At 51.4% G+C, this 71,340-nt stretch overlaps 1 protein-coding gene across 1 annotated transcript; it reads right to left on the bottom strand.

The window, feature by feature from the left end:
• Positions 1-20,421: 20,421 nt before the first annotated feature.
• On the bottom strand, positions 20,422-53,622 carry LGI2 (leucine rich repeat LGI family member 2). Its single transcript, XM_075545012.1, has 8 exons — positions 53,432-53,622; positions 50,445-50,516; positions 47,055-47,126; positions 44,364-44,435; positions 37,130-37,201; positions 36,230-36,399; positions 30,115-30,279; positions 20,422-21,239 (listed from the first exon to the last, which is right to left on the bottom strand). Exons 1-8 carry the CDS (start codon positions 53,620-53,622, stop codon positions 20,422-20,424), a joined length of 1,632 nt encoding a protein of 543 aa, XP_075401127.1.
• Between the last annotated feature and the right edge of the window lie 17,718 nt (positions 53,623-71,340).

Below are 71,340 nucleotides of genomic sequence, written 5' to 3'. Positions count from 1 at the left end.
CTAAGAGAGCTTTGTAGCATTGCCTGAGCAGAGCAGAGGCCAAGGGCTAGAGAGAGACCTGCTTGTGGCTATAGGAGAGAAGAAACTATCCTGACTGAGCATTTCTCACCTGAACTGTAACCTGTTAGCTTCCTTTACAAACCCCACAGCCACGAGCATCCTCTTGAGTCCTGTGTGGCCATTGCAATGGACTATACAACTCAGCATAAAAGTGGAAAGCTCTGCGGGAGGAACGGGGATGGAGGGTGGAGACATATATTTAACCTCCGTGGTAGCAACTAGCCTGGGGGGTGGAGGAGGGCAGATGCGGCCCCCGTGCCATTTTTCTTGTTAACACTAAACAGAAAATAGCAAGGCAGCAAGGGAGTGGAGCGATGTGAGTTCTCACACTCTGCCTGTGAGGCTATAAAATGAGACAACTCTGGTGGACAATGGGACCACCTGGCCTTAAAAAAAACTGGAGACAGAAATGCCATAGGACCTAGCAAGCCCGGGACTAGGCATCCGAGGGGCCTTCTGAAAGTTCCTGGGAAAATTCCTGATATTGTTTAACTCCATTTTCCCACAAACTTTTTAAAGCCCCCCTCATATATCCTAGAGTCACGTGAGCCATGACACGAATCGATCTATGTGCCCCATTTCATCGTCCCATCCTTCCCCAAAGATGGAAACAACCCCAGGGCCCATTCACAGATGAACGGGTCCATGAGCAACGGCGCAGACACACAGTGGAATACTACGCAGCACTAAAGAATAACAATCCATCCGTAAGACACCTCAGCACAAGGACATTGCACTGAATGACATAAGCCCACCACAAAGGGCCAGCTATTGTATGAGATGGCTAGTCTAAACAGCCAAGAAAAGGCTTAGGCACAGAACAAAGTCGTCTTGGATGGTCACCATCTTTAGGAGAGAGAGGGCGGAAAGATTCGCTGTGGAGAGTGGACACACAATAACTTCGGTGAAGGAAAAGACAATATGCAACAAAGGAGAGGTTGGCGCAATATGATCAGGCAAAAGGACACGGAGGGATGCAGAAGAGTTCAAATGTAACCACATCAAAATCGGGACAAAGTCACATCTGCAGTCATGGGGCAGCAAGAATCTGCCTGGAGAGTCCTAGGTGGGTACAAAAGCTGAGGGCGTGGGGGACGGCGAGTGGGGTGAACCCCTGGGTTTGCCAGAGACTCTCTCTACAGGAAGATCCAGCTCTTCGTGCAGCCCTGGGCCCTGGGCAAGTGCCAAGGGCAGGAGCGAGATGGCATGGCGACTGTTTACTGCGGGCGGGAGCTGGGACGAGAAGCATGTGCGGCGGGGATCTCTGTGTCTTCATCTGTAAGACAAATGAAAACATTGCGCCCACCCACTGGCAACACTTCCAGACGGCTCTTAACACCACCTACAGACTGCTGTGCCTCCGTTCCATTCTGACGGATGGAGATGTCCGTCTGTTACGGACGAGGGCTTTCTCGGCTGTCTTCCTTTCGGAAGCAGAAGCCCGGGCCTTTCTTCCGGGATGCAGCTGGATGGGTTTGAACCGCCCACCTTCCAGTGAGCAGGGGAGCAGGCACTGTTTGCACCCCCAAAGGGGAGCTGTCACACAAGCTGGGACAAAAATAGAAATCACTCGGTGGCTGCACTTTGAAGCGGGTTGTGACAGTGTAGAAAACAAAACCCCACCACCATGGAGTCCATTCTGACCCAGAGTGACCCTCTCGGACAGGGCAGAAATGCCCCTGTGAGTTTCCGAGACTGTAACTCTTTATGGGAGTAGAAAGCCTCAAGTGGCTCTGATGTGGAGCAGCTGGTTGTTTCAAACTGCTAACCTCACCATTATCAGCCCAACTCGTAATCACGACACCACCAGGACACCTGGTATCGCACAGCAGGTAAAGTTGGCTTGGGTTCCGAGCAGGGTTGCCCAATTTAGCACACAGGAACACAAGGCCTCCTGTTAAATTTTAATCTCAGGAAAACAATGCACTTTTTAAACTCTAAGTGTGTCGCATGTTATCAGGGCAAAGGCCAGTCCCTAGAGAAGAGCACCGTGCTTGAGAGAAGAAGACCCTTGATGCGGTGGATTGACACAGTGGCTTCCACAATGGGTTCCAACACAGCAACTGTGAGGATGCTGCAGGCCTGGGCAGTGGGTCGTTCAGTCGTAGGTAGGGTCGCTCTGAGCCAGAACCAACTTCATGGCACCTGATAAGATGTTATAATATGTTCCATGCAATTGTTGAGATATATATAACCCACTGCTTGTCAAGTCCATGTTGACTCAGTGACATTTGAGAACAGACTCCTCCCATACTGTTTCCCGAGTTGTAATCTTTATAGGAAAGGGGTTTGGGGGACAATAGATCCGTGTTTGGCTGCTGCCAGAGAGGCTGGCTGTTGGTCCTTGGAAGAAAGATGTGTCAATCTGCTTCCATACGAGACCGCCAAGGAAACTCTGCAGCGCAGCCCTCCTGTGTCCTAGAGGGCTTCTGTGAGCTGGATGCTCCTGCAGAGCAGCTGGTGGGTTTGAACTACTGGCCGTTCGGTTAGCAGCAGATTGATTAACCACTGTGCCACCAAGTCTCCTATTTGAGACAAACTTCTACACCAGTTAGGAGCCTGGGGCGGCTTAGTGCTTGTGCAGTGGGCTGCTAACCTCAAGGTCAGCCCTTGGAAACCTTGGGGGACAGAGGAGGCTTTCCACTCCCACCAAGAGGTGCAGTCTCGGAAACTCCCATGAGCAGATCCACCCTGTCCTAAAGGGTCACCCTCAGTCGGAGACAACTCGATGGCAGTGAGTTTGGTTGAGTTAGACTCAAACAATCCATCATCACCCACCTGAGTGGACATTCCCCTGGGAGTTCTGCATTTCACCTGGCCGCCCTGTGATGAGGGATTACAAATTGTGTCTGAGTCTGGATTTCCTGGACTGGGCACAACAGAGCAACTGACCTGCCTGTTCCGGCCAGAATTTCCTAACTCCCTGCATGTGGCCCGGGGAAGAGCTCCGCCTCTCGGTGCCTCTACTTTCCCATCCATATAATGGGAGCAGGAGAGGGCCTGCTGTGAGGAGCAGTCCTGACCCAGTGCCCAATCCCCAAACCAAACCCACTGCCAGCAAGTCTATTTCAAGTCATACCCCATTCCAGACCACTGCCACTGAGTCACTTCCAACCCATAGCAACCCTACGGAACAGCTCCCCAGGCTTTCCCAGACGGTAACTGTTGATGGAAGCAGACAGCCCCATCTGTCTCCCAAGGAGCAGCTGGTGGATTGGAACCACCAACCTCCAGGTTAGCAGTGCAACGCCTAACCCACAGAGCCACTAGGACTCCACACTCAACAAATGGCAACTGTTTGCCAACCAGTTTGTTCAACCAACATGTGTGCAGTGAACCCTCACTGACGAGCCCCTTCAGGCTTGGTCCTGGGGGACCAGTGGTGGTCCCCACAGGCTCTACTATGCCAGCATCCTCCTCCCCGGGATACATGCCCCACCACCTCCTCTGAGACTTCAATGGTTCTGTTCAGCTGCCGCTGACCATGCCACAGCTTGGATTTCTTTTTTTTTTTCTGCCCTCGGTCCATCCTTTATTTTTTTTAATTTTTAAAAACCATTTTATTGGGGCTCGTACAGTTCTTATCACAATCCATACATACATCCATTGTGTCAATCACATTTGTACATTTGTTGCCATCATCATTTCAAAACATTTGCCTTCTACTTGAGCCCTTAATATCGGCTCATTTTCCCCCTCCCTCATGAACCCTTAATAATTCATAAATTATTATTATTTTGTCATATGTTATACTGTCCGACGTCTCCCTTCACCCACCTCTCTGTTGTCCATCCCCCAGGGAGGAAGTTATATGCAGATTCTTGTAATCGGTTCCCTCTTTCCACCCCACATTCTCTCCACCCTCCAGGCATTGCCACTCTCACCACTGGTCCTGAAGGGATCATCTGTCCTAGATTCCCTGAGTTTCCAGTCGCTATCTGCACCAATGTACATCCTCTGACCTAGCCAGATTTATAAGGTAGAATTGGGATCATGATAGTGGGGGTGGGCGGGGAGGAAGCATTCAAGAACTAGAGGAAAGTTATATGTTTCATCGTTGCTACCCTGCACCCTGACTGGCTCATCTCCTCACAACCCTTCGGTAAGGGGGTCCAGTTGCCTACTGATGGGTTTGAGTCTCCACTCTGCACTCACTCTCATTTACAATGATATGATTTTTTGTTCTTTGATGCTTGGTGCCTGATCCCTTCAACACCTCATGGTCACACAAGCTGGTGTGCTTCTTCCATGTGGAATTTGTTGCTTCTGAGCTAGATGGCCGCTTGTTTATCTTGGCACAGCTTTGATTTCTTAACAGCCCAGCGAGCACTGGTTTGAATTCACTTCTGGTTCACTTACAAATGTCCACTGCCTCCCGTTCATCTGCCGATCAATCACTGTCCATGATGCCTTGCTCAGAAAGAGCCAGGGCCAAAGCCTACTCATTGGCGAGCTTTACTGGGATGTTTATTGTGGCAGAAACTGCAAATGGGTTAGCAGTCAACCCTGGGGGGTGGGAAAAAGCCACCACAGCATTATGTGCTGATGGGAAGTGGGGAGAAGAGAGGGTGCCATTTTTAGTAAGTGGAGCAGATCCTTCACTTTGCAGGAAAGATGAAACACCAGAAAATTTTCCTGACTTCCCCTGCCCTGGAAAGACACGTGGAGGCGATCTGCTCGCTGCAACTTCCAGCACACTCCTGAATGGGAGGACACACAGGTCCCAGGCATGGGACAGCGGCCAGGCTGGTGGCAGAGAAAAGATGGGAACAACAGGGACTGGAGAAACAGCAGAACATCAGGGAGGGGGCCGGTGCCCCTTCGGCTCTGCAGAGAGAGCTTCCCTCCATGCCACCAAATGGCCCCTGCCTGGCCTGCTTCCTCACATCTTTCCCAAGGGGTGGAAAGCCCAGTTCCCTGACCCCTGGGGAAAACTGGAAAAGAGGGTCAGAACCTGGGCTCTCCAGACCCACTCAAGGTTGACCAAAGGGTCCCTCATCCCAAGGGTTCATGCTGGCCTAGAAGAGACCACTTCGCCCTGTTGCACAGAGGAGCCCCACAGGAACTGCCCTCTGGGCCCCTCTCTGTGTGCCCCAGGGGAGGTGGGCCGTGCTAATATGGTGATTGACTTATATGGAGCCCTGGTGGGGCAGTGGTTAAGTGCTAACTGCTGATGGAAGGGCTGGTGGTCCAAGCTGGCCCAGAGGCTCGGCGAGAAAAAGGCGTGGCAATCTGCTGCCAGAAAGAATCGAACCCACAACCACAAGGCAGGACCAAACCCAACCCACTGCCACTGAGTGGATGCCGACCCATAGCCACCCCATAGGACAGACTAGACCTGCCCCTGTGGACTTCTGAGACTGTAATGCTTCACAGGAGTAGAAAGCCTCATCGTTCTCCCCCGAAGCCGCTGGTGAGTTTGAACTGCTGACCTTTCCGTTAACCACCCAACTTGTAGCCTACTAAGCCACCAGGGTTCCTAGGAAACCCTCCGGGGGCAGGGTTGCTATGAGTCAGAATGAGCTCGCCAATAGGAATAGCAACCACCCCTCTGTATGGATTTAATTCTGTGAAACACACCAGAGTGCACTTGTCTGGTTGGCAGGTTAGTGTGGTGTATTAGTCCGGGTAGACTAGAGAAACAAATTCATAGACACACTCATATGTATAAAAGAGAGTTTTATATCAAGGGTAATTATACATTAAGAAAGCTTCCCAACCCAGTGCAGTCCAAGCCCATAAGTCCGATATTAGCCCATATGTCTGATACCGATCTATAGAATCCTCTTCAGACTCCCAAAACACATGCAATGGCGCTGAATGCAGAATGATCACAGGCCAGTGGGGAGAAAGTCTTTGGATCCAGTGGCGGCGTAAGCATCTCAGCACAGGCAGGGGTCTCCACGTGGCTGCTCTAGTTCCCAGAGCACGGGGGTCTACCAGCGCAGTGTCATGTGTCTTGTGAACAGAGCATCTCCAAGGGAATGAACTGAGATAGAACAGCAGTTCCCAGAATTCTCAGAAGGCCATGCCCACACAGAGGTCTCATTGGCTATTCCACATGGACAGGCTAGATTCCACGCCTACACTCTTAATCCTCAAATTGACACCAGATTATGTAACTACCACAGGTGGACGCCGACCATGCGGAAGCCCTCACCTGGTCTGCATGCAGAGCTCAAACGATTCCTCGGTCACCCCCCCGCCCCCCGCCCTTGCTTTGCCCTGTCCAGTGACTGGTCTGTGTGTCAGTCTCTTTCTAGGAAACCAACTTGCATGCAGACCAAGGCCCCAGTCTCTGATCTCAGTGTAAGCAGCACGGTGATGGTGGAGGTGGGGGTGCCCCTGAGTGGGCACTGATACACAGGAGCCCCTGGGATGGACCAGAACTCCCTCCCCCACACCCTCAGCCCCATGTTTCTAGGCTGCCATCCTCTAGGAGAGCTGCCCCTGTTGGTTTCCCAGACTGTAAGTCTTTGCTGGGGGAGCAAGAGGAGTGGCCATCCCGGGAGCCCAGGGGCAGTGATACCCTGTTCTGAGGGTCGCTATGAGTTGGAGTCCACTCCGTGGTGGTGAGGTTTTGAGTTTGGGAATCTTGAAGGAGGTAGATGGCCAGGCACGCTCCCACGGAGCTGCTGGTGGGTTTGAACCGCTGGGCTTTCGCTCAGCGGCCGAGCGCTTAACTGTCGTGCCAGCCGTTTGTCAGCAGTAGAGATGTGGTTGTAGCACTTTCCACATTTCCCAGTGCAGGGGTTGTGGATTCCCTGCAGAGAACAGCCTTGGAAAATGGCTACTCGCCCCGAAGTGCGGACGGAAGTCAGCCCCCGGCACAGCCGCTGGCCAGCCGAGCACGTCCTGGGATCAGGGCTGGGAGAAAGCTGACTCCCAGTGGAGACCCTGCCCAGATGCCTCCCAGAAGCCTCTTCTGATCTGTCAGTTCAATCGGAACGTTTCTGCTTTCTGATTTCAATACTGCGGCATCAACCCAGCAGGGCACGGACCATTTGTGGAAATGGCTTCTCTCCCTTAAACAGTGTGCGTGCGTGTGTGTGCACAGACACACAGATTAGCTTGGCTATGAAATGGAAGGTTGGCCCCTGGAACCCACAGTGGTGCCACGGTAGAAAGGCCTGCCAGTTGGCTTCTGTCTGGGTGACACAGGCGGCAGTCAGGAGGGCTCCATGGGGCAGCTCTCTGATGCGTGAAGCAGAGCTGTGAGTTGGATTATACTTGATAGCAAGACGTTTTGTTTTTATTTAGTGTGTGTGATGTGGTATGTATCTATGTGTAGAGGTATGTATGTGTATATGTGGTCTATATGTGTTGCTGGTGTGCGTGGGTGGTGCAGTACAGTTGTGGTGATGTGTGTATGTATGTGTATGCATAGTATATGTGTGGCAGGTAGGTGTTGCTGGTATGTGTGTGTATGTATGTGAGTGTGAGATGTGGTGGGCTATGTGTCTGTGGTGGTATCTATGTGTATGTATGTTATATGTGGTGTGTGGTTCAGTGTGTGGTACTATTGGTGGTGGTTCTGTGCATGTGGGTTGTGTATGTTTGTATGTATATGTGTGTATGTGGTATATATAGGTTGCTGGTGTGGGTGTGTGGTACAATGTGTGTGTCTGGTGATGGTGGTGGTAGTGTTGTATGTGGGGGGGATATGTGTTGTGTGTGTGATATGGTGATATGTGGGTATGTGGGAGTTTTTATGTGTATGTGTGGCATATGTGTTGCTTGTGTGGATATATGCTTCTGTGTGTGTGGTAGTGGTGGTGGTGATTGTGTGTTGGGGGTAGTATGTATGGGCATTGTGGTATCTGTTGCTGGTATGCGTGTGTGGTGTAGGGTATGTGGTAGTGGTGGGGTTGGTGACATGTATGTGTGTGGTGGTATGTGTGTATGTGGTCTGTGTAGTGGTATGTACAGGTGTGTGGTGTGATAGTGTGGTGTGATAGTGGTGAGGGGAGTGCGTGTGGTACGTGTGATCTGCATATGTTGGAGGCATGTGTACGTGTGTTTGTTCTACAGTTTCTCCAATGAATCAGTTACTCTGGCAGCAATCTCACTCCCATGGGCCAATACAAATAGTGGTACATTATTTATCCCTTACTGTATAATCAATGACTCCCATACCCAGCAACTGAATCCCACCCACATTTAGGACTGCACGTTGTTTCTCGGGGCCAATAATCCAAAGGTGGCTCAGTGCTTCAAGGTTCCTCCTGAGATGGTTATGGTCAAGCCCTTGGCCAGGTCTGCCTCTTCCGAGGGTCTGAAAGGGGCCAACAGATTCTCTTGCAAGACGGCTGCCCCTCGCATGGCTCTGCGGTTGGCTGGAGGCCTCAGTTCCTCCCGTGTGGCCTCTCAAGTGTCTTCTCCGGGTGGTGGCTGGCCTCCCTCAGCGAGAGCCACCCAAGGAGGAAGCCCATGCATCTTTAATGATCAATCTGACACTTCACCACAGTCTATTCACTAGAAGCGAGTCACTACGTGCAGCTCAGGTTCAAGGGGAGGAGAAGGAGGCCCCACCCCCTGACGGGAGAGGGATCCAAGACCGTGTGGCCACCAGAGAGGGTGCAGAGAGAGAAAGCAAGGAGGAAGAGTCCTAAAGTGCATGGGAAGTACCTGTGCTGCTGGCTTCCATTGGGCGAGGCCCTGACTCATGGCAAGCACTGGCCCAGCAGAAGGACATGCTGCCCAGGCCTGAGCCACCTCCAGGATCAGTTGCAAATTGGACCCTCGTGCTCCTTAGAGATTTCACTGGCCTTTCTCTCTAGTCCCTTGTAGTCTGGAAGCTTTGCTGACATCGAATTCAGCCTCATTGTTGTTGTCGTTAGATGCCATTGAGTTGGTTCCGACCTATAGAGACCCTCTACACAACAGAATGAAACTGCACGGTCCTGCACCATCCTCACGATGGTTCCCAGGCCTGAGCCCACTGTTGCAGCCACTGTGTCCATCCATCTTGTTGAGGGCCTCCCTCTCTTCCGCTGCCCTTCTGCTTTTCCAAGCATGATGCTATTCTCCAGGGACTGGTCTCTCCTGATATGTCCAAAGTTTGTAAGATGAAGTCTCGCCATCCCTGTCTCTAAGGAGCCCTCTGACTGTACTTCTTCCAAGACAGATCTGTTTGTCCTTTCGGCAGTCCATGGTCCTTCAGCACCGCAACTCAAATGCTTCCATTCTACCTCGGTCATCCTTATTCCCTGTCCAGTGAGGCAATGGGAAATACCATGGCTGGGGTCAAGTGCACCGTAGTCCTCAAAGGAACATCCTGGCTTTTCAATATTCTAGAACAGCACATTTCAATGAGGCAAGTCTTCTGATCTCTTGACCGCTGCTTCCACAAGCATTGAGTAGGGAGCCAAGCAAGACAAAATGCTTGACAGCTTGGTGAGGATGTTGTTCTTTACATTTGTGTTGTAAACCACACTGAATTATGCATCTAAGCCCAGGCTGCATTTGGCTATCTATCACAGCAAGCCCCCACTGACAGATGGCCAGTGGTTGCACTTGAAGTTCACAAGCTGGGTCTCCTCCGTGGAAAGCAAGATTTCTCCATGGAACCACCAGCGTTCCTGACTTGACTTCCATGGGAATAAACAAAACCGTGTTTGGATATATAGGTCTTCTTTCCATGGCTGCCTGCCCAGGCAAACAGCTATAGAGAAAGCGGGACGAGAGCTGATTGGGGCTGAAACGGAGTCTGAGAGAATTTTGCCAAAGAGCGGAGCACGATGAATTGGAGGAGGCGAGGTCCTCAGGAGAGTTGGGGGAAGACTGATTTGCAAAGCCACGTGTAGAAAGCCACCACCTGGCTTTCCTCTTTCAGCACCACAAGAGAGCATGAGAATTCCTGGTCCTTGCTTTAAAGTGTCAGAGAGCAAGGACATCCCTTAGAGGACTCAGGTGCGCCTGAGCCCACGCCATGGGATTTTCCATCCCTCCACATGCATGTGAGAGCTGGGCACTGAATAAGGACGGCCAAGGAAGAACCGATGCACTTGGACTCTGGCACTGGCGAGGGCTCTCGAACGTCATGTGGACTGCCAGAACGACATGTCTGTCCTCGAAGGACAGCCAGGATGCTCCTTAGAAGCAATGATGGCAAGACCTGGTCTCCCGAACTTTGGACACATCAGCAGGAAAGACCGGGCCCTGGAGAAGGACATCATGCTTGGTAAAGAACCAAAGAAACCAAGCTTACTATCATGTAGTTGTTAACGACTCTTATTGACTCCATAGGACAGGGTAGAATTGCCCCTGTGAGTTTCTGAGACGGCTATCTCTTTCCGGGAGTAGACAGCCCCATCTTTCTCCCGAGGAGCAGCTGGGAGTAAGGCACAGGGGCAGGGACAAAGAGAAAGGTATCAATGAGGGCTTGGCACTGGGGATGTACCAGTCAGCTGGAACATCACAGCCGTACAGTTGGTGTAGGACCGGGCAGTGTTGCCTCCTGTTGAGCATGGTGGCTATGAGTGGGAACTGATTCAAAGGCACCTAGCAGAGACAACAACCTGTGTGGATATTTCATTACATGCGACAGGATGGGGAGGCTGGGTCACCTGGCTCGTGGGACTTGTTCCTGGAGAATTTCTAACCCGAAACATAAAGTCGCAGGCCTAGGCTCTATTTTTAAAGCCTTCTGAATGCCCATCTTAAAAGCCTTTTGTATTGTCAGCATCCTGTCTGGTGTCTCTCACCTCCTGCCAACTCCAATCCCAGTAGCTGGAAAGAATGTAGGGAAAAGTTTGCCTGGGTCCTCTCAGGATGTATGTACAGAGATGCAGTAATCAAAATAGAGATGGGCCGGTGGAACTCGAGTGGAACATCTTGAAGTCCCAGTGTGGCCAGAGTCCTTAAAGGGATGGGCTGGGAAGCAAACATAGGAGACTGGATCTAGCTGGGGTGAGTGAACCGGAGCCGGGCCCAGGTCAAGGGTCAAGAGTGCTGCTCCCCAGAGGCCCCCACCCTTGTTCATATTCTCTTTAGCCCACACTGCCCTTGGAAACAAAGAGGGAGGTGGTGACTCAACCAGGGTTGGCTCCACCACTTGGAATCTCCCAGCCCTCCACCAATCATCATACTGTATGACTGGACTGTGTCATTCCTGGGATGGTGGGCAATGTTTGTGTCTGTGTATGTGAGGGGTGCTGAGACATGGAAATGATTAGACCAGTATCTCCTTTTCTCTCATCCCCACCCCCTGCACCTCCAGGCCTGGTTTAGTATTCTGGGACACACACACACACACACACACACACACCTGCATTATCGCAATCTTCCCGTTTGAGAATCCTAGTGTGTTAGTCCAGGTAGATTATAAAAACAAATCCAGGGGCACTCATATGTGTATAAGAGCTTTATGTACCAGAGCAATTGAACATGGAGAAAACATCCCAGCGCAGTCCAGATCAAGTCCATAAGTCCAGTACTAGCCCATATGTCCAATACCAATTTAAAAATTCCTCTTCAGACTCATGACACACATGCAATAATGTTGAATGCAGGATGATCACAGATCAGTGGGCGGAAAGTCTTGTGGTTCCAGTGGCAGCATGAACATCTCAGTGCTGGCAGGGGTCTCCATGTGGCTTCTCCAGCTCCCAGGCTGTGGCTCTATCAGCCTATCTCTATGTGTCTTTTCAACTGCAATGTCTTCCAGGGAGTGAGCAGAGAGAGAGTGTGTGTCTCCTGCCTCCAAGGAGGAATACCGGAATTCCCAGAATCCTTTGGAGAAGGCCATGCCCACATAGAGACCTCATTGACTATGGCGTGATTGACCGGCTAGACGTCACGTCTTCACGTTTAATCCTCTCAAATTGACAAATGATTATAGAACAACCACACCTGGTCATTAGCATTCCATCTGGACTGGGTCAGAGAGTACGCACAGGTCTATACATCAGTATCCAACTCATCCCAGTCAAGAGTTGCTAGAAAGGAACACATCATTGGACCCACTGTCTCCCCAAGGCCGCTTCTCAAGGGAGAGGGCTGTCTAGAGAACACCTGGAGAACCTGACTCACCAAGCGGACCTCTGTTTATGGACAGAGGAGGGCTACAGGGTGGGGAGGGCAGAAGAGGGGAGGAAGGAGTGAGGAGTGAGAAAACTGGAGGTCCGAGGGGATAAGAGACCCTCAAACTCAAAGCCACTGCTGCCAAGTCATTCTGACTCATGGCGACTCCACAGAACAGGGCAGGACTGCCCCTGTGGGTTTCCAAGACGCCAGCTCTTTGCAGGAGTAGAAAGCCATGGAATGCCTGGTGCTTTCAAACTGCAGACTTTGTAGATCACAGACCGGTGGGTAAACCACTAAGCCACCAGGGCTCCCATGTAAGAGAACCAGAGTCCCCCAATCCAGGGAGCATGTGGTTTTCTGCTCATGAGACCACATGCTGCTCCTTGGCTGCGTGGACAGGAAAATCTCTTTATTTGGGTCCGTTTCCATCCCCTGATAAGGCAGGACAAGAAGCCATCGGTGGGACAGCAGGGAAGATCCACAGTGAGCGAGGCCCTGTGCTTCCTGTCCTCTCGTTTTTTCCTTGGAAGATAAAGCGACCTTAGCAGCGTTTTCCCCTTTGGGTCTCTGGCAGGTTTCTGGGTGGTGGGCGTCTGGAGGTGTGTGCAAGGGGGATGGCTCTCGGGGGCTCACCTACAGATCTTTAGAAAGTGCTGGGAATTCTGGAGCAGCGTTTGCATGACTAGAGTTCCTGGAAGGTGCACATGCTTGAAGCATTCGCTAGCTAACCAGAAGGTGGGTGTTTCAAGCCAACCCAGAGGCTCCTAGAAAGAAAGGCCTGGTGATCTAGTTCTGAAACCCCCCCCTTTGGAAACCAGATGGAGCTTGCACTCTTGACACACAAGGAGTCCCCCATAAGTTGGAATCGTCGTGACGGCGACTGGTTCCGGGTTATCTCCATGACGCCAGGGCTCTCTTTGGAGTCCCTGGGTGGTACACATGGTGAGGTGCTGGATGACTCACCAAATGATTGGTGGTTCCAATTCAAGCAGAGGGCCCCCCCTAAGGAAGACCCCCGCCTTGGAAATCGCAGGGAGCAAGTCAACGTTGCATGCTGGGCTTGCCACGAGTGGGGATCCACTTGCTGGTAATTAACAACTGTAGCAGTAGCAGGCCACGCGTTCATGGGTGTTTTGGGGTACTCCCTGGCGGAAGGTGGCAGAAGTTCAGGCTTAGTAAGAAGCTGTGTAGAGCAGAGGCTAGAAGGTGGGCTTTGCCCAGAGCCCTGCATCTCAGTCCTGCTGCCAATGTATTGGAAGAAGTCATTTGTGCCAATTAGGCCCTGCATAGTCCAGGGCTGTCCTGTCTGGGAGGCAGGCGCAGAAACCAATCGCAAAGACAGGTGGTCGATGAAGGTGACACATTGCTTAGGCCTGTGATTCTTCTTCGACACTTTGCCCTCAATTAGCTCTTGGCAAAATTGGGGCAATTATCCCTTCCTAATGGGCACATGGTGCCAGCTGGGCAATTTATTACCACGATGAAATACATTGAGATATTAGGATTAATCTCAGTCTTAATGAGCTTCTGACTTGCAGGTTTGAGGAAATTCCACTTTTTTTAATAGGAAAATGAATGCCGTGCTCTACTGTGTTGCTGCTAGCTGGTGTCCAGTCAGCACTGACTCGTAGCAGCATGACACAGAACGGGGGAGATGCCGCCCAGTCCTGCACCGCGCCACACTCAAACCTTTGTCACCCAGAGAGTTGCTGTTGGCTGAGTTTGGGAAGTAGGTCACTAGGTCTTTCTTCCTCGTCCATTTCAATCTGGAAGCGCCACTGAAACTTGTTCAGCAGCACAAGTCTCTGTTGGCAGAAGGCTGAACACGAAGGGCCTTGGCCAGGAATCAGCATAGGTCTCTTACAAGGAAGGTGAAAAACCCACTGCTAGGCCCATTGCATCTAGAGACACATTGCTTTGGGTAAACCTGCTGCACAAGACCTCTTCCGAAAACTGAAACTTACTGCCATTGATTGATGCTGACCAAGAGTGGCCCTACAGAACAGGGTAGAACTGGCCCCATGAGCTTCCAAGGCTGTAACTCTTTACAAGAGTAGAAAGCCCCATCTTTTTCCTGTGGAGCAGCTGGTGTTTTCGAACTGTTGACCTTGTGGTCAGCAGCCCAATGTGTAAGCACTATATTGCGAGGGCTCCCATTAGAAAACTGAAAAGCAAGGCCTGACCCAACCCATGGCATTTTCCATGGCCTCATAAGCATGTAAAAGTTGGACATCGAATACAAAAGACCGAAAAAGAATTAATGGAGGGAAGTGTGGTGTTGGAGAAGAATACTGAAAGGACCAGGGGCTGCCAAAAGGACAAACAAATCTGTCATGGACGAAGTGCGGCCAGGGTGCTCCTTAGCGGAAAGGATGGCAAGACTTCATCTCACCCACTTTGGACATGTTATCAGGAGAGACCAGGGCCTGGAGAAGGACATCATGCTCGGTAAAGGAGAGGGGCAGTGGAAAAGAGGAATGCCCTCAACAAGATGGATTGACACAGTGGCCACAATGCTTGGGAACCATTGTGAGGATGGCACAGGGCCGGGCAGTGCCCTGAGTTTTATTGTACACAGGGTTGCTATGGGTCAGAACTGACTCAGTGGAACCTAGCAACAACAACAAGACCCATGCTATACCAACCAAACCCACTGCCACTGAGTGGATTGTGACTCATAATGACCCTCTGTGGGCTTTCCGAGGTTGTAATTCTTCATGAGAGCAGATACAGTGTGATCATTCTCCTGAGGTTGCGGGATTAGTGGGTTGGAACCACGGGCCTTGTGGCTAGAAGTCCAATGTTCACCCAACAGCACCACCAGGCTTCTGAAAGGCCCATGCTACATCAGTTGTTAAATATAGTTGTTACCCTATTTTTGCAATTCTTCAGCCACTGTTGTAGGACACAAAACAGCATCTAAAGTCTGTATCACCAACTAAGCTTCACGCAATCATGACTTTCCTCTGCATTGGGCTCCAAGGTCCAAAAGCCACAGACTATTCTTATATTTTTTAAACAGCCCCAACGCATATAGAAAAGTTTGGATCCAGTAGGTCATGTGACTTGAGTTTGGGGCTCTCACTTGTCCATATAAACCAAATGGATCATGCATTAGAGACAGAGGTCCACGCTACAGATGCTGTGCACCTGCTGTGTGCCGGACACTGTTAGAGCCTGGATGTGAAGAGAACACGCTGATACAAGTGCATGGTGTAGCCCACCCCCACAGCTCTCATAAGCACGTCTCCCTCCTGCCAGGTAGCATCAGAAGATACCCAGGGGTACCTGGAGTTCTTTGTCCATTTGCAGCGAATCATCTTACCAATCAGGCAGAGGCATACCTATAATATGTTTCCTCAGTACATTTGCAGTGAAAAGTTCACTTTCCATGTGAAAGAAAGAGCCTTTGGCAGTCATCTTCCATTTCAACAGATACATGAGTGTCCCTTCAACTGTAACTCAAGTAGACACAACCATCTTCAACCAGACCAGTGGACACACAGACACATTTAGCCAGAGCAGTGGACCCAAAGTGGACCCACTCAGATCCACCCAGACCAGGACACAATCACATTCAACCAGACCAGTGGACACACCCATTTTCAACCAGATCAAAGAGAGGGGCCGTTTGGGGCATGAGCTACTCTTTATTCATCTACTCACAGAACATAGAGAATTAAGAGGCATTGTCATTCGTTAACTCGATTTACCAAACATGAACAAAAAAAGAAAAAGAGCTCCACATATATACAGCCTGAAAATGCATCCATGGTAACTTGCATACTGCAACATTTGCTTTCATGTACATATAAACTACTCTGATTTTACCTAAGCTATGCATTTAAAAGACATACAAATGATACCAAACGGCATACTGGCCTACTTTTTTCACAGTTCTGATACATTCCTGATAGTCAAAGGGAAGGACAGGGAATGCATAGTTTCCTACTAGAAAAAACAAACAAAAAAACCCACAACAAAATGTTGGATTCTGAGCCCGGCGTGGGTGGGAGATCTTAGAGATGAGTGACGATTCTTGGGCTCAGATTTCAGGAGCATTACAAGGTCATTCATTCTATCAATCAGCATTACAATCGTGCCCCCTCTTGAATAGTTGAAACCCAAACCAAACTCACTGCCTTCCAGTCAAAGCTGACTCAGAGCGACCCCCTGTGGGTTTCCCCTGTGGAAATAGAGACCCCAGTTGGGATGTTGTTAATTTGCCTAGACATTTGACCTTTGGGTGGGGGATGGGGGGCGCTAAGGAAATCATTGTCACATTTCTGTTGGTTTATTTTTATGTTTACCTCCCTGCTAAGAGTTTCCTCCACAGCCCTCAGCTTTGGTCTTCAATTCACCTCCTTCACATGGCCCCCACCCCATATTGTCATCCAAGTCCTTGGACCAGCCCCTAGATTGGAATGTTGAGCAAAACCTCCAGGCACCATCTAATTCAAGAGCTCTCTTCTGAAGTTGGGGGCAATTGAGGGGTGGAGACCTTCATGGACAAACCGAACCCCAGCTCAAGCAGTATGCAAATAGGCTACCTCCCTACAGAGCTGCCTCTTGCTTTCATTAGACTGAGGGGTGGGGATGGGGGTTGGGGAGCACAGAAACTTCCATCATGAGAGCCCCTGCCCCCTGGACTTCAGCAGCTGCATTGTTCCCCCCACCCCCAAGATCACCCAGCCTCATACTCCACAGGGAAGTAAGGGACCACAGGGTCATTTTCAGTCCAGGCCCCCAAAGGCGGACTGTCATTCCCATGCATGTACTTGGGTTGTCCTTTTTCCCCTGGCCACCCTCTGCTGGACTCTGAGAATGCCAGGAATCACATGTTAGCAACCCCGCCATGGGGGATGCTCGCATTTCGTAGGGGGTGGGGGACTGCTGAGGGACCCATCACTCCAGCCTTGGGCCCTCTTAGGAACACCAGCTGGTCATCAACTGGAAGAGAAGACTGTCCGGAGCGGGCCTTGTAGACCGTAGTGCTGCCCACGTGTCTACTGGTGGCTCAATGGGCCACCGGGTTGGGTGGGTGTCTCTCTGGCAGTAGTTCCCTGCTGGAGATGCCTATCATCCGCACAATTTCATCTCCGGGCTCTGTTCTCTTCAAAACCACAGTTAAATCCGGAGGGTCCTTCTTAGAGAGGCCTGGGAAGAGAAACGCTGGAGCGAAGCTCTGCGGGGGGGTGGGGGGGCGGCTCTCCCTGGCACGTTGCAGGTTCTGGGTCAGGTCCCTGCTCTCTGAAGTGGCGGTAACACCTGCCCTGCCTACACCGACCAGCCAAACGGAAAACCTGAGGATGGAGCAGCAAAATGAGCATATAGGCGCACCGAAAAAATTAAGACAGCTTGGCCTCCGTGCAGGGTGGCCGCATTAGCCACTGCCTGGGATGGCAGGGCCATCAGGACCTCCCCGAGGTGGTGGCGGAGTGTTTTTTTTTTTTAGAGAGAGATCTAGTTGTTCCCCACAGCACGGAGGCCGGGGTCAAATCCTTGCTGCAGGGCAGCGTGACTCTGTCACATAGCTGTGCAGCGGGATTCTCTCTGGGGGTCTCGCCACGGAGATGAAGATGATCACGCAGAGAAGGAACACGCAGAGATGATCCTCCATGAGGTTGTGTGTGTGTGTGTGTGTGTGTGTGTGTGTTCAAGAGCAGCACCCTCCCCAAGGTGATGTCCACAGGAAGGGGGGAGGTGCAGCCTTAAATCGTCCTCTTTGGTTGGGGGAGGGGGTGGTGGCTGTTTATTTGCTTCCCGTTTTTCCTGGAAGGAAGGGTCTAGCAGAAACGGGTTTAAAACATCAGGGATTCTTGATAGGCAGCAACAAGATTAATGAAGCTGCAAGTGCATCCACCACCTCCTGCCAAGAGTCTCTTCCGCCTTGAGTTCAGTTGGCCCGAACAAACCTCTCCTCGCTCAGCCCAGGGACTCTGTCGGTGGCAAGCTTGAATCTTACAGGAACTTAAAAGCGAAGACACAAACACTTGCCCACCCTCGTTCCTGGTCCATGGTTTAGATCTTTCTCTGGCCTGTGCACCCTATTAAGATCATCCCCCAACCCCCACCCCAGTGCAAGCTTCACACGGCTGGGTCATGCTATGGGAGATGCTAGGTTCAGCCCCAGTTCCCCCACCTTCACACTCCCAGGTAAGGTGGGGAGGTGGGGATGCTCATAGAGGCAGTGCCGTAACAAGATGGCCCAGTTGCTTCTCATTGAGAGGCTGGGAGCGGGATCATCGCTCCAACCTGGCACAAGGGCTGGAATGTTCTCAGTATCTCCTGCTCTGCTTGCCAGGGACCTGTTTTCCTCCCAGGCTTGTCGCAGGGGTTCCTTAGGCCAAGAAGCAGTGCTTGCCCATCCTTACGGCCAGAGGCTGCCCCACTTTCGGCTCCAGGGTGGGAGAAGCGGACATTTGTACTCCATTCACACCAGCCCAGGACGCAGAAGAAAGAGATCTGTGTCCTGAAAGCAAGGCAAACCACCCCGCCGCCTGTGTCCCCTGGGTGCCCCACTGAAAGTCAATGTCCAGCAGGAAACACGATGCTGGGGCAGGGGAGGGGGGTGAGTTAGTACATCACAACCCCTGGCTCCCCAAAGCGCTGATGATGTAATATCGGCGTGTCCCTCCCCTGAGCACCGTCACTGCCTGGGCCTGCGAGGCTGAGCACCAGGGAGTTATCAACACCTCCTTCCTATTTGTGCCCAACCATCGACCTATTCGTGACTTGACAAACGGTGTCGAAGCAAAAAATAAAACACAACAAAGCAAGGATGCTGATACAATATGAGGGTGCTGATTTCAGGGCTGCCCGAGGGGCTGTTGGCTCACTCAAGAGCTACTCCCCCAAACCTTCTTTGGAGACAACTCTGCAGAGAACCGGCATCCCTGGATCCCTACCCCAAGCCAGAGTCCAGGAGCTTCCCACTTGTCTTCCCCAGGCCGCTGGTAGACGGGCCACTGTGGTCTCCCCAGGGCAGACCTGGACTATGGGAGCCAGCTCGTGGGGTACCAAGTTGGGGCTCTTCTAGACCAGCCTGAGACCCCGGGCCTGTACAATACCGGACCCCTGTGAGAATGGACTGATCACGGGGTTCCCCTTTGCTAACATGCAAGGAGCATGGATCTGAGCAGCCATAGTCTGGTAGGCGGGAGGGCTGGCCCTCCCTGACTGACATACTCTACTGTGGAGAGGTCAAGGTCATGCGGAACTCCCAGGACTTGAGTCCACCAAATGGAGACGTGGTCAAAGTCCACGTTAGCCCCCACAGCATCTCACTTCAAAACTCCCACCCAATCAATGCGTATCAAACGGGTGTACCTCTTCTACCGTAGAAAAGGAAGGGGGTGCAGGGGAGCACCGTTCAGTCTTGGGACTGGCCACTGGGTGACCCACCAACTCAAAAGACCAGTTCAGAGACGCAGAGACAACCCCGGGGCCATCCAACGAGCATTCTTGCTCGGGCCACCAACAATGGCTGGGTTCTGTCTGAATCCCAAGGCAGACAGACACCTTCTTGCATCTTGCTTTTGGGACCATAGGCTAGGCTGGCCAGGTGGTGACACCAGGTCATTATGGTCACGGTGGTTGAGGGGGAGACTTCAACTATGAACTTGGGGACCCAGTCGGCCCAGCATCCATAGGAGCCATGGAAGCTGCTGCGATCCAGGAGACTGGCTGCTCCTTTCAGGGACATGGGCTAGGCTTGGGAGTCGGGGGACAGGAGGGCTTGGAGATCTGAACTCATCACCAGTGAATCTGCCCCAGCTGACTTTAGTGTTGAAGCTTTGCTCTCCAAAAGACCAATACTACCATGGAGGGAGCAAGACACCCCCTCCCCACCCGCTCAGTCAGGAGGTCATTTGTTGGCTGGTGGGCTTTTGCCACGTCTTTTATTTCATTAGAAGAGCTGCCCCATCTGGTCCAATGTTCTCCCTCCTCATTGGAAAGGAGGGGAGGGGGGCGATGGGAGAGAGGGGAGGGGAGACAGAGAGGAGGGAAGAAGAAGATAGCAGGAGGGGGAGGGAGGAGAAGAGGAGAGAGGAATAAAGCACATGATCTCCCTAGATGGTAAGTGTTAATGTGAGACTCCTTTTTTTTTTCTAATTCCAGGCTCGTAAGATGTTGTTTTAAGATGTTGGAACGGACATAGCATGCAGCTAGCCAGTGAATGCAGTCCCTGATTAAAATCTGAGTTCTGAGAGTCTGGGAAACTGCTAATTCCATCCCCTGCCCCTGCTCCTTCTGGTCCCCACCCATCGTCCTCGCTCTCTTCCCAGAGAGCTCGGTCGGAGCCGGGCTGGTCCCGTCTCCCCGTGCCCACCTTCACAAGCTCAGGTCGACAACGATGTGTTCGAAAATCTTCGTTTTCCCTTTGAAACTGGAGGCGAAAAAGAAATCCCTCCTGTCGGTGGAGACGGCCGTGAAGGAGCGCGGTGCCTGCACATAGATCTCCTTGAACTTGACGAAGAGCTGCTTGTCCTTGTCCCACTGGTAGATCTGGGAGAAGGTATAGTCACTGCCCAGGGCCAGGTAGTGGTTCTCTTTGAAGGAGAAGGGCTGCAGGGTCATGGCCCCCCGGGAGGGCAGCGCCTGGATCTCCACAAACTGCTTTCCGTTCCACCGCATGACCCTGGAGTCCCCGATGAAGCGCGTGAGGGTCAGGTAGAGGCTGTTGTGCATCTTGAAGCTCTTCACAGCCAGCACGTCCTCCATGTTCGGGATGTCGCCGTGGGGGACGAACTTCTTCGAGCTCTTGTTCCACTGCAGGATGATGGGGACCTGAGAGCGGCTGGACAGGATGAGGTGGGACTTCCCATCAATGTCCACAAACTCTGCATCCGTGTCCCGGAACCACTCGTGCAGGGACTGGTAGGAGTAGAAGCCTTTGGTGTTCCACTTGTACACGGTGGACAGGCCGGCCTTGGAGCTGTCGGCAATGACGAAGAACGTCTCGTCCTCGATCTGAAACAGCTCGATGTCGTTGGGCTTGGAGATGCGGGACACTTCTATGTCTTGGAACTTGACGAACTTGGTCCAGCTGTCGTCGTACTTGTAAATGTGGGAGCCACCAAAGAGCTGGGCCACCACCACAAACACCTGGTCCTCGATGAGGATGGCCTTGCAGCCCACGATGGACTGACCTGCTCTCCAAAAGAGAAGAAGGGGGTTAGAATGATTCCCGATGGTCATAGCACTGGGTATAATGAGAACAATCCATGCCCATTTCCAAGTTTACATTCACACAAAAACATGGAATGCGACCTGATAGAGTCTTTGCACAGGTGGCATACTGGATCCCACCGACCATCGGTCATTCTGTCCTACTGCGATGGCTTGGGTGTTGCTGTGGCGATGCTGGAAACTGTCCCACCAGTATCTCAAAACTAAGCAGCGTCGCTCAGGATGACAGGTTCCAACAGAGGCTCCAGATTAAGACTAGGAAGAAAGCCAAGATCTACTTCTGAAACTCAACTAGTGGAAAACTACTGAGGACAAATACGTCCAAATCCATCCTCAGAAAGGACTAACCATTGAAGAAGGGCTTCATATGTGGCTGGCCCAGGAGACAATCACAAAAATGAAGAAATGCCTCAATGAGATGGATAGACACCGTAGACTCTACAATGCTCTCAAGCATACCCAAGCATGGGAAGATGGCGCAGAACTGGCAATGTTTTATTCAGGACCGGCAATGTTTTATTCTGTTGGGTACTCCAGAATGAAGCAGAACAGAGTGGTGTTAAACCTTACACCTGCGGACCATGGAGTCCATGGTCAAAACTGTTGTATACACTTTCTGACCCTGGCCAGATAACTGAACTCTCTGTGCTCCAGCTCCTCTCCTACAAAATGAGATGGATGTTAACAGATCTGACCTGAGGGGGTTACAGGAAAAATGTGGTAGGATCACCCATGGCGAGCGTCTAGTGCAAACAGCTGGCCCACTGGAAAAGCAAAAAACCAAACTCACTGCCATCAAGACTGACTCACAGTGACCCTCAGGGCAGGGTAGAACTGACCCTGTGCAAAAAACCAAACTCACTGCTGTCAAGACTGACTCACATGGCCCTCAGGGCAGGGTAGAACTGGCCCTGTGCATTTCTTTCTTTTTTTAAAAAATCGTTTTAATACAACTCTTATCACAATCCATCCATATATCAATTGTATAAAGCACATTTGTACATTCACTTCCCTCATCATTCTCAAAACATTTGCTCTCCACGTAAGCCTTTATCATCAGGTCCTCATTTTTCCCCCTCTCTCCCCGTTCCCCCCTCCCTCATGAACCCTTGATAATTTATAAATTATTATTTTGTCATATCTTGCTCTGTCTCACGTCTCTCTTCACCCACTTTTCTGTTGTATGTCCCCCAGGGAGGAGGTCACATGTAGATACTTGTAATCAGTTCCCTCTTTCCAACCCACTCTCCCTCTACCCTCCCAGTATCGCCACTCAGACCGCTGGTCCTGAAGGGATCATCTGCCCTGGATTCCCTGTGTTTCCTGTGCATTTCTAGGACGGTAACTCTTTATGGGAATTCAAGGCGCTGTCTTCCTCCCCCAGTGGTTACCCAAGATCAGCAGGTCAAAACCACCAGCTACTCTGCTGGAGAAAGACAAGGCTTTCTACTAAAGCATTAACAGTCTCAGAAACTCCTGGGGGAGTTCTACCCTGTGTCGCAGCGCCACTATGAGTCAGCATCCACTGGAAGGCAGTGAGATCGGTTTTCAGTTTATCATCCTTGGGGAAGGACCCCTGGTGATTCAATGGTTGTACTTTCATCTGCTAATAGAAAAGTCACTGGTCCAAATCCACCAGCCGTTCCACTAGAGAAAGATGAAATTCATGGGAAAATTCCACGCTCCCCTATAGGTTTGCTGCGAGTGAAAATTATTAACTACACAGCAATGGGTTTCGTGTGTGTTTGTGTGTGTGTGTGTGTGTGTGTGTGTGTGTGTTGTTCATCATCATTGGATAACTGAGGCAACTAACTTGATAACCAAATGTGCTGGACCCTTTAGTGCTTGCCCATAGCCACCAAGACGCTGCATCAATACTTGTGGATGAGGAATTATGTAACTGAATGGTGAAACTAGAGCACCAGAAATCAGAGACTCGGTGAGCATAGGGATGAATGCTGTCAGGATGAGCAGAGGAGGGAATGCTGTCAGGGTGAGCAGAGGGAGGAATGCTGTCAGGGTGAGCAGAGGAGGGAATGCTGTCAGGGTGAGCAGAGGAGGAATGCTGTCAGGATGAGCAGAGGGGGGAATGCTGTCAGGGTGAACAGAGGGAGGAATGCTGTCAGGGTGAGCAGAGGAGGAATGCTGTCAGGGTGAGCAGAGGAGGGAATGTTTCAGGTTGAGCAGAGGGAGGAATGCTGTCAGGGTGAGCAGAGGAGGAATGCTGTCAGGGTGAGCAGAGGGGGGAATGCTGTCAGGGAGAGCAGAGGAGGGAATGCTGTCAGGGAGAGCAGAGGAGGGAATGCTGTCAGGGTGAGCAGGGGAGGGAATGCTGTCGGGGTGAGCAGAGGGGGGAATGCTGTCAGGAAGAGCAGAGGAGGGAATGCTGTCAGGGTGAACAGGGGAGGGAATGCTGTCAGGGAGAGCAGAGGAGGGAATGCTGTCAGGGTGAGCAGAGGAGGGAATGTTTCAGGTGGAGCAGAGGGAGGAATGCTGTCAGGGTGAACAGAGGGAGGAATGCTGTCAGGGTAAGCAGAGGAGGAATGCTGTCAGGGAGAGCAGAGGAGGGAATGCTGTCAGGGTGAGCAGAGGAGGGAATGTTTCAGGTGGAGCAGAGGGAGGAATGCTGTCAGGGTGAACAGAGGGAGGAATGCTGTCAGGGTAAGCAGAGGAGGAATGCTGTCAGGGTGAGCAGAGGAGGGAATGTTTCAGGATGAGCAGAGGAGGGAATGTTTCAGATTGAGCAGAAGGAGGAATGCTGTCAGGGTGAACAGAGGAGGGAATGCCGTCAGGGTGAGCAGAGGAGGGTATGCTGTCAGGGTGAACAGAGGAGGGAATGCCCTCAGGGTGAGCAGAGCGGGGAATGTTTCAGGGTGAGTAGAGGAGGGAATGCTGTCAGGGTGAGCAGAGGAGGGAATGCTGTCAGGGTGAGCAGAGGGGGTAATGCTGTCAGGGTGACTCTCCTCTCAGAGTCACCTCCTGCCTCCCCCCCCCCATGCTGTACCCAGATCTCTTCAGGTCCCCTCCAGTCTTTCCCATCCCATGCAACCACCAACAGAAGCACCCATGTCTAAAAGATTATTGACTCTCTGTCTAGATCATTTAACTAAAAGTCATTTTTTTCCTGTACTCATCTAGGCAATTTTGGACTAAAGTGAATTTAGTGTGTAAATCACACGGATAATGACCCAATTTTCCACCCTCAGTGCTAACCTGGGGCGGCTCGTGGGTGATCTTTACGATGGTGTTTATTTTTCGGTTCTAATGATCTATCCTTCTTAGAGGACCACTAGTGGCACCCTGATTAAGCACTCCACTGCTAACCAAAAGGCCTGTGGTTCAAACCTGCCTCAAGACTTCTGGGGAGAAAAGCCTTGGTCAGGTGCTTCCCCGAAGACAACAGCCTAAGAACAGCCCATGGGGTGGTCTCATTCTGTCACGTGGCATCCCTGTGAGTTGGAAATGGCCTGATGGTACCTAGCAACATTGTGATCAAAGCGGCGAAGACGGACGTTGTCAAGGGCTTCCTGTTCCTTGCATCTAAATCGGCGCCCAGAGAAGCAGCAGTCAAGAAAGGGAAGGATAGGCGTGCACGGGTCCAACCTGCAACCACGTGTCACTGCCATCACGTGCTGCCAAGCGCAACGATGCTGTCACCTTGAGAACTCAGGTGCGTCTGACCCAAGCCGTGGCACGTTCACGGGCCTCCCAGGCGCGCAGAAGCTGGACAGTGAAAACGGCGGTGTGAAGAAAAAAGGAGGCATTTGCATCACGGTGCTTGGGGAGAGCACGGAAAGCACATGGCTGCCCAAAGACCCGAGCGTTTGTCTCGCGAGAGGCACGGCCAGGGTACCGCGTACTTTGGACGTGCTGCCAGCCCCTGCAAAGAGACATCCTGCTTGGGAACGAGGAAGCTCCTCAGTGGGATGGACTACAGCGGCGGCCACAGCCAGCTCCCACCTCGCCATTGTAAGGATGGCACAGGACCGGGCCGCCCCTCTGTTCTGGTGTTCATGGGGTCGCTGTAGCGCCCGAGCCGACCGCTGACCACACGGCGTCTACCAACAACAACCTTCCTTAGTGAGGCCCAGTCTTTTTTCCTGTGTTTGAAACCATTGATTGGATTTTATTGTCATTGATTGGATTTCATTGATTGGGTTGCAATAGCTTACAGGGTCCCGGGAGGGAATTCTGAAAATAATCATCATCCAAGGCACCATCGCCTGGCCGGGTTCCTTTTCCTGAGTAATATTTGTGGGAACAAAGCTGTAAGTCATCCTTATAAAGTGATGCCTGTCAGCAAGCACCATTCAAAGCACTTGGCCTGTACCGTCCTGGAGTCCCCCTGACTGCCCCACCAAGCAGGGATGGAACAAGGATTCCCAGTCCCTCTTACGTGGCACGGAATGGAGGCACTGACCATGTAAGTAACTTGTGGAGGCCACACAGCTGCTCGGTGGGGGAGCCTGGGATTCCCAACAGTACAGGTAAGCCCCAGATGACACGACACGGCGGCCAAGGTACCCACTGGCCCAAAGAGCAGAGCCATCACAAGACATCACGCTGTCCACATCTTGATTCCTTTCTCTAATCTGCACTCCTGTTAAAGCGCTTGAATTTTCTAATAGGATACAGCATTCCACTGCCCAAACCAGAGCAAACTCTGCCATCGGGTCATGTGAGACTCATAGTGACCCCGTCGGACAGAGTGAGTGAGTGAGTGAGTGAGTGAATGAATGAATGAATGACTTGTGCACCTGGGGAGTATGTGGGAAGGCAGTCAGTGGGTACACTGCCCCTTCCTCTCACAGCACACCTGGAGGAGGAGGGGCCACAGCAGGTCCCCCCCTTTGAGTCTCCCAGCCTTGGTCTGTGCATCCTATGTGGCAGGAGCCACGAGAAGAGGTGCATGGCCATCACAGCCTCACAGGATCCATGGGACATCCATCTACTCCCCATAAGACAGGTAATTAAGTGGGGTATGAACGTCCTGGAGTGATGCAGACAGCTAAGATTTGCCTAAGTGAAAGGTGGGCAGTTTGAAGCCACCCAGAGGCATCCTGGAAGAAAAAAAACAAAAGGCCACTGATCTTCCTGAGCTGAGAAACCCGGCTGGAACCCGTTCCCTGTGTAACACACGGGCGCCACAGGCTGGAAGAGGCCCCGTCGCAGCAGGTTTGCGGCTAAGCCAGGGGCTGTTGGAACTCCCCTCCTGGACCATGGCAGAGCCAGGGGTCCTTCCACAGGCACCTTGTCCATTACCCGAGCGCTTCATAGAACAGCCTCTTCTCCCCTCTACCCACTGCCCACTGCCTCGGGGCAGGCAGCTCACAGCAAGCCTCAAGAGGCCTGTGGACATTCCCAGGGCAACAAGCATTGCAAAGCTCCACCCCCCTTCTTTACCCTCAGTCATGGTGGGGCAGAGGGATAAGCAGCGGACTGCTAACAGCAATGTCAGCAGTTCAAAACTCCTACCACCCCATGGGACACAGCGGAGGCTGTCTGCCCCCCCCCCCCACATACACAGAGTTACACCCTTGGAGACCCTATATAAGGTCTCTGTGAGTCACAATCCACTAGGTGCTACTGAGTACTAACGCCACCTTGCAAGCTGGAGCTTTAAAAGGGAAGGAAAATAACACAGGGACACAGAGTCCCACTCTCATCCTTTTTCTGCACCGGGAAGGCCCCGCGTTAATGGCTCCAAGGCCTGAGCTGTCCAGTTAGGGTCACTGCAGGTGGGAGCTGAGTCTGTACTTCCAGCCAGCGGCTCCTCCCAGGACTGCGAGCTCAGCACTGGGAGAGCAGCTGGCCTAAGAGCCAGGCAGTTCCTCTCAGATGCATCTCTGGAGCATCCAACGGGCACCTCTCAGACTTTGAGGGGCCAGAGAAGCTCATTATCAGCTCTTCTTATCGACGGGAAACAGCCCTTGAGGGTCTCCCAGCTGACCCCATAACTGCTGCGAAGCTCCTCCGTGCCCAAGAGATGCCCCCACCACCCTCTCCCCCGGGAGCCCGTGAGGGACAAACACCTTCTAGGGGCGACGATCCGGTTTTGTGGCACTCAGCATATGGCCGTCGGATTTCATTGTGATAAAAGACAAGGCTTTGAAAACATTGTTTTGACTTAAAAACAAACAAAATACGGCCCTTGAGTTGATCCCGACTCATAGCCACCCTACAGAGAGTTTCTGAGGCTGTAAATCTTTGTGAGAACAGACAGCCTCCTCTTTCTCCCAAGGAACAGCAGGTAGATTTGAACCCTGGGCCTTGTGGTTAATGTGGTTGATAGTATAACACTTCCCTGACAGTACCATTAGGACACACACACACACACACACAAAATTTAAAACCCTCAGACTCACTGCCATTAAATCCATTCCAACTCACAGTGACCCTGTAGGACAGGAAAGAACTGCCCCCTGTAAGTTTCTGAGCCTGTGTCTCTTTAGGGAGTAAAAGCCTCATCTTTCTCCCGAGGAATGGCTTAGTGGTTTCAACTTGCCGACATTGTAGTTACCAGCCCAATGCGCACCCTCAATGCTCTCAGGGCTCCCACGCCAGGAGTTCCGCTGCTGTTGCAGGAAGACACTCGACAGTCGGCTCTAGCTCAGGTGGCGGTGTGGTTTGCCCTGGGCTGCTAACCATGGGACAGCTGCTCACTGGAAACCACGAGCACTTGCTCAGGTGGAAAATGAGGCTTTCCACTCCTGTGAAGAGTTACAGACTCAGAAACCCACAGAGACAGCTCCTATAAGGGCTCCTGGTCCTATAAGGGCTCTATGAGCCAGAATGGACTCGATGGTAGTGAGTATAGATCCTGGGATCCTATGAGTATGTGTACCCTATAGGTATCCTACAGGTGTGGTATCCTATAGACACTGTAGGTGTACAAGGGGGCTTCAGAAAGTTCATGGAAAAAATTCATTATCATGTCATTTCGTTTTTCCACACCTTTTTGAAGCCCCCCCGCCCTCCACACACACACACCCCTCCAAGAACTGGCAGCAGAAACACAAGCCTGCACAGGGATGTGCTGCAGCGCCACTCACTAGACCCCCAGGTGGAAACTGCCTCACTCTCCACCAGCAGGTGAAGGGTTAACAGCATGGCCTATGCATGCAGTGGAATATTACTGAGCCGTGTGGGTGGACCCCGAAACTCTGAAGCTGAGTTAATGTGTCTGAGGCACACGGGCGCCTGCGGTCGGGTCCCAGCCATAGGAACTATTGAGGTGAGGCCGCTGTGTTGTTGTCAGGTGCCATGGCGTTGGTTCCAAGCCCTGACGGTCTGCCCCACTTGTGCGTCATCCATCTGTGCACTGCCCGGCCCTCGAGGCCGGGAACTTTCAGAAAAGGAATACCAGGCCCATCTTCCAAGACACCTCTGCATGGGTTCAAGCCACCAAACTTTGGGGTGGGGGCCAAGCGTTTAGCCATTTGCCCCACACAGGGTTTCCTAGGCAGTGCACAGAGACCAATGGTCGAGTGGTCACCAGGACCAGGAGGGAGGGAGGAGAACATGGGGCTTGCTGCTTAGGAACTCAGTAAGCTTCTGTTCAGGATGACGGCAAGTGTTGGAAACCGATACTAGTGACAGTGCCCACCATAATAAACATACCAAATGTCCACACGGAGCTGTCTGAAAGGGCAAATGGTGTGTTACATGTGCTTGTACAAGACAGAAATCAACAAGGGGGAAAAGGGAAGATATTGGGGTGCCCTGGCAGCAGTGAGAAGCCCGAGTGTGTGGGATACAGAAATTCTCAAGTTGTCTCCCCTAAATATATGCCAAACCTAAGATGCTGCTTGCTACGCATGGTAAACAACTATACACTTGGAGATCAAGGAAAGCAAGTCAGAAGTTATTCTCCCTAAAGGTTATCTGCCATCTAGAGCAATCAGACTGTATTGTCTGTCCCACCCTAAATAGAGCCCACTCCCATCTGATAAGGGCAGTGGATTGTTCCCTTGAAGGAGAGGCCAAAAGCAAGGTGGAGCCCACTCAAGGACGACCAAGGTTAGGCTGCCATATTGGGTCTAGAGTCCACCCAGCTTGTTACATGTGTACCCTTAATCCCTCCCCTTCCTATTGCATGTACACCCTTAGCTCATGCCCTTCCTGTCATGCGTAAGCCTATTGTACAGCCCCTTCCTGTGACGTACGTGGTTACCTACAATGGCGTCCCTACGTACATATACTTGGTTAGAAATAAAGAGCAGATGCTCTCTTCTCCCTCCCACTCCTGCTCTCTGCATGGACCTGGCTGCTGAGATCATGGCCGTCCCCCAGAGGTTATCATGCTACCATGAAATGTGGCTGACTCCTCTATTTTACTCTCCCTCCTATATCTACTTTCTATGCCTTTACTAAAATTTATATATAATAACCGTACAATCGCGCCTACCGAACCCATGATAGTGTGAGGGGCTGGTTTCCCCCCACACTGGTGGCAGAGTGATTAAACGTTGGGCTGCTAATATCAAGACCAGCGGTTCAAACCCACTGGCCGCTTCTCTGGAGAAAGACAGGCTTTCTACTCCTGTAAAGAGTGACAGTCTCAGAAACTCATAGGGGCAGTTCTACCCTGTCCTATAGGGCCTCTGCGAGTCTGCATGGACTCAATCTTAGGCTGTTCCATGTGACGTCTCAACACTGCCATAAAGTGCTTTCAACCAGACACAACCAAAACACAAGACAAGTTAGAACCCCACACACCTGAAGTTTCTGGTCACCAATAGCAAACCTGCTGCCAAACAGCTGGAGACTCAGCCCCCCTCATTGGGCAGAGAACCCCAGCTGCTCCCAGGAGCATTAGGAAGATACTTAGCGCACCTGTGATGTTGTCGTAGCTCCGGAAATTCATTTCGATGTGGTCCCATTCCAGTACCATGCAGTTCTCCATGCTGGGCTGGGCAATGGCCACAAACACGTCGTTCTTGGCGTTGAATGTGTCCACGGAAACCGACTGGTAGGGCAGCGTCTGATGAACCACAAAATCTGGAAATGAGGGTTTAAATCAGACAGACAGAAGGAGTCCATCAAATCCATGTGGGAACGGCCAGCCACCACACTGCCTATCCTGTTTAGCATCAGTTCTGTACAGGAGACCTGGTGGCATAGGGGTTACATATTGGCTTGCGACCTACAAGGTTGACAGTTCGAAACCACCAGTCTGTCAGAGGAGGGGAAAGGCAGGGCTTTCTACCCCTGTAAAGTATTACAGTCTCAGTTCTACCGCGCTGAGATAGTCAAAGTTTATTGTGCCAACCTGGCCAATAACACAAGTGGGGTTAATTGAAGGGCGGAGGAGGGATAAATGACTCTGTGAGCCTCGCCTTTCTAGTTCTCGGGTCTCTTGCTTTGTGATGGTCGGACCAGGGTGCAGCTGCCTTAGCCAGTTCTCTGCTTCAGCTTGCAAGGCTCATTTCCTGCAAGACATCCCTGAGGAGAAGCCACTTGGACCTTTCCCGATGCAGCCCTGGGCGCTGGAGCAGCCGTGTGGAGACCCCTGTCAGTGCTGACATGCTTACACGCTCACTGATTCGTCTTTCCTCCTGCAGTTGGCATCATAGTGTGTGTTTTGTGAGGTGTAAGGACTTTGTGGATTGGTGTCAGACATATGGGCTAACGTTGGAATTGTAGGCTTGGACTGGACTGCATTGGGATGCTTTCTTAATGTGTACTTACCCTTATACAAAACTCTTTCTTATATATATGAGTTTCTATGGATTTGTTTCTCTAATGTACCCAGACTAACACACCTGCTCCATGCTCTGTATGAGTCGGCGTCGGCTCCATGGTAGTGAGTTTGAGTTCACAAAGGACCACCAAGGGGGAGGGGCAGAGGAGGAGTGAGCTACCACCCCAGAGGGCAATTTTACTCTGGGAGATTCCAGAAGGGTTCTGGCTTGCACTGGGGCATCCGGCTGATTGAAAGCAGTTTTCAGCCCAGCTTCCTTTAGATAGCAGATCCCTGGTGGCATAGTGGTTAGTGTTGGGCTGCAATCCGTAAGGTTAGCAGTTTGAAACCATCAGCTTCTCCAAGGAAGAAAGACAGGGATTTCCACTCCTGTAAACAATTACCGTCTCAGAAACTCACAGGCAGCTTTACTCTGTCCGGTAGGGTCACTATGAGTCGGCAGTTTTGAAGACGCTCCATGCGACCCGGCTTTCAAACAGCCAAGGCAGGATGCCCACCACCTAGCAGAGTTCTTAAAACAGTCACCAAAATTCCTCTGCCAAGAATGGGTGTTGTGGTCCCAGCAGGCTTGGGAACTGCTCTTTCTTATGTCACTGTGATCTGCTGCTGAGTTTGCTCCTGCATCCCCCTCCCCCCTGAGCCTGCGCACAGCAGGAGGACAGGATACACGACCTTGCACCAATCCTACACTTGGTTGTGGATTGGATCCTGGGGATCTCCAGAGTTTTCAAGGGCTGATCTTGGGGCGTGGATCCCCAAGCCTCCTTGTCTAGATTCCAACCTCTTACCTGGAATCACAACGGACGCCTGGTCAGCATCATCGTCGGCCAGGGACCACAGCGACCCTGCGCACAACAGAACGAAACACCGCCCTTCCAGCACCATGCTCACACCGGTTCTGGTGTCTGAGCCCACTGTTGCGGCCACTGCGACAGATGACCCACCTTGTGGAGGGCCTTCCTCGTGTGCGCTGCCTTCAAGTTGAACTGCTTCTATGGGTTTCCAAGATGGTAACTCTTTACAGGAGTAGGAAGTCTCATCATTCTCCCACCAAGCATCGGATAGATTTGAACCACTGACTTTGCAGTTAGCAGCCCAGCTTGTGACGCACTGAGCCACCAGGGCTGTTTGAGAAAATGGCAGGGATCTTAGTGTTCAGGGCATCTGACAGCCAGATGGGGAAGCGCAGAAAGGGCAGGTGCCAGCTATGGCCAAGCCGCCCTAGCTGGGTGTCATGGCTCCTGGGCCAATAGCAAGCACCCTCGACTGCCGAAGCAAACAGAGGTGGCTTTTAGAAGCCTCATAAAAGACATGAAATGAGGAAGGCAATGAAGGGGGCCATTGGACTAGAGGTCTGAATTCCAGCAATGAAGGGAGTCTTTCTCTCTGGAGACTGTGGGGAAGGACCTGTCTCTTTCCAACCTGGCAGGCCTGGTGTCCCTGAACATCTCCACATTGCCTGGCGTCTACCGGTCCTGGGAGGAGGAGGTTCTCAGCGCAGAGACCCAGAGTGCAGAGCGCCGCAAGCAGCTCCAAGCTCTTCTTTCTTTGTGGTACTAACCCCACCCCATTGGACGATCTCTCCCTTTCTCTCTCTATGGCACAGCCCCCAAGGACACTCCCCTAACACCGATCGCAGCTGTGACCAGAAAACAGGTATTGCATACCACCCTAATTGCCTTACACTGGCTGATCCCACCAAGTCACCATTACCTAATCTGCTTCATATATTGACTATCTGCCGTACACCCCTCACCGCCCACAAACAGATAAACAAACAAGACACAGCTGCTGAGTTCATGAGTGCCCCAGTAAAACGGTGTACCGGAGGCTTTTCAATGCCTGATTGTTTCCGACAGCGATTGCCAGGCCTTCCTTCCAAGGTGCTTCTGGATGGGCTGGAACCTCCAACCTTTTAGGTTGGCAGCTGAGCACGTTAACGACTGACACCACCTAGTTGGTTCTCCCGCACAGCATGAGCTGCCAAATGGTCTGACTTACAAATCGAATTCTTTATAACAGGAGACCCCCTAAGAGGAGGAGGAGATGAGAGAGGAAAGAATTGCTGTTGGTGAGTCTGTCATGCGGGGGGCGGGGCAGAGGGATTTCAAGGCTCATCCGTGGCTCCTGTATGGTCTATCTCTCCGCAAACAGCCATACAGCCACTGCGGAGGTGGGGGTGGGGGTGGGGGTCTCTGCGAGTCCCCCGACAGAAGCGTTGTGTTAGCAGCGTGCTCGGCGTGGGGGCTGCCACTTCCATTCAGGTTGGATTGAGTTCGTGATGTCTGCGGGTCTCTTACAATCCAGGGCCGGCTCCCACCGGAGCCCACAGGTTTCTGCGCAGCTATTTATAGCCGGCGCGGCAAATAAATTATGCATGATGCCGGTCCTGGGGGGAGGGAGGCCGCCCGCGCGCTAATGCCTCGTTTTCTCTTTGCATTTTCCTCAAACTGGAAATAGGGGAGCTAACAGGGCGATTAGGATGCAAAATTCACTCCCTCTAAGGAGTTTCCTGAATTATCCAGCTAGCCCGGGAATCGTCAGGAGGTCACGGGGAGTCTGGAGGCGGATAAAAATAGCCGGAAGGTCCCGGTGTGGAAGCACTGCGAGTCAAAACCGGGGGATGAGGGGGCGTGGCATGCGACAAACCGTTTTCCCAGGAAAACACGGGCCATGGTATCTTTCCTCTCTCAGGGAGAACTGGCTCCTTCCCCCCAAACTGAACAAGGAGGCAGTCTTAGAAAGCGTGCTCCCTGGCAAACCTTGTGTGAGGGCATCACACGGGAACCGTGAACTCTAGAACGTGGCAGCCGCAGCAGCCCAGGAAGCACAGGGTGTTAGCACTGGGCAGACAGACAGCCAGCGGGGGCAAGACCTCTTCAGAGCTGCTACAGAGCAAAGACGTCAGTCAGAGACATCTCCTTGAGGAGTCCCGTGTGCCTGACCCACCCCATGCCCTTTCCAATCACCTCCTCTGTGTGCCAGCGCTGGAGGGTGAGGAAGATTGGAATCACAGCTCCTGTGAAGAAGAGTCAAAGTGCCACGGACCGATCAAAGGACAAACCCATCTCTCTGGGAAGAAGCACAGCCTGAGAGCTCCTTAGAGGCCAGGATGGCTAGACTTTGTCTCACATACTCTGGATGTGTGGTCAGGAGGGACTAGTCCTGGAGAAGGGCACCGTGCTTGGTAACGTGGAGGGGTGGCGGAGACGAGGAAGGCCCCCCAGGAGATGGACTGACACTGTGGCTGCAACAATGGGCCAGACACCGGGGCGGGCCATTGTGAGGGTGGCGCAGGACGCGGCAGTGCGTCATTCTGTTGTGCATAGAGGCGCTGTGCGTCAGAGTAACCGATGGCTGCTAACAACAGCGATGATGAGCAGGGCACAACGTGATGGCACCATTTTCCTCATGGGAGCATGAGCTCATTTGTGGCAGAGTACCAAAAGGGCACAGACGGCTAATGAATGTGCTAGGCTGCTGCGGTTCAAGCCTACCCACGGGTGCATCAGAAGAAAGGTCTGGAGATCCTCTTCCCCCGGATGGAGCAGAATCCTACTCACACACCCAGCGTCGTCAGGATTGACTCAGCGGCAGCTGGCTTGGCTTTTCAAGTGAAGGCGCGACAAGAACAGCAAAGCTAGGCTTCTCGTCTACGGTGATGTCTCGTAGGACGGTGCCCATTTGCTCACTGCCATCGAGTCAAGGCTGACTCTTAGTGACCCCACAGGACAGGCTAGAACTGCCCCTGTGGGTTTCTGAGACCGCCATTCATTCCGGAAGTAGAAAAGTCCTGGTCTGCTTCCTCAGAGAGGCTGGTGGTTTCAAACTGCTGACCTTGCAGCTACCGCCCAACTCATAACCACTGCACCATGAATAAGGCCAGAGAGCACCCTAGCTGGGCAGGGATTTTTTGGTTTGGGACATGTTTCAGAACCTGGCTATTTCACCCTAAAGCCATGTCTGTCCTATAACAGTTCTCAGAGCCTGGATGATGGTTAGATCTCTCTAGGGCAGTGGTTCTCCACCTGTGGGGCGCAACCCCTTTGGGGGTTGAATGACCCTTTTACAAGGGCTGCCTGAATCATAACAGTAGCAAAATGACAGTGATGAAGTAGCAATGAAAAGAATTTTATGGTTGGGGAGTCACCACAACATGAGGGACTGTATTAAAGGATCGCGGCTTTAGGAAGGTTGAGAACCACTGCTCTAGAGCTCCATGTTCAGAAGTCATGCCTTCTGCTACAATTATAAGGTGACCAGATTTTAACATTGGTAAAGCGGGACACCATCGGGACACCATTGATAAAACTCATATCCTGGCGAAATAGCCACATGGCAGCTGAAAGCCAAATACCGTAGCTTGTCGCGCATTTATTCCAAAAATTGGGACTTTTTAAAACACCATGGAACATGGGAAAAATTGTTAAACATTGGGACTTTCCCGCCAAAAGTGGGATATCTGGTCACCTTAGCTATAAATGACTCCCAGTTACCACACGCCCCCTGGAAGCCAGGCCACGCTTCCTAAAGACTGTGGCGTCTTCGCAAGAGGGCCAGCAGGGAACAGGAATGCAGAGCGGCCAACTTCACCTTGGGATTTCAAGAACTCATGGGAGGGTGAGGGGGGGACGCAGAGGAGAGAAGCTCCAGTGAGCTTTGGTTAAGCATTAATCCCAAGTGCCCTTGAACGTCCCCTCTTGGTCAGATGTCACTGGCCGTGACCCCTGATTTATTGCGCTGGCCTGGTAGTACAATGAATACCCTCCAAGTGGCCTCAGCTGAGCTAAAGGGCGCATGGCAATTACACAGCTGAATAAGCTCCTTACTCAGCGAGGACGGACACGGGCCGTCTCTGAGAGGTTTCAGGTCAGGCCTGGCTGGCTCCCCTGCAAAACCAGCCCCACAAATGGTTCCAGGGGGCGTGCCCGTGGGGTCCCTGTCAGAGCACCAGACCAACATGATGGTAGCTGGCTTCTCCACAAGAAGGGGATGTGTGGCGGCCCTCCAGTTTTTACACACTGGTGATAACCCAAAAACCCAATCACCAAACACAAAGAGTCACTGCCATCGAATGGAATCGATGCTGACTCATAGCGCCCCTGTGGCACAGGGTAGAACTGACCCTGTGGGCTTCAGACACTGTAGGTGCCTCCTGATGAGTGGCTCGTGGTTTCGTAGTCCTGACCCCGTGGTCAGCAGCCCAGCGGGCAACCCACTATGCGTCCCGGCGAGGGGTCCGCATACCTGTGGTGGTACACTCGTAGTCAAAGCTGATCACGTCGTTGAGATTCTTCTCCTGGTATTCCGGAGGGCCCAGGCACAGGACGTCCGAGACGGTGGAATTTGTCATCTTCAGCCACAGGTACAGCCACTTGGCTTTGCAGTCACACTCAAATTTATTGCCCCTTAAATCTCTACCAAGACAAACAAAGCACAAGCAGGCTCATACACGCAAAGAAACAGACCCGAGTCAAACAGCTTGGTCGTCATATGGGTTTCCAGAACCGCTGATGCCCCGCGAGACACAGGGGCCTCATAATGTTTGTGGGAGAAATGGAATAAAAAGCCAATGAGATATAAAGCCCCCTTGCATTTAACATCCAAGGGGGAAAAATATTTAATTAAAAAAACTGTATCCAAGGCATCCAACTTTTTGTACTTGGTGACTGACTTGAACTCGTGGCCCTGGGTGCCTATGGTTTTAAGTGGATGCAAACAGAGAACTAGTTCTTTATGCCAACACATCACCATGCCCCCAACCCTCCTCAAAAGTGTCACCAGGTCATTCTGGAAAGTGAGCGGGGGTGACAGAAGGACACCCCAGCTCGGGTGCTTATAAAAAACACAATGTTACAGAGAGGCAGTGTCCATAGACAGAGTTGACACCTCACAATCTTGTTAAACTATGTCCAGCAAAGAGTGGCATCTTGAGCCTTCCCCAAGCCAGACTCATCTCCTCCTGGCCCACGGGTACCAGGCATATGACACGAATGACAAACATCATCAACAATACCAGCTAGATGCTGGCTTCCAACATGCACTGCTCTGCTATAGAATTTTAGCTGTAGTCGGGGCGGGGGTGGGGGACATTTATTGCCATAATTAACTAGGACACCATGCAGGAACTTCATTTCCATTACTTACAGTTCAATCAGAGAGTCTAGATCGCTGAAGACGTCCCTGGGGAGGGCTTTGATGTGGTTATTGGCCAAAGAACTAGAACAAGAGAGTGGCATTTTACTGTGTGATTATTTTCATGCCCCGTCCCTCGGGGCTTCCTGAAGTAAGACTAATGGTTTAAAACAGAGCCCCAAGCTTCTTGGACACCGCGTGGCTCAATGGTCAGCTTTGGCACGGAGATGAAGACGTCATCTGGTATCCTGAAGGCAGTAGCAGGCAAGGTGCTGGGTTCAAACGTGGCTTTTCTTTGTCTTTTTAACACAGCATTGATGAAGTTCTTTGTGTGCAGCGGCTCAACCCCATGGAAGAGACGCTACAGGCTCCATGGAAGATGAGCAGAAATGTCCCTGAAACCAAGTCTCCTTCTGAGACCCAAGCCCCCCACCCTTGCTCGTCCCCGAACAGGGGACATGTCCTCCCCTCAGGTGACCTCTGTTGGAGCTCTCTGCCTGTGGTGTCATCACGTTTGGAGGTCGAGCCTGCTGTGTTAGGTGGACGGAGCCACGTCAGCGCAGATGCTGGGAAGACGCATGTCATGTGAAGATGATGAAGAAACCGAGGAGCACACAGGCTGCAAAGGCTGAAGAAGAAGGGGCCATCCCCACCGCGACACACAGAGACCGCCTTCTCCTACAGCCAGGACCCCAACTCGGGCTGCCAGCCCCACGAACTTTGAGAAGAGGAATTTCTGTTCTCTGAAGTCTCCCACTGTGGCATTCCTGTTACAGAGCCCCAGTGATTACTCAATGGGGTTACTCCATGGGCTGCTAACCACAAGGTCAGCCGTTCAAAGCCACCAGCTGCCACCAGGGAGAAAGACGAGGCTTTCTTCTCCCGTAAAGAGTCGCCGTCTCGGAAATGCACAGCGGCAGTTCTACCCCATGATGGGGGCGCTGCGAGTCGGGATGGACTTGACAGTGAAGAGACTTAGACAGACTCTGAACTTGCTGTTCACCATCTGGCACACATCCCCCCCATGGCCACAAGGCTCACTCCATTCAGAGCTGACCTTGAGGCCACACCCTCCCGGAAGCCTTCCCTGCCTCCCTCTGCCAGTCTCCACTGCACTCCTGCCCTCTCACAGACTGTGCGTCTTAATTAGCTGTGTGTTTATTAGCAGGCCTGGGCTGCTGTTGGGTACAAGTTGGGCTGCTAACCACCAGGCCTGCGGCTCAAACCCAACAGCCCCTCGTGAGGGAGAAAGATGAGGCTGTCTGTCCCAGAAAGACGTACGGCCTCAGAAACCCTACCGGGGATCACGGTGAGTGGGAATGGACATGATGGCAGTGGGTCTGGGTGGTCCTTTGGCTTGTTTCCTGAAAGTAGCTGTGAGCCCTCTCTGCAGGCCAAGGTGGTGCACACGGGTAAGTGCTGAACGACTAACCTACAGCTTGGTGGTTTGAACCTACCCGGGGTACTTCAGAAGAAAGGGCTGGCCATCTGCCCCAAGGTCACTGCCAGGAAAGGCCCTGTGGAGCGCCATTCTACCAGACACATGCGGGATGGCCAGGGGTTGGAACCAACTCTCCAGTAACTCTGTGTGTGTGTGTGTGTGTGTGTGTGTGTGTGTGTGTGTGTACCTCTCTCTAAAAGCAAAGGAGCCCTGGTGGCACTGTGAGTTAGGCATTTAATTGCTAACCAAAAGGTCAGTGGTTCAAAGCTCACCCGATGCTTTGAGGGAGGAAAATGAGGCTGCCCGCACCCACAGAGATTTACAATCGCCGGGACGCTGTATAGGAACACATTGAGTAGGAACAGCCTAGGTGGCAGTGGGTTTGTGTCCAGGGGGGTTACATGTAAGCAACATGCAGGCTTGGTCTATTTGCCCCCTGCTGTGTCCTCATGGCGGGCACAGGGAAAGGACACGGTGCATCTCTGTGGAAAGATCAAAGGTTCATCGCCAGAACGATTCAAGAAGAGGTCGTTAGCCTTGCCCCTGGGCTTCTCCAATGGTCACCTAAGTGAGTCCTCCCCAAGACGCTCGGACACCCCATTCCTTCCCATCAAGACTGCTGCTGTAACTCACAAGGATAACTTCACCAGATCTGAATTACCATGGAGACTGCTTTCCTGCGATCACTTTCACTTCCCCGTTATGCCGGCGGTCCAGAAACGGCGCTGCAGTGTTGCTTAGTGCTACGTAGCTTTCTCAGAAACCGCAGAGAAGCGAGCACCACCAGCGCATCTCCCCCTGACGGATGATTCAGGAGGTTGCGGGGCACTGTGACCATCCCACGGCAGGTGAGTGGCACTCGGGCCGGGCGGTCGATGCAGAAAGATGCCGGATGTGGAAAGGAAGACCAGCCAGTCTGTGATTTCCCTCAGGCCCCATGCCCAAGTGTGAGTCAGCCAGGAAACGGATACCAGCTCTTTTCTGTTTTGCCCATAGGAGAACAAGCAAACCAGTCCATGACAGGCAGGCGGGCAGTTTGGCACTACGCTCTTTTAAATGCACATGACATTGTCTGTTGGGACATCATAATGACCTAGCCCAGAAATGTGCATTGAAGGAATGGAGACCCACCTCCCCTTTAGAGCTGGGGGGCTGTGCACAGCTGAAGGCTGGGAGCCCACTGTGACTCCAAACATCCTTGCTTCCGGGATGCTGTGCTGCGGGGTGCCAGTGTTAGGCGCCTGCCCCCTGGGGACCTTGAGCACAGCACAACAAACACTGCCTCGTTCGTCCTGCACCAGTCGGGCAATCCGTTTGGTTTCTAAGACCTTTACATTTTTCCTGAAGGGGAAATATAAAATAAAATCACCCTCCTATTTCTCCCAATGAACAGTTTGGTGAATGTGAACCACTGACTCTGCAGTCCATAGCTCAATGCACAGCCCACTACCCCACCAGGGCTCCTGTTAGTCTCTATTGGCCTTGGGAGACTGAACTTGACACTAGAATCAGCTGGCACCTCCTCTGAAAGCTGCCCTTTGGAATCAAATGCAAGGTTTTGATTTCTAGTTCATGATTACATCTTTAAGAAAGTAAGGTACCACCACAAACATTTTAGGTACTTTTTTTAACCTCAGCATCTCAGCAAATTTAGATTTGTTGAGCTGAAGGGGTAAGAGGATGCAAGGCGATGAAGGTCAGAAGTCAAGAGTTCAGCAACCCTTCCAAGGGCTGGCTTCCGGCTTCAGAATGCTGTGCTACATAGCTGGATGGCCCGCCCCATCCACACGCAGCGTGAACATCAAGAACAACATCGACGACGCCTCCTCCCTTTCATTTTCTCACCAGCCGCATGGCGCTCATTTCATTTCTAAAAGAGCCTGACAGCTCCCCGTCCCTTGGGCTCCAGCGGGCTGCTGGAAAGCAAATGCCCTAGATTTTAGTTACTGATTGGCACTGCTCCTTCATGGCTTGGAAACCAGACCTGCGCTTCCTTGCCCAGGAAAGTGAGGCTGGAGGTGCTGGTAAAATGTATGAGATACAATCAGATCATGAATCTTAAAGAAGCAAATCCTACATGGTGACGGCCTTCAGCACACAGGGGCGAGCATCGGAGAGCTAAGACCTCTCTGCCCTTGATGTGGTTGGCAGCTGTCAGAACTAGGCAGTACCTGCTCTGGGAGGCAAGGGGCAGGGCGAGGGGAGGGCATCCCCAAGACTGACTGCAGGTCAGACCAATGGGATCCATAGGGTTTGGCTGGCTGGTTTCTGGAAGGTAAACTCCCAGGCCTTTCTTCCTCGTCTAAGTCTGGAAGCTGCACTGAAACCTGCCCAGCATTACAGCAACACACACAAGCCTCCACTGATGGGCGAGGCGCACCGGCTGGGAATCATACTGGGTTGGGTCTCCCACGTGGAAGGGGAGACTTCTACTATGAGACCCCCAGTGCCCTCCTCCTTTTCCTTAGCCGGAAACACCAAGCCCCTGCCGCCAGCTCGCGGCAACCGTTCAGGACAGAACAGACGGCTTCGCGGGATTTCCACAGCTGGCTCTCTAGAAGCAGAGCGGGTCATCCTCCCGCGCGGAGCGGTTGGTGGGTTTGAACCTCTGACCTTTGTTAGCGAGCAGCCCTCTTTAACCCACTGTGCCCCCAGGGCTCCCCTCTCTTTCCTCAGATATTTAACATTTAAATAAGGTTCATGTGGCCGTGGGGTGATCCGCTCCTTCTTGGAACTGCATGAGGGGTACCCTCAAAAAACTGTGCTCATTTGGGGTTTTTTATGTGAGGGGCAGGCCGAGCGCATTTGGAGTTCACGCCACCAGATCAGACTGCTCATTTAGCTTTCTATTTAGAGGTGTGGAAAAGATGGCGTCACGGTGTGTGACCAAAAAGGCCTGATTTGTGGCAGACGGGGGACTGGCTTTGCCACCACAGTGCCCTTGCTCACACAGCCATCTCAGTGAGTCAGTTTTTGGCAAAAAGCAGTATGCCTCTCTTGCCCCACACACCTTACTCACCTGGCCATGCTCCATGCAACTCCCCACCCCCCCAAGAAGGGAAGAAGGACATCATACTGATGACATATAAGACATGAAGAAAAAAAATGAGGGAAGTGTTGTCAGCTATCCAAATAGATGAGTTTGAAAAATGTTTCCAAGGACTGAACTGCAGACTTGACAAATACATTAAGTGTAATGGAGAGTTCTTTGAAGGTGATAAAGTTGTTTTATTAAAAAAATTAAAATACATAGCTTGAGGAAAAAATAATTCCATTGGTGTTTTTTTTGGGGGGGTGGGGTACCCCCTCATATACTCAATTCAGGGCCCTCGATACAGGCTCATGACAACCCTCTAGGACAGGGAAGCACTGCCCCTGTGGGTTTCTGAGGCTGTATCTGGATCGAGGAGTAGAAAGCCCTGTCTGTCTCCCCAGGAGTGGCTCTTAGTTTCGAACTGCAGATCTTAAGAATTGCTGCCCCACTGCCTCAGCTTCCGATGCTCCAACTGTATTACAAAGCAGGGGCTCTTGTTCACCGGAAATCAAAACTTGCTGCCACTGAGTTAATACTGACTCAGGGCAACCATGTCAGATGGAGTAGAACTGCCCCTTTGGGTTTCCAAGGCCAAGAAATTTTACAGGAGTAGAAAGCCTTTCTCCTGTGGAGAGGTTGGTGGGTTTGAACCACCGACCTGCGGGTTAGCAGCCCAACATGTCATCCAGGATACCAGCAGGGCTCCTTTCCTGCTTGTGAGCCATCCAGAATAGAGCCGGACGCCCGAGCCACTATCAGGATGGGGAATGCAGGACTGTCTCCTTGAAGGGCCACACCCAGAAGGTACGGCCACCTCAGCCAACATCCACAAAGCTTTTTAAGTGTGCCCTTTCTCCTTTTTACTGCAAGGCCATCAACGATGGAGGTGAGGCATGGTATCTTATTTCCCCACAAATATCCGCCAGGCAAATGGGACCCAGTTCCCGACTAGCACATGACCCCTGTTTTGACATTGTCCCCAACACAGGCGCCCTTTCACAGTTTCCCGAATGTGCTCTGTGCACCTACGCACTTCATTCTGATAAAGCCAATTCAAATCCACATGTCTCTCTCGCTTTCCTTCCAGAACGCTATTACAGAGTCTAGAGGGCTTAGCTTAAGCCTCGGCTTAATGCAAGGGCCGAGAGAATGTTCTTTGTATTCAAATTAGAGGGGCTGTGAAAATGTCTCTATTCCATTTGGCCTTCAGTTGTCACGTTTACATGACGGCCACCCCTGAGTCCATCACACCTCAGGTCCCAGATCCATGAAATGGGGCTCACCGATGACTGAGAAGGAAAGCCCTGAGCACCCAGCTGGCACACAGTAGGGCATCATAAAGGGCATGTTCTTTTCTGCCACAATCGACACGTAATAAAAGGAAGAGTTGGCCTCCAGTCGAGGAAGATGCGCTGTGACCCCAAGAGCTTGGTTTCCTTTCTCTCCTGTCTACCCCCCCACCCCGCTGCCCTCATGTTTGAAATGAACTTGTATGTCACGAAAGACCCCAAGTCCACCCCAGTTTTAATTTCCTCCTTTTTAAGCCACTCAGACCAATCTTTAGATCAGAGGTGAGGAGCCTGGAGGGTTATTTTATTTTATTTTTTTTTCCCCCTGCAAAATCCTCCATTTGGGGCCTCACCCACCCATCCACCATCTCTCTCCTCACCCTGTTCCCATCCCCGTCTCTGGCCTCCTCGTAGTCGCCTAAGTCTTGTCTGTGGGTGTAGGAACTGCACGTCTTCCTCTTTGCTTCTCCTTCTAACGAGGGTGATATGAAGTGTGGATCTGTTTGTAAATTGGCTAAGCTAACGTTTGCTAGTTTTGTCCATGCCTTGTGGTGTTTAAGAGAGTTACCCTCGTTGGCTATGGATGTGTCAGATTCCGTCGTGTGACTATACCAGAGCTTGTGCTTTCCGTAGGAGGGTTTGTAATAGCTGACGTTATTCCCCCCCCCCCCCCCGACATGCGTAGGTGGCCGGGTCTCTTCGGAGGCACTCAGAGTGGAGCTCCCGCCCAAAGGCCAACAGCTGAGTCTGTGAGCCAACTGCACTACCCTGGGCCTCCATCAGCTGATACAGGCCGCTCAAGGGCCACAGGGCCCAGCGCAGGGAGGGACGCCAAGAGGCTCCACATTTACACTGAAGAAAGGAAAGGAAGAAAGAAAGAAAGAAAGAAAGAAGGAAGAAAGGAAGGAAGGAAGGAAGGAGGAAGGAAGGAAGGAAGGAGGAAGGAAGGAAGGAAGAAGGAAGGAAGAAGGAAAGAAGGAAGAAGGAAGGAAGAAGGAAGGAAGGAAGGAAGGAAGAAGGAGGGAGGGAGGAAGGAAGGAAGGAAGGAGGAAGGAAGGAAGGAAGGAAGAAGGAAGGAAGAAGGAAGGAAGGAAGGAAGGAGGAAGGAAGGAAGGAAGGAAGGAAGAAGGAAGGAAGGAAGGAAGGAAGGAGGAAGGAGGGAGGGAGGAAGGAAGGAAGGAAGGAAGGAGGAAGGAAGGAAGGAGGAAGGAAGGAAGGAAGGAAGGAGGAAGGAGGGAGGGAGGGAGGGAAGAAGGAAGGAAGGAAGGAAGGAAGGAAGGAAGGAAGGAGGAAGGAAGGAAGGAAGGAAGGAAGGAAGGAAGGAAGGAAGGAAGGAAGGAAAGAAACCCCCTCCTCCTCGGGCACCTGGAAATTGGTTTCCTTCTGAGAACGCTATGGATGACAGTGACAGGTGAGGAAGAGAGGGCGCCAGTGGCGAGGCGTGGAAGCCCCCGCACCCCCGCCCTTTTCCACAGGACTTACAGGTGCGTCAGGTCGCGCAGGCCACGGAAGGCGTTTCTTGAAATGGTTTCGATTTTGTTCCCTTCGATGAACCTGAGGAGACAAGCCGTGTCACGGAACTGCCCTGCCTCTGCCGAATGCTAACTGAAAGCATGCTGCTGGGCTGCTTCCCGAATAACCTCCGAAAGCGCTCAGAACGGGAGAAAGTCCTCCCCAGAGACCAGGTCTCAGACCCCCCCGTGAGGGAGCAGGCTGAGTGTGCGAGAGGGCCCGCATGTGGCTGTCCGCTCTGTCCTCCTTCCAGAACCAGTGTGAAAAGAAAGAGAAAGACGTTCTCAAATGGACTGTGGCGGTGGCCACCCAGCTCCTTTCCACATGTTTAAACTGTTGAATTCTGTGCTATGTGAACCACAGGTCAATAAACCTGCTAAAATGAAAACCAACCAACAAAACAAAATGCACGGACATTGAGCCATTCTGATGCAAAGGGACTGGGCAGGACAGAGAAAAACTGTGCCTTAGGGTTTCCAAGACTGTAGGTCTTCATGGGAGCAGCCACCTTCCTCTTGCTCCCTCAGAGAGCAGCTGGTGTGTTTGAACCGCCGACCTTGTGGCTTGCAGCCCAGTAATTCACTGACTGCACCACGGGGGGCCCTAGTACTGGCCTGGAAGTCTTCAAAGTCTGAGTTGGCAGTAAGAGTAAAAACATCTTGTGGGGGTGGGGGTGGGGGGGTTGTATGTGTAAAATGCAAGCCTGGTCCAAAAAGCAAGACACTCTTGTTTCTGCAACACGGGCAGGCTTCCAGCGTTCCCTGCTCAACCCCTCTCACATTTCACAATGGCTGGCTATTAGCACTCGGGCTAACATCACTGTCCCTTGAGGAGAGCCCCCTGGTTGACATCCATCTCCATAGCGGAGCCTTCTGGCCGTGGGGGGACAGGGGTCGTGCTGTGGAGCGTAGCTTCACAAACCAAGTTGAGTCCATTGTGTTCCTCCGCCCAGCCTGGCCTCTGAGCCTCGGCTGACGAAGCACATGTGCATTGGGGATGGGCCAAACTTCCTTCTCGGTGCAGAAATGTCTGGGGACTTAGCTTTGTGCGAAATGCACGCAGTGATCACGCACCAGGGCCAAACGGCAGGGCCACGGGACCCAGGGCTTTAGTTGCCGGCATCACAGTAAGCTCAGCACTGCAAAAGAGCCTTGCATGAAGGCGAGGCCAAGAGAGGGGCTTTGGCATCACCAGTGGGTGGCGGAACAGCTCTCAAGTCTTGCCCTGGGGGTTTCTGGCGCTTGTGGAAAACCTGGGCAATCAGCACACACAACAATTCAACAGGTTCTCCCATTCAGCCCCATTGACAACCTTCAAGTTGGGCAACCATTCCCACGCCCCTTTTACGAACAGTCGCTTCACCATTAACATAAACTCACTGCCCCTCACGGGAGTTGCGATGATCAGTTTGCTCTCGTTAGAGATAATTCTTTAAAAGAGCCCCAATACTTGTGACGGTTAGATTTTATGTCCACCTGATGGTACCTGCGTGGAGGTAGGGATGGGATCCAACCTGTCAATCAGGTGGTAGCTTGGTGATTCTTCCTTGGGGGTGTGGCCTTTTGTATAAGAGAGATCCAGCAGAGATTATCTCTCTTTTTCCCCAGTCACCTTCCTGCATCCTGGGGTCGCTATGAGATAGAAGTGACTGGGGTAAAAAAATTCTAACCACATGCTGTCTCGTGGTTAGAATTCAGACATCTATCTATTGACTCAGAGACGAACAGAAAAGGCTTTACACACCTCTGGGGACACTAAGTAAGGAGATGCGGTCTGATAGCAGGAGGCATCTTTTGACAAAGAGAAGGGGGAAGAACTGGAGGTGCGGAAAGAGGTGACCGTGACAAAGGCAAGAAGCAGAGCTACAGTAGAACTAGTTTGCTTTTGTTTTGTTCTGAGGGGTGGAGGAAAATGACACATCAGAAAAAAGGGAAAATTGGGATTTGGGGTTTTTGTTTGTTTGGTTGGCGTTGTTTTCAGGAGAAAAAAATCAGGTTCTCCTTAGCAGTTCATACACAATGCTGCCCCAGGATAAAAAACCGCTCTGCCCTTGAATCAATTCTGACTTAGAGGCCCCATAGGACAGGGGGGAACTGCCCCTGTGGCTTCCTGAGACTGTAACTCTTCACCAGAGTAGAAAGCCTCAGCTTTCACCCCAGGAGAGGCTGGCGGGTTTGAACTGCTGACTTTATGATGAAAAGCCCAATGCAGAACCCCTACGCCATCAGGACTGCTGCCCTGGGATATAGAGAAGCTGAATTAAAAACACAGTGTCGTGCCCTCAACTCGGGAGGTTTCCAATAAAAATGAGCACCCCTCCGAACCCTCTGGCTCCATTTCTGGCTGATCAGCAAAGCCGTGCCTAGTTAGGAAAGGTAAAAATATCCAACTCAATTTCCAATTGTGCTTACTACACGACAAATTAAATGTCAGCCGAGAATGAATGAGTCTATTTCCTTCTTTGTTCCCTCCACCCCGCACCCTCCGGCATGTTTAGAAGCAAGCTCACTTGGAAAAGGTCAGTGCTGATAAGGGAGGGGCCAGTTCCCCCATCCTCGCCACCCTTAAGCTGGCAGAGAGAAAAGTTCTAGAATAGACTACAGCCTCGCCGGCCCGCAGAGACACCAAAGGCTCCGCAGGCAGACGAAGCGCGAAACTTACAGGTACTCGAGGTGGAAAAGTCCAGCAAAAGCATCGTCCCGGATGACTGTGAAGGAGTTAGAATTCAACAATCTGCAAAGAAAGAAAGAATGAATTCAGAGCTCAGGGCCGAGATGCGCAGGGCGGGCCACCTGGGGGCGTCACTTAGGTTTGGTTTTGTTCTGTTTCTTGGCTCTTTTCTGACATGTGGGCAAATCTGGGCTCTTCGCTAACCCAAGAATGGCCAGAAAGTTGCCCAACATTATCTGCAGGTCGTGGATGGATATGATGAGCGGATTCCTTTGGACCAAAATTTTAGGTCACTCCCATGAGTCCACCCTGCCCCTCCCTCTGCCCTCCCCATACGGCATGCCCACTGCCATTTTAAAACATGTTCATGCTCGGTCCAACTAAATGCTGGAGGATGCACATGGGATCTTTGGGATTAGGGATCTATAAAGATCTAAATCATCTGATTTTTTTAAAAATCATTTTATTAGGGGTTCATACAACTCATCACAATCCATAAATATATCAACTGTGTAAAACACATTTGTACATTAATTGCCCCCATCATTCTCAAAACATTTGCTCTCCACTTAAGCCCCTGGCATCAGCTCCTCATTTTCCCCCTCCCTCCCCACTCTCCCTCCCTCAGGAACCCTTGATAATTTATAAATTATTTTGTCATATCTTGCTCTGTCTCATGTCTCCCTTCACCCACTTTTCTGTTGTCTGTCCCCCAAGGAGGAGGTTATATGTAGATCCTTGTAATAGGTTTCCCCTTTCCACATCACTCTCCATCCACTCTCCCAGTATCACCCACTCTCACCACTGCTCCTGAAGGGATCATCTGTCCTGGATGTCCTGTGTTTCCAGTTCCTATCTGTACCAGTGTACATCCACTGGTCTAGCCAGATGTTTTGCAGAGAACTTAGAGCCCAGAGAGGTTAAGTAACTTGACTAATCTCAGAGAGCAACAACAAACAATAAAACCTTTCTGCTCTGTTACACATTGTCCTAAGGAGAGGGATAAAGTTCATAAAACCTTCAGAATACTCATAAAACCAGGTGTTTTTCTGCATGAGGGTGTATTGTGCCCTCATAAACCTATTTAGTATAAGAATAGCTACCATCGCAGTTGCACGACTAGGACTCTGCTTCAACAAAACTCCGAGAGCCAAAGGGAGCCCTGGGGAGTGGGTTTCTCATCGGGTGACTGACCACAGGGTCAGCAGTCTGAAACCACCAGCCACCCTGCAGGAGGAAATAAGGCTTTCTACTCCCATAGAGAGTTACCATCCCTACTTCCCACAGGGGCAGTTCTACCCTTCCCTACAGGGTCACTATGAGTCAGAATCGACTCAATGGCAGGGAGTTTGGCTTTGGTTTAGGGCAATGGCTAAGCAATGTCATGTTTAAACATGTTAAACAGACACACAAAAACAGGCAGCTACCATTTCAAGGAGCAAAATATCAACAGTGTGCTTTATTTAAGAGTACAGAACTACATTCTGTTTCTTCTTATTTTTTATAAAGCAGATCTACAGTCTTTTTCTTCATGTTTTTTATAAAGCACTGCTTATTTGCATCTCGATACCCATTAAGAAACAAGTACAGATAAATAGAAAATAAATACATTATGTACTCAGGACTCTGCCTGTCAGTGATTCGCTCTTCAGAACTGCTTTTTGGCCTGGCTGGAAGAGTCAGGCAGTCAGTGCTGGTGTGCAAGGAGGCACCCTGATGGTGTCATGGGTAGGCATTGATTAGGCTGGTAAACTGCAAGGTCAGCAGTTCAAAACCACCAGCCACACAGCGGGAGCAGAGTGACAGCTGGAAATCCACAGGGGCAGTTCCACCTTGTCCAGGAGGGTCACCGTGAGATGGAATCGACTTGGTGGCACTGTGGGCTGGTATTGGGGCTCTGGGTTAGAATCATGGCTCTGTGATTTGGTTCAAGTTACTGAACCATCTCTTGAGCCTCAGTTTCCCTCATCTGTCAAGTGGGGGAGATACAATAGCCTCCCCTTTCCTGTGACTCAATGCCATTGAGTCAATTCTCAATGTACTCTCAATTCACAGAGTACAGTGGTCCCTTCAGGTTTCCGAGGCTGTAACTCTTTGCAGGAGTGGAAATGTCTCAGCTGAGGATAGATCCCAGCAGCTGATGGATCTGAACTGCTGACCTTGTGGTAAGCAGCCCAACACGTAACCCACTTGGCCGCCCGTCCTGTTGGGGTGATAGAAGGACACAGAAGGGGTATGCTGCCGGATAGTTAGTTCTCAATGAACTGGGATCACTCCTATGCTCAAAACACCACTCCGACCTCATGATGCAACTGCCCTAGGCCTGGTCGAGCCTGGCGCACTTGACTCCTGCTCTTGGACCTCTGCTACTGTCACAGCAGAGGATCCTCTGGCTCGGAGTTGCCTCGTCACGTGTGGAATGAAGCTCCCCAGTCACCACCTATGTGCTTCACATGGGGCGCTGCCCAGTCAGCACTCAGGCCTGAGGTCAAAAGCAGAGGCTACGTCCCAGTAACCTCCACCCTAGAGCAACCAGGAAAACCCACCCAAGTCAACCCAGAAAAGCTCTGAGAATAAACCATTGACTTATTTATTTGTTTGTTTGTTTGTGATGCTGGGTTTCCACCGCTCTGATCAAGATCACAACCGAAGATCCTGGACAGAGTAGGAGAAACTAAATGTCAGACACAATTCAAAATCACAGAAAGTCACAAATCTCAAAACCACAGCCCTCCTGCTCTGATGGAGACTGACGGAACCCCGAAACCATGACCCTCAGCGCCCTTCCACCTGGCATCTGAGCCCACTCCCAGCCCAATGGAAGTCCTTGAAGATGAATAACGACAACAGCGAGGAATGGAATCGTAATTCCTGGAACAGCCAACCAAAGGAGACCCAAAAACAGAGCAGAGAAGAAGGCAAGCAACGTGGGGGATGGGCGGACAAAAATGGAGTGCTCAGGCGGGAAGTGGGGAGAGGACACAGTTACACTAAGGGATTGCCACCAATGTCACAAAACAAGGCAAGGCTAAATGATTGGACTCGAGGCTAATTTGCTCTGTAACCTTTCACCCAAACCACAATGAATGTGGGGGGGCCCTCCAGTTGAAGTTCCTGTCATCATTCAGTGCCATCCTCTCCCCAGTTGCCAGATAAAGCCCCAGCACCTACAGTAAAGTCCCCAAGGAAGTGCTGCCTGCACCACCCCCCCCAAAGAAGGGAAACTGAGGAAGGAGCCTGGGCACTTAGCTTGTTGGGGACACACTAAGGACCCTTTACCGTTTACTCCTGGGGCCCCACAGACACAGAGCTGCCTGCCCCACCCCCCTTGACCACCTGTCAGAAACCCCGTATTCTGAAGAGGTCCTTCCATATACTCACAGCAGCTGCAGAGACGGCAGGTGGGAAAACATCCGGTCCTTGATTTCCGAAAAGGTTCCATTCACCAGGCTCCTGGGGACAAAGGGAGTCACAGAGGGGCCTTGGTTTCTTTTAGAAAGTGCTGGGGGGGTGGGCAGAGCACCCGGGAGTGCAAGGGTTAGGGGTTCACATCCTAACTGAAAGATTAGGGGTTCGAGTTTACTCAGAGGTAGCGCAGAAGAAATGTGTGGTGCTCTCTTAAAAAAAAAAAAAAAAGAACAACTCATTCCCATCGAGTCAATCCCAATTCATAGTGACCCTAAAGGACAGGGTAGAATGCCGCTGTGAGTTTCTGAACAGAATGCCTCATCTTTCTCCCAAGGAGCACCCGGTGAGTTTGAACTGCTGACCTTGCGGTTAGCAGCCCAACTCCTCACCCACTCCGCCACCACGTCTCCTGGGGCTCCGCTTCCCCACAATCAGTCATTGAAACCCCTACGGAGCCCTGTTCTACTCTGAAAATGTCACAATCGACTCCATGACACCTGGCCTGGTTTCCTCTCAGCCATCTGGCCTAACAAGATCTTGAGAGCTGCCCGGAGTCTTCTCAGAGGGGGCAGAGTCCAGCCCTTTCCAAGTCGCTAGATCCATATGAAAATGAGTCTGCAGGATAGAAACCTCTCATGGACGGCCACCTTACTCCTTCTCCAGACATGACCTCCGGTGGTTTAAATCAATCCCCTTGCTCCCTTCTCATAGACTTCAGCCCCTGGCTGAACCTGTGTGGTTGCTTCATCCCCGCCCAGGAATCTGTTGGATCCACAGGGCTCTGATGTCTTGAAATGAAGTGTTCCCCTGAGGCGCCCCGCTCTGAAAGGCATTTGGAGCATGGTGATTAAATCGCTGTGAAAGCCTTGGGGGGAACTCAAAAACACCTGAACTGGAGTGTGCACCAGAGAGGTGGCTGCCACCTGGGACAGGCAACTTGGAGTCCATAGGCCTTGGCTCTGTTGCCCTCCCTCTCTCCATCACCCCCCCCCCCTCAGTCCCTAACCCTTCTGGCCACAGCAGGCCCCAGGCACAGGACTGCAAAAAAGATTGAGTTAACATGCAGATGAATAAAGCAGCTGTTGGTCTAAAGAAGTGTTTCTCAATCTGTGGGTCACAACCCCTTGGGGGTCGAACGACCCTTTCATAGGGGTCGCCCAATTCATAACTGTAGCAAAATTACAGTTATGAAGTAGCAACAAACATAATGTTATGGTTGTGGGTCACTACAACATAATAAACTGTATTAAAGGGTCGCAGCATCAGGAAGGCTGAGAACCACTGGTCTAAAGGTTCTAAGCAGAGTGGTCCTCATGGTCTGGAATCCTCTCTGGCATCCCAGTCACTAGCACAAGGACTCCCAGAGGCCTTGGTGCCCACCGCCACGCTCCTGACTCGGGTCAGCTCAAGCCCTCTCACTCCAGGTCCTGGGGCCTGCCTCGTCACCTTGGAGGATGAGCCCAAACAACGGGCAAGATCACTGCACCCCAGAACCCCCAGTACAACATCACTGCATCTCAGGACCCCCAGCCTCAACAGCTTGGAGGGAGGGGGCAGGCTCTGGACCACCTTGGGCTGGGACACCAGAGTCCAAGTAGCAGGAAAGACATAAAACATGAGTCCCTCCCAAGCCATGAGAAAGGATGGTCTTTTGGCTTGAGCGGGCTGTATCAGTGCACGTTGAAGAAAGAGGTGTCATGTACTATCAACTCCCTACAGCCCTTGCGAAGTTAGCAGAATATACCATGGGAGAGAACTTGGGGGGGGGGGGGAAACAAAAACAAACAAACAAACTTGTGGCCACTGAGTCGTGTTTGACCCCTAGCAACCCAACCGCACAAAGTGGAACTGCCCCACAGTGTGCCCAAGGCTGTAATCTTGACAGAGGAACTTTGGGCAGCCAGTGGGTTAAGAGCTGGCTGCTAAGTGTAAGGTTGGAGGTTCAAACCCACCAGCCACTCCATGGGAAAAAGGCGAGACTGGTTGTTCTCTTGAAGATTGACAGTCTCGGAATCCCTAGAGAGGGTCGCTCAGAGTCCACTGAACGGCGGTGGGCTAAGTTTTATGGAAGCCCCCTCCGATTCTTTCACCACAGGGATGGCTGGTGGGTTCCCACTGGGGACCTGATGGCCTTAGGACTAGCGGTAAGCACTTCACCACTGCGCCACCAGGAGTCCTCCATTACGGGAAAAGGGGGTAAGGAGTACTCACGAACTCAGGGCAATAAGCCAGCCGGGCTGCCTTCCAGCCCTTGGCCCCTGGGTCAGGCACCCCCATGCACCCTGCCCTCTGCCAAGTCTCAGTCTAGCCCCATCTCTTCAGGCCACAAGAGCAGTACGTCCACTTGCTGAGGCGGCAGGACTTTGCCCTGGTTCCTCCCACCCACCCACCGCTGCGAGACCAGGAGAAGACCTGAGTGAGACGCACGGCCCCAGGCCCCAGGTGCAGTAGTGGCCTGCTTCATCTTCTGCACTCCTTCCAGCCAAGTTCCGCAGCTCGCAGACCCTTCCAGAAACAACCCCCTCTCCCCCTTCACACACGCCCCTCTCAGTCTGTGCCTCTCAAACTTTAATGTGTTCCAGAAGCACCTGGGAACACCAATGCAGATCCCCGGGCTGGGCTCTGGAGACCCTGTCGCCGCGTGAGCCCTGGAATCTGCATTGACGCCAGCGTCCCCAGATGGGGCTGATGCAGGTGGCCCGCGGGTCACACTGAGAAGCACTGCCCCCGGAACTTGCCCCGGGCCCCCAGACTCTGGACCGCGAGTTCCCTCCCTCTTGCCCTGGGCCCGCGACTCCACCCACGTCCCGTGGCGCGCGCCCACCCTGACGCAAAGAAGGGGACTTGGGAGTGGGCTCAGGGTCTGGCTGCCCCAGTGCGAGAGTCAACTCCCGCCCCGGGCAGCGGCGAGAGCCTGGAGGGACGGGGTGGGGTGGGGGTAGAAGGGGGGTCCCACTCACAGGGAGCTGATGTCGCCTGGCACGATCCTGGGCACCCAGGAGGAGCCCACGCAGATGATGGACTCCTTGGTACAGCTGCAAGTGGCGGGGCAGCGCGCCAGCCGCCTCACCTGCGCGCCCGGCGGGATCAGGCACGCGGCGCCCAGCAGCAGCAGCCCCAGCGCCCCGCCGCCGCCCCGCCGCAGCGCCATGCCCGGTGCCCAGTGCCCGGTCCCCGCCGCCGCGCCGCGCGCCCGGACCCTGCGCCGCTACAGACGCGGGCGCCGCTCCCTGCTCCGCCGCCGCCGCTGCTGGCGAGACGAGGGCGCCGCGGGTGTGGGAGGCCGAGCCGCAGCCGAGCAGCATGCTGGCCGCCACCCCCACTCGGCGCCCCCCCACCCGAGCCCGGGCTGCTGGGCGGCCGCCGCCGCTGCGCCCGCCGCACTCGCGCCCGCCTGACATCAGCACCCGCGCCTGCAGCCCGGCCCTGGCCAATGAAGGAGGCACGGCGGGCGCCCGCCCCGCCCGCTGCTGCTGCCGACACGCCCCCGACCCCCACCCCTACCGACCCCCGGACCACCCCTGAGCCGGGCAGGAAGGGAAAAGTTGGGTGACCTTGGGGGAGGGGAGAGGAGGGAATATCCAGGAGGACATCCCGGGGACCTGATTGAGAATTGGGGTTCAGCTGCCACACGCTCAAAATAATAGTGGGGAGGCCCTGGGCTTCTCCCAGTGAAACCAAAAGGTGAAGCCAAAACAGCCAGTGGGAGCCGAGCCGGGTTACTGGCGAGATAACCCGGGGAGCCGTCTGTTCCAGGGGCTTTGAGGAGCACTGGATTTTGAGTAATTATTCATTTTGATGGGAAGAAATGAAGTGAACGCTGCCCCTGGGCCCAGGGGGCTGGCTTGATGTATCTTGTTCCCCAGGAGCAGTGGGGTCTGTCCAGGGTTCCACCGCCCCCATCCATCCTCCAGACTGGAGCAGTGTGGGCAAAAATGCAGCTGCTGTGGAATGGGGGTGCCGGCCTGGTGTTGACGCAAAAAGCAAGCAAACCCACTGCCATCAGCCAGTTCCGACTCTGGGACAAAGCAGAACCTCCCTTGTGGGTTTCCAAGACTATAACTCTTTTACAGGAGAGAAAAAAAAAAACCTCATCTTTCTCCGTAAGAGTGGCTGATGGCATCGAAGTGCTGACCTTGCAGGCAGCAGCCCAGTGCTGACTACTGGGGAGATCTCCCACGCTCAGCAAGCTGGCTGCCTAGTCTGCCCTAACCTGGAAGGAACCGTGCTGGATGGCTTAGCCTTAAACTGAAGGTCGACACTTCAAAACTACCCTGCAGAGCCCAGGAAGAAAGGTCTGGCAATCTGCTCTCTTAAAGAGACCAAGAAAAGCCTATGGGCTCAACTGCACTGAAATAGTAATGGCTTTGGGTTTTGTTGTTTCAAGCGAATAGAGCTAGAGGGTGTGGTACGTGATCCAAACAGGGTACATTTAATCTCCTACCCCTGTGCGTCAGGTCCTGTCAGCTCCCTTCATTTATAGGCAGGCAGGCAGAGGCTCAGAAAGGATGGTGTCAGCAGGGAGGGGGTTGGGAGCCTGGGCTGATGGGGTGGCATGTGTTCCTAAACTTACTTGGCCTCCCGCACCCTTGCAGAAAAGTAATTACTCAGCGCCTCTCCCTGGCACAGGGCAAATAAATCTGTCTTGGGAAAAGTACAGCCAGAATGCTCCTGAGAAGCAGGAGTCTTACGTCCTTTGGACGCCTTTTTAGGAGAGACCAGTTCCTGGAGTAGGATATCATTTTGGATAAGGTAGAGGGGCAGCAAGAGGGGGAAAGGTCCTCAAGGACACAGAGTGCCACGGGACTGAAGCACAGGACCAATTGTGAGGATGGCACAGAACCAGGAACTGTTTTGTTCTCCCGTGCATATAGAGTCACTATGAGTTGGAACTGACTTGCTGGCACCTAACAACCACCCCCACTCCCAAGTAATTAAAAGTGTTTGAGCTATACCCCATCATCCAGGAAAAAGATAGGTATCTGAGTTTGCAGGCCCCCAGGATCATCCAGTGCCCCCAGGGGTTGGTATCGTCTGTCCACTTAGGAAAACCCTGGGTTACTGGGTTCTATTGGACCCCTCTTCTTCTGGTGGTGTAGTGGTTACGAGTTGGGCTATGGTCCTCATGGTCAGCAGTTTGAAACCACCAGCAGCTCCATGGGAGAAAGACTGGGCTTTCTACTCCCGTAAACAGTTACCGTCTTAGAAATCCACAGGGGGCTGGTCGTTATGAGTCAGCATTGACTCGAGGGCAGTGAGTTTTAGAGTTTTTCTTCTCCATGAGTTTGGTATAACAAGCTTGACTAACCAGAGGGGTCTCGTCTATAATCGAAGAAACAGATAACAGTAGAATCAAAATGGGGGCTAATAACCCAAACCACTCAGAGTGGACACACCCCAAAAATGGTTCCCCAGGGAAGGACAACTCCCCACCACAGAAGGTTAGATCCAGTGATGTGGCTGTAAGTGGAGAACAGTAGACATCATGGATAAGATTGTTTCTTCACCACTCACCGCTGTTGCTCTCCATCAGCCTGAGGCAAATTCGGGCCTCTGAGGGAGGGGACAAAGGGCCAGGCCACACCCCAAAGATCACCCCCAAATCCCAAACCCATTGTCATTGATCGGTTCCAATTCATTGTGACCCTTGAGGATGGAGAAGTACCCCGTGGAGTTTTTGAAGCTGTAAATCTTTACAGGAACAGAGAGCCTCATCTTTCTCCAGGTGGGGTTGAACCCTCAATCTTGTGGTGAGCAGCCCAATGCTTGACTCACTGTGCCAACAAGACTCCAACTAGCTAGGTGGTGATCCTAAAGAAGTGATTTCCAAAAGGTTACATGGAGGTCACAGGCTGACCAAAAGGGGTTCAGGAGGTGTGTTAGAAACCTGCATATATACATATATACATATATGCAGACAGCTGAGTCTTCCATAGGGCAATGCAGGCAGTCTGGCCAGAGGCAGAGGCAGCAAACAGCAAGGTGGGTCACCAACAGCCACATGACAGGATCCAATAGTCCCAAGCTCAAGCGATGTATACACCAGCAGTGTGATAAAGCAGGTCTCAAAGGAACCTCAAGCTCTAGCAACACGATCTACGGGTTGGGTGTCCCACAAGTAGTGTACCTCGCAAGTCGAGGCAGAGAACTAGCTAAGGCAGCCACACACTGGTCAGATCACCAGAGAGCAAGAGAGAGAGAGGCAGGGCTCGCCGAGTCATTTATCTCTTTTCCCTCCAATCAAACTGTGGCATTCTTAATCCCACATGTTCATATTGGCCAGGTTGACACAATAAACCTATCTATCATAGAAGGTAACAGCGAGCTGGTGATGGACAACTGCATGAGAGGGGGCTACTTAGGTTGGATATTCATTGCAGATCACCGTATATCCAGTGTCCCGTATCAGAGTTAAACCATCCACCAAACCCAAAACCTAACTCACTGTCCTCAAGGGAAGTCCAACTCGTGTTGCTGTAATTAAGTGCTATGGAGTGAATTCCTGTGCAGAGCGACCTGATGCACAAGAGCACCATCCTCACAATTGTTCTTAGGATTGACCCCATTCTTGCAGCCACTGTTTCCATCCACCGTGTCGAGATTCTTGCTCTTTTTCTCTGCCTCGCTATTGTACCAAGCAGGATGTTAAAATGCATCTATTCTGCCACTCTATCAAACAGACTAGAACTGCCCCTGTGGATTTAGGAGATGGCAACTCTTTACAGCAGTAGAAAGTCACATCTTTTTCCCAATGCATGGCTGGTGGTTTTTGACTGCTGATGTTGCAATTAACAGCTGACTCACAACTACTACACAACCAGGCCTTCACACTGATCATCATTTAATTCCCTACCCTGAGATGTGGGTGCCCCCATTTTACAGATAGGAAAATGGATCTTAGAGATGGCTCCTTCTTGCTCAAGGACGAATAGGATGCAGCCAGGAGAACCAGACTCCAGACAGCTGCTAGGTTGCCATGGGCCACAATGCTGGACACTCAGACCACAGGCCCAAGTCAGGGGACCTACAGTCATGAATGGGTGTGTGATATGTCTGAGAGATGACTGACTTAGAAAGGATGCGCTGCTGCTTTATTGATAAAAGAACAAAAACAAAAAATCAAACTCACTACCATCAAATTGATGCCAATTCATAGTGGCCTTATAAGGCAAGGTAAAACCATCCCTGTGGGCTTCTGAGACTAACTCTGGATGAAGCAGAAAGCCCTGGTTTTCTCCCGAGGAGCGCCTGGAGGTGTTGAACTGCTGACAGTGTAGTTAGCAGCCCAACTCTTGACCACTACACCACCAGGGCTCCCCAGAAAAGAGAGGCCTGGGCTTTTAGAAGACAGCCAGCATCTTGATGACCGGGAAAGGAGATACAGGTGGCAGCTGCTCTGGAGTTGAGTTAGGGGAAGTGTGGGGTGGCTACACTCTCGGACCTGGGAACCAGACTGGTTTGAATTTATTTCCCTCCCTCTCACTTAAGCCGGTCAGTGTGGGGTCTGACTCCTGGGGACCTCAGGTGGGTCAGGACAGAACAATGTTCTGCATGCAGGGTTTGGGGTGGCTGAGTTTGCAGAAGTAGACGATGACCGGGCCTCTCTTCCATGGTACCGCAGGTGATCTTGAACCTCCCGCATTCCGGCTGGCTGCTGAGAGCTTCACTGTTTGCCCTGCTCAGCGACTCTGCTCTGCCACTTGAACCAAGCCAGGCCCAATGCCATTAAGTCAGTTCTGACTCACGGTGACTCCAAGGGTCACAGGCTCCAACTTGTCCTCGAAGCTTTTCTTGGCAGTCATCCTCATGGGAGCCGACCAACAGGCTGTTTCAGCTTTACTGCTGAGTGGGCCCCCACCAACTTTTCCTTAAGCAGCTGTAATGGCGGGGGATTGTGTCAACTAGACATTCCTGGGTAAAGGGAGGGGAGGAGCCCACCCTAGCAGTCAAATCCTCTTAGGCCCTTCCCCTTCTGCTGGAGATGGACCTAGCACCTGCTTCCTCATTCTCCGGTTGCGTTTCCTGCCGATCTCAGGAACCATCAGCGGGCTACCAATGACGGCTTCCTTCAGTCTACCTTGGGTTCATCCACCACTGCATCCACCAGCCTGTGCCCTCTGCCACCTCTGCTTCATTGCCCTGCTTCCTGTTCATCAGCTTCCACAAGTCAGGAGGAGCCTGGTGAACCAGGCAGGACTTAGCTGTCTGGCCAAGCCATTTCTCAACATCAATCCCTTTCTCTATATCAACACATACAAGTGTCACTGGTTTTGCCTCTCTAGAGAACCCATGGACAGAGCAGCCAATTCCAAACCCCTGTGGCCACTTACTAACGTGGCCATCTTGGGCCTTGATTTGCCCAGCTGAAAAATGAGAGGTAGTAGTTCTCGTCCTATGGAGCAAAATGTGACCAAGGATGTAAAAAGCGTTGAATGCTACTCAGAGGGACTGGGTTCACAACTCTACATGACCCTGCAGGCCAGCCAATTCTCAGATAAGCCCAGGACTTGTCGGAAAGAGACAGCAGGTAAGAGCCCGTGGAAGGAACTAGTTGATGTGTGTGTCCCATCAAGGAAAGGGATTCAGTCTAGTGTCCTGGTCCTGAATCTTGAGAGGTACACATTGTTACCCCCAGGGAGCACTTGGCAATGCCTGGGAATTCTGGATGTCACACTAGGGAGGTGCTAGAAGGCTCTAGTGGCCAGAAGGCAGGATACTAAGAAGTACCTTGCATGGCACAGCAAAGAATTATCCAGGCTGAAATGTCACTGGTGCCGAGGTTAAGAAATCTTGGAAAAAACCCTACCAGGGATTGCAGAGCCGGCTCCACCACTCCTAAATAAATGTAGGTCCAGATTATTTACCACCCCGTCATAATGACCTCCTTACTGTCCCCAGCTTAGACGAGCTCCAGGAGGGCCTCTCCAACCTGATGAACTAAAAAGGTTCCCGAAGGCAGGGCTCAGAGAGAAGGCTTGGTTGGGTGGCAGAGCTTGGTATTTGTTTCAGGCTTGGTATTTGTATCTGTTGGAGTCACTAAGTAAGGGAGCGCTTGTCCATTATGAGGCGCAGTTTATAAATCAAAATATAAAAATGGAAATGTAGATAACTTTGGTTGGGTTCCAAGATCATCAGCAGTTTAAAAAAGACTCAAACTTCATAGACAGTCAGAGAGACACAAGCTGCTTCCAGGAAATGGCGAGGGCTTTCACAGATGCCCAATCATTTTGTCAGAGGCACACTTATCCAAGCTGTGTCCTCCTGCAGAGGGTGACATTAGTCAGACCCATCTGAAGGCTCGGCCAGGTCCTACCCTGTGTGATGGCGTGCATTGTTGCTGTTGCTGTCTGGCCAGCTGCGACTTTCAGGGGCCCTGTGTACAAGTAAACAAGGACCAGCCTGGCCCCGGACCAGCATCACGATCGTGGAATGCTCTAGTCCTTTGTTGCAGCCACTGTGCTTTCTGAGTACAATCTAAGCCAGAGAGCTCATCTGCCAAGACTTCATGGGGCAGTATTCAGTTGTGAACCACTGTATTTCTATTGCCTAATTATCAGAAGCAGATGACCAAGCCTTTCTTCCTAGTCAGTCTGACCCTGGAGGCTCCTCTGAAACCTGTCCATCATGAGCGACTTTGATGGTATTTGAAAGGTCAGTACCACAGAATCTGTAAGCCATTACAATATGAAAAACTGGCCAACGGGTGGCGGATAGAAATGTTGTCTCTGGCAGGTGCCGTGGGCTTGATTCTGACTCATAGCCACCTATGCACAACAGAATGACACACTTCAGTGTGCAGGGGACATCCTCACAATGTTGTGACATTAGAGCCTATAGTTGCAGCTGCTGTGTCAATACAATCCATCTCATTGAGAGTCTTCCTCTCTTTTCTGCTGACCCTCTACCAAGCATGATGTCCTTTGCCAAGGACTGGTCCTTCCTGATAGCATTGTCCAGAGCGTGTGCGATGAAGTCTCGCCCTCCTTATTTCAAAGGAGCATGCTGGCTGTACTTCCTCCAAACCAGACTTGTTGGTCCTGTGTCAGTCCATGGCATGTCCAAGAGTCTTCACCAGTACCACCGCTCAGATGCATCAATTCTCCCGCAGTCTTCTTTATTCATTGTCCAAGCAAAACTCCGTATCGCAATCTCCAGCTTTGTTTCTATCACCAAGGCCATATTTTCCCAACTACCGTTCCTTCCTCTTTGTTTCCAACTTTTGCATTCCAGTTGTCAGTAATTATCCATGCATCTTGATCGCATGTTTGATCGATTTCAGATGGAAGATGTTGGTAGGATTCCTCCATCACTAGCTTTAGTGGTTGGTGCATAAATGTGAGTAATAGTTGTATTGAGAGGATTTCTTTGAATGGGGGTGGATTTTATCCTATCACAGGCAGGATTAACTTGAAAAGTTCGTTTTGACGATGAATGTGATGCCATTCCTCCTGAATTTGTCATTCCTATCAGTGAGTCAAACAATTGTTTGATTCAAAATAACCAATGCAGGTCCATTTCAGTGCCTGGGATATAGATCTTTGTGGGTTCCATTTTATTCTTGACGACTTGCAATTTTCACAGATTCATAATTCGCACATCCCATGTTCCAATTACTAATAGATGTTGGCAACTGTTTCATCTCATTTTGAGTTGTGCCCCAAGGGCAAATGAAGGTCCCCAAACCTTTCCTCCCACAGGCTTCACCTCACCCATGTCCTTATGGCCAACTCCTCAGTCACATTTCCGGGGCTTTCCTACCGAAAGGACCCATCCTCTGGCATGATCTCTGACAACGTCCTGCCTCTCTCAGGAGGCAATCAGTATCTGACGATGTTTCAATGCTCTGTGTAGGGCTCTCAGTGGCTAATTCCTCAGAGGTGAACAATTCCTTCCTCATAGTCTGATATTAGTCCAGAAGCTCTGCTGAAACTTTGGGTGACCCTGCTGGCATATGAAATACCAGTGACATAGTTTCCAGCATCACAGCCACACACAAGCCACGACAGTTCAAGGAACTGACAATCGGTGGAAGGATAGTCAAAGAATACTGACTGCCATTGAATCGACTCATAGCAACCCCCTGCAGATTGTGAGACTGTAAGTGTTTACAGCAACAGAAAGCCCAGTCTTTCTCCTGTAGAGCTGCTGGTGGTTTGGAACTGTCAGTCATGTGGATCTCAGCCCAATGCATAACGACTACACCACCACTGCTCCATAGTCAAAGAACAGGAGAAAGACGTGACAGAGGTGGTTAATTCCTTCACAAACAAATGCCTCCTTTGCCATGAGACCAGAACTGGCTCATTCCCCTCTACCATCATTGAACATTTTGATCCAAGTTTCTGTAGAGGAATCCTGAGCAAAATGTTGAAAACATAGAGAAAAGAATTTCAAATTCTCATGGAATCCAGGCTCTCTAAGTGTTCAAAGGCTGGGTGGATCCAGTCCCTGGAGGAGGACTTCATCTTTGGTAAAGTAGAGGGCCAGTGGAAAAAGAAGACCTTTGACAAGATGAATCAACATAGTGGCTGTAACAATGGGCTCACACAAGTGAATGATTGTGAGGATAGGACAGGACTGGGCAGTGTTTTGTTCTGGCGTGCATAGCATCGCAGTGGTCAGAACCAACTCAGTGTCAACTAACTACGACAACAATTCCAATGATGTGGGATCACATGACAACAGCAGGGTGAAAGGTGAGACAGAAGCTGAGCAGGAGTGAGTTTGTGTTCATGGTGAAGGGACAGTTCAGAAAAGGAGGCCGAGACCCAGAACAAACAATCACATCCATGTGAATGAGGGAGCGGTAGAGTGGAGACCCAAAGCCCATCTGTAAACAATTGGATATCCCCTTACAGAAGGGTCACAGGAAGAGACAAGCAAGTTGGGGTACAGTATAGCACTGATGAAACATACAACTTTCCTCTAGTTTTTTAATGCTTCCTGACCCCCCTCCTTCACTATCATGACCCCAATTTTACCTTGAAAATCCAGCTAGACCAGAGCATACACACCTGATACAGATAAGAGTTGGAAACATAGGGACTCCAGGACAGATAAACCCCTCAGCACCAATAATGACAGTAGCAATACCAAAAGGGTAAAGGGAAGGTGGGGGGAACATGAGGCAAATGATCACAATGATCGACATATAAGCCCCTCCCAGGAGGATAAACAATAGAAAAGTAGGTGAAATGAGACAGCAGTTGGTGTAAGACATGAAAAAAAAATTATCAAGGTTTCTTATGGGAGAGAGGGAGAAAAATGAGCTGATATCAAGGGCTCAACTAGAAAGAAAATGTTTTGAAAATGATTCTGATAACATATGTACAAATGGGCTTGACACAATGGATGGACTTATGGATTTTGGTAAGAGCCCCCAATAAAATGATATTTTTTTAAAAGAGAAAGAAAGAAAAGGAGGCTGAGGATGGCTACAGAACACGAGGAATGTAGTCGGTGGTAGAAACTGGAGAATCTGGTGTATGTATTATTGTGCATGTCTCCAACAACAAAATATGAAATAAACATGTGGGATAAGACCCACTATAGAACCCAGTTCTCCTCTGACGTACATGTGGGTTAGCTAGAGTCTGGACCACGCCAACAACAACGGGACCAAAGAGCACACTCTCTGGAGCTCCCATCCCTGAATTCCACAGAGTCTAGTCCAAAGAGACGCTGGATCAGTGGACGAGCACCGACTGCCCCCAGGGAGATACTTCAGCGGGTCTCCTGGTCTCCGGCTTGGATTCCCCTTTCCTGCAACCGAAGGAAGACAGTGACAGTGCATATCACCCGGGTTTACTTGGAAGGTTACATCAGTTGGCAAATGTGAAAACTCTTTTCCTTTTTAAATCATTTTATTGGGGATTCATACAACTTATCACAATCCATATATACACCCACTGTGTCAAGCACATTTGTGCATTCGTTGCCCTCATCATTCTCAAAAATTTGCTCTCCATTTAAGTCCTTGGTATCAGCTCCTCTTTTTTCCTTTTCCCTCCCTCCCCACTCCCCCCTCTCTTATGAACCCTTGATAATTCATAAATTATTATTATTTTGTCATGTCTTACACTGTCCGATGTCTCCCTCCCTTCACCCACTTTTCTGTTGTCCATCACCAGGGAGGAGGTTATATGTACATCCTTATAATCGGTTGCCCCATTCTACCCCACCTTCCCTCCACCCTCTGGCATCGCCACTCTCACCACTGGTCCTGAAGAGATCATCCGTCCTGGATGCCGTGTGTTTCCAGTTCCCATCTGTACCAGTGTGCATCCTCTGGTCTAGTCGGATTTGTAAGGTAGAATTGGGATCATGATAGTGGGGGGAGGAAGCATTTAAGAATTAGAGGGAAGTTGTATGTTTCATTGTTGCTACACTGTACCCTGACTGGCTTGTCTCCTCCCCGCTACCCTTCTGTAAGGGAATGTCCCATTACCTACAAGATGGGCTTTGGGTCCCCAACCTGCACTCCCCTTCATTTGCAATGATATGATTTTTTTGTCCTCTGATGCCTGATACCTGATCCCTTTGACACCTCATGGTCACACAGCAGTATGAATGAGCGAGTTAATAGACCAGTGCATAGGTGATAGACAATAGTTAGATGACAGTTAATAGATGATAGCTAGTTAATAAAGGATAGATGATGACCCATAGCGACCCTGTGCACAACAGAATGAAACACTGCACAGCCCTGTGCCAGCCTTACAATGGTTCCTGTGCCTGAGCCCAATGAGGCAGCCCCCGTGTCCATCCATCTCCTTGAGGACATTCCTCTCTCTCACCGCCCCTCCACTTTACCAAGCGTGATGTCCTTCTCCTGGGACTGATCTCTCCTGACAATATGACGGAAGTGTATAAGACCAATTCTTGCTGTCCTTGCCTCTAAGGAACACCCTGGCCATACTTCTTCCAAGGCAGATTTGTTTATCCCTTTAGCAGTCCAGGACACTTTCAATAGTCTACTCCAGCACCACGATTTCAAGGTATCAATTCTTCTATGGTCTTCCTTATTCAATACCCAATTTTTTACATGCATGTGAGGCAATGGGAAATACCATGGTTTGGGTCAAGCACACATTGGTCCTCAAAGGAACTTCCTTGCTCTTCAGTACTCTGGAGAGTTCTTATGCAGCAGATTTTCCCAATGCAACACATCTTTTCATCTCTTGACTGCTACTTCCATGAGCACTCTTTGTCGTTCCAAGCAAGACAAAATCCTTGACAACTTCAGCCTTTTCACCATTGATCATGATGTGACCTATTGGTTCAATTGTGAGGATTTTGGTCTTCTTTATGTTGAGTTGTAATCCATCCTCAAGGCTGCAAACCTTGATCTTCATCAGCAAGTGCTCCAAGTCCTCACTTTCAGCAAGCAAGGTTGTGTGATCTGTATGCCACAGGTTGTCAGTAAGTCTTCTTCCAACCCTGATGCCGCACGCTTCCAAAGATAGTCGCTCTCTCATGATTCTCTCAGCAAACAAACGGTTCAAGTATGGGGAGAGGATGCAACCCTGACACGCACCTTTCCTGATTTTAAACCATGTCTCATCCCTTGTTCTGTTCCCACAATTCCCTCCTGATCTATCCTGAGCACAATGAAATGTTTTGGAATTCCCATTCTTCTAAGGTTATCTATAATTTATTATGGTCAATACAGTCAAATGCCTTGGCATATTAATAAAGCACAAGTATCCTCTGCTTTGAGCCAAGATCCACCTGACATCAGCAATGTTAACATAGATAATCAGATGATAGAGAGCTAATAGATAGGTAGATGATAGGCAGGTAGATGAAGAATACACGGATAGATAGGTAGACATATAGACTTACAGACAGGTAGATAGATGTTGTTGTTGTTGTTGTTAGGTTCCCTTGAGTCAGTTCCAACTCACATCCACCCTATAAAGGTAGGTAAGTAGATGATAGATAGATAGATAGATAGATAGATAGATAGATAGATAGATAGATAGATAGATAGATAGATAGATATGGTTTCCTCAAGAAATTTAAAATGCCCTGAGGAAATAAATAAGATACATTTGAGCCAAAAGAACCTCCTAGTATCTCAGAAGCATCTTACTTCTTTTCCCAGCACTTCGGTTACCCAGACCCGAAAGGTGGAAGGTGTGGGGTTATCTTGAAGTTGGGATGATTCATTTCTTCCATTCTACAAGCATTATTGAGAGTTTCCCACGGGTAAGCCAGAAGCTGGGAACACAGTGGCGGACCAGGCCGACTTGATTCAGTCATGGATTTTGCCCTCTGGTTGAGCTGTTGTTTGCTTGGGAGTGAATTCCCACTTGTAGCGACCCTCCAGGATAGAATGGAGCCGTCCCATGGAGTTTTCAAGGCTGTCGGCATTACAGGGACAGTTCACGAGGTCTTTTCACCTGAGGAACAGCAGGCTGCTTCCCCATGGCATCGCCAGGGCTCTGAAGGATGCCCTGTGGACAGAACAAGCCCAGGTGGACAGGTGGACATGTGCTCCTGGAGGGGCAGCCCTCAGGCAACGGGGCAGGTTCACAGGAACGCAGCCAGAGGTCCAGTAAGTGGGGACTGCAGCCCAGCCTCCACTCCTACACCAGGGTGATAAATTTCCATCTCTTAGACCCTCCCCAGGGCTCCTTGTTCCCAGTTAGGATGACACTGGAGCTCAGGATTTATGAAGCTCCAGAAGACAGCTAATTTGGTAAGAGAGCAGGTTGGTAATCCATCATTTCAGGAAGGCAAGGGGAGTGTCCATTGGTCCAAATGCTGACACACTGGTGCCATGGCTTCTGGAGAAGGGCGGTTATAAACCCTGAGTCTGTCCTCAGAGGCTGTCCTACCCCTGGCCAGGGCCAGGAGGCCCCTCTGTTATCCATAAAGCTGCGGGAGCACCTCCATCTCCAGCATTCCTGTCCTGCGATGCTCCTCCTCCCCAAGAGGAGATATGACGTAGCTTAGGGATGCGATGGTAGCCTGTGATGTCCATACAGCTGTTTCTCAGGTTATAGTCCTTTAGCCCCCTTTGTCCAGCGGTTCCACAGGAGAAAGGCTTGTCAATGTGTTCAGCCAAAAGATACACATCAGATAAGCCCTGTGGGTCGGTGCTACTAGGTCCTGTAGGGTCAACTACGAACTCCATGGCTCAACAACCTCTCAACTTCAGCCTCCTGATCACCCTGATGGGGAAGTGTTTGTGTATCTAGCACACCCATGTCCATAGCACCCACATGCCTGTAATACACAGAACTCACATCAGAAACTGTCAAGCGGACAGGTGCTTAGTGAGCAAATATTATAGAACACACATGTTATTTGCACTGAAAATACAGTGTTCTAGTCTCAAGTTTCCGGAAGAGAAAAACCAAGGCGTGGGCAGTGTGATAGATGAGTTTGTGTCAACTTGCTTTGGCTAGAATTCTCGGTACTTTGGCAATTAGACCTACTCATCCCCGATGATGTGACCTATTACAGTGTAATCACTGTCCATAGTGGGGTCACTTGTAGATTAGGAGTGCAACCCCTTTACTCAGCCCTGATGAAACTAACTTAGGGGTGTGGCCTACTTCCTATACAAGCAGTCTCTGTGGAGAGCTTGTTTGCTTCTCGCTGGTCTGAATCCTGTGTCTAACGCATCGACCTCTGGTTCTTTGGACTTGATCCAGTGGCCCACCATAGTGCCACTAACCCTAGGAGCCATCAGCAGCCTGCCACCTGACCTAGTTTCTGATCCGCTGACCATGCATTCAGTAGCTTCTGCAGCCTCACACCTGACCTGTTGACCTTGGATCCATCCTCTGCTGCATCCATGGCCTATGGGCTTCCTGCTTCAGCTTCCTGCTCCCTAATTGGTTTGTCAGCTTTTGGAGCCACAGAGTCAGGAGAAGCCTCCAGCTCAACTTCTGACCTAGTGACTTGGACTGGACTGGGCTTACCCACTTGAAAAATTGTGTGGGCCATTTTCTTGATATAAATCTGTGTGTGTGTGTGTGTGTGTGTGTGTGTGTGTGTGTGTGTGTAATCACTGGTTTTGCTTCTCTAGAGAACCTAGCTGAACCCAGGCAGGTTATGTGATGTTCTCAAGGTCATCAGGCTGCCAAAGTCCAAACTTGAAGACCGTACTCCACCGAGTTGTCCCACTTCATCAACAATACTAGATGGTATGGGATGAAGGATTAGGTGTGAATTGGTGACCTCTGGGAAGCAGAGGCTGAAAGAAGGTTTCTCGGGGAATAAAAGCCGTTGCTGGTGGCGAGTTCCAACCCAGGCGACCCTGTGTGTGCTGCCGAGGAGCCCTGCTCCTGGGGCTGTCCGACTTCGGGGACATGAATTGCCAGACCTTTCTAACCTTGGGGTAGACTACAAGCTCTCTGCTGGCAGCTGAGCCAGCAGTCACTGTTGGCACCCCCAAGCCAAATTCACTGTCACTGAGACGATGCTAACTCAGCGATCCTACAGGGCAGAGCAGAACTAATGGCCTATGAGTTTCCAGGGCTGTGACTGGAGTGGAAAGACCTGTGTTTCTCTCAAGGAGAAGCTAGTGGTTTCTGTTTGTTTGTTTTTGAACATTTTCTTGGCCTGTAATTCACTTATCGTACAATTCAATAGTTCAATCACACCAAGAAGAGTTGTACCATATCCCCACAATCAGTTTTAGAACATTTTCTTCTTTTTAAAAAATGTTTTCTTCACTCTCGTACTCATTGTTAGTAACTCCTCATCCCTATCCCCCCCCATCTTTCTCTGCCATTCCCCCAAGAAACCATTAATCCAGTTATTGTCTCCATGGATTTACCTATCCTGAATCTTGTATACAAAAAACATTTTTTAAAAACTAATAACAATAACAAAAACAGATAAAAACCTCAATTGGAAAGAAAGCAGAGAATATTAAAAACTAGAACCAATTTAAATGGATCATCAGGGAGATCAAATGATAGGGTACTAATAGCTGACCTTGAGGGTCACAGCCCAAATCATAACCACTGTGCTGCCAGGCCTCCTTGGCACCCCACGGGACACCAAAGACAAGCCAAGGGCTGTTGAGCAATGCTGACTGATGGGGGGTCCTGACTGCTCCAGAGCTCACCAGAGCTACCTGGGGCTTTTTTGAAATGCTTGAATGCTGACCCAAAGGTTAGCAGTTCAAACCACCTAGGAGCATGTTGGGAGGCTGGCCTGGCCTGGCCTGTGGCTGCTGAAAGGTGGCAGCCTGGAAAACCCTGTGGCACTCTCTGCTTTGCACACAGGGTCACCACGCATTAGAATCGCCCTCACACCAGTTAAACACAAGCACAACCACAGGCAGACTGCCAGGCCTCCATTCCGATGCACTTCCTGGGGCATCCAAACCACCAAGCTTTCCATTAGTAGACCCCAAGACCACTGCCACCAAGTTTATCCCACCTCATAAATCCACCGTCACCGAGTCGATTCTGACTCATAGCAACCCTGCCGGAAAGTGTAGAACTCCCCACCCCACCCCACACACACAAGTTTCTGAGATTACAACTCTTTAGGGGAGTAGAAAGCCTCATTTTTCTCCCAAGGAGCAGTTGGTGGGTTCAAACTGTTGACCTTGTGGTGAACAGCCTGATGCATAACCCACAACACTACTCTTTAAAAAAATAAATAACCCACTGCCATTGAGTGGATTCCAACTCATAGTGACAGAGTAAGAACTGCCTCTATGAGTTTCCCTGACTGCATGTAACTCTTCAGTGAAGTAGAAAGCCCCATCTTCCTCCCAAAGAGCGGCTGGCAGTTTCGAACTGCTGATCTTTCAGATCACAGCCTGATGTATAACCACTAAGGCTTCTACTACACCACTAGAGCTCCCCTTTCTGACTCATAGTGACCCAACAAAGGGTTTCCAAGAAAGTAAATTATTTTTTAAGACTATAAATTGTGACAGAGCAGACAGCCTCCTCTTTCTCCCGCAGAGGAGCTGGTGAGTTTGAACCACTGACTTTTTGGTTAGCAGCCCAACGTCTAACAACCAATAGTAGAGTGCCAACCATCTGTGCCACCCAGACACCTTGGGGAATGACCTGCGTGTGAAAAAGAGTGGTGCAGGCTGGGCAGAGGAGCCTTCGACCGTGGTGAGACAGGACCAGCAAAGTCAGCCCGTCCCACAGGGCCCTTGGAGGAAAGGTGGCCTGCGGTGAGTGGAAACAGCCTGGTTCCTGCCCAATGACAATGCGGAGGTTCCCTGAGGGAGTGTGATCTCCGCTCGAAGCAGAGCATGAGCCTGGAAGAGCTGGCAGCTGGGGTCTGTCAGCACAAGGCTGTCAGCACAGGATGCTCCCGGCCGCTGGGCAGCCAGCCTTTTCTCAAAGGGAGAGCTGGCCTGCGATTCTCCACCTCGGCCACAATGGCCATGAAGACGTGGGCTTGGCCAGTCGCCTGGAGCAGAGAGGAGCTGGCCAGAGCTCTCAGGGAAGAGTGCCAGTCTCTCTCTACCCAAGAGAGTCTTAGCAGTTACTTATTCCTATAAATCCACTGCTTAGCTGGAGTTGGTGAGTGCCGCTTATTGAACTCCATTCCTTCGCTGTTCAGTGGTCAATGTAACATTCATCTATTAAGCACTTACAATAAGCCACTATTGAGTTCCTGGAATGTTGTAAGCCCTAGGCTAAAGGCTGAAGCTACAAAGATTCCTGAGACGTAAATATAAGTTCTGCCCCCAAAGCGTGCACTTGACCCCAAATAAACAAACTCCCTGCCATAAAGTCCTTTCTGACTCATAGTGACCCTACAGGACAGAGGAGACCTGCCCACTTGGGGCTAACACCATTGTAACTCTTTACCGGAGCAGGCAGCCTCGTCTTTCCCCCACAGAGCAGCTGGTAGGTTCCAACCGCTGACCATGTGATTAGCAGCCAAACACAAAACGCACTACATCCTCACAAGTAAACGTTGCGTATTGCCTATCGTGTCGCCGACCCTCTACACAACAGAACAGAATGCTGCCTGGTCCTGCGCCATCCACACAATCCGTTGTGGATTAGACCATTGTGATCCACTGGCTGATTTTCAGACGTCGATCGCCTGCCCTTTCTCCCTAGTCCATGTTAGTCGGGAAGTTCAGCTGAAACCAAGTCAGCATCCAAATAACACGTGACGCTCCACTGTCTGACGGGTGGCAGCGGCACAGGAGGTGCACCGGCCAGGTACTGATCTCTCGTCGCCTCTGTGGAAGGCAAGAATTCTACCCCAGCTAAGACGCAAGGACATCATGACAGGTTTGCTTATTCACCAAAATCCCTCTCAGGAAGAAAGGGGGCCTATTTGGAAGCATGAAATGATCTGCTGTATGTGCTGTGTGGGGTGGGGGTCAGGGCATTTGGTGGGGAAAGTCTCAGCTTCCTCATGGGAGTCCCAGGTTCGATTCCCGGCCATGCACCTTGTGTGCTGCCGCCCCCTCGGGCCAGTGGAGACGTACCCGCTGCTCTGATGTGGAACAGGCTTCAAAGGCACTTACAGACCAACATGGACTGAGAGGAGATTGGCCAGTGAGATTCTCATGGGTGGATCCCAGCAGTGTGATCCTGCTGTGCCCAGCGTCTCCAGCGCTGTGAGTCGGGGGCCGGCTCTCACAGCTAACCCCAACCACGTGTGGGGAGAGCCTGGCTGACTGCCTGGTGGAGGCAGAGGAGCCTGGTGTGTCTGGCTGGGGTGGGCGTGGGCCCGGGAGATCTGAAGAGAAAAGGCAAGGCACTGGCAGAGAGGGTAAGGCAGGCTCTGAGCCCCTGCTGCTCTGGGTGAGAGGTTGTTCATCTCGGTGAACCCCAGCAAAAGTGTCTTTTTCTGCAACAGAGCCAACCTGGGGGGGGGGGGGAGCACTAGGAGCAGAGCTCCAAAGCTGAGG

This window comes from Tenrec ecaudatus, chromosome 3 (genome assembly GCF_050624435.1).
Source record: "Tenrec ecaudatus isolate mTenEca1 chromosome 3, mTenEca1.hap1, whole genome shotgun sequence".
NCBI classification, from domain to species: domain Eukaryota; kingdom Metazoa; phylum Chordata; class Mammalia; order Afrosoricida; family Tenrecidae; genus Tenrec; species Tenrec ecaudatus.
This window is presented reverse-complemented; position numbering and strand designations above follow the sequence as displayed.

Coding starts and splice junctions, on each gene's coding strand:
- LGI2 (XM_075545012.1), bottom strand. CDS start 53,622: ATGGCGCTGCGGCGGGGCGGCGGCGGGGCGCTGGGGCTGCTGCTGCTG. Junction 50,517..53,431: donor CCAGGCGACATCAGCTCCCT/GTGAGTGGGACC, acceptor CTTTGTCCCCAG/GAGCCTGGTGAATGGAACCT. Junction 30,280..36,229: donor CTACGAGTGTACCACCACAG/GTATGCGGACCC, acceptor CCTCATTTCCAG/ATTTTGTGGTTCATCAGACG.